General features: G+C 49.6%; 1 protein-coding gene across 1 annotated transcript; it reads left to right on the forward strand.

Annotated features, from left to right (window-relative positions):
- The first annotated feature begins 22,984 nt into the window (after positions 1 to 22,984).
- Itga3 (integrin subunit alpha 3) lies at positions 22,985 to 55,919 on the forward strand. The gene is made up of 26 exons (XM_042673795.1): positions 22,985 to 23,593; positions 30,604 to 30,731; positions 31,005 to 31,084; positions 33,972 to 34,221; positions 36,840 to 36,926; positions 38,029 to 38,236; positions 38,637 to 38,833; positions 40,444 to 40,532; positions 40,665 to 40,801; positions 40,918 to 41,004; positions 42,291 to 42,358; positions 42,431 to 42,567; positions 43,154 to 43,303; positions 43,397 to 43,494; positions 43,763 to 43,910; positions 44,129 to 44,197; positions 45,005 to 45,084; positions 45,168 to 45,245; positions 46,232 to 46,334; positions 47,367 to 47,549; positions 47,728 to 47,850; positions 49,055 to 49,168; positions 50,021 to 50,119; positions 53,347 to 53,472; positions 53,823 to 53,963; positions 54,604 to 55,919. Exons 1-25 carry the CDS (start codon positions 23,391 to 23,393, stop codon positions 53,931 to 53,933), a joined length of 3,153 nt encoding a protein of 1,050 aa, XP_042529729.1. The 5' UTR covers positions 22,985 to 23,390; the 3' UTR covers positions 53,934 to 53,963; positions 54,604 to 55,919.
- The last annotated feature ends 5,029 nt before the right edge of the window (positions 55,920 to 60,948 follow it).

Genomic DNA, 60,948 nt, shown 5'->3' on the forward strand with positions numbered 1-60,948 from the left:
AGGCTGGCATTCTACCTGGGTGCCGGAAGTACTAGGCTTCGCTCAACCCTGGCTTAAGGAAGCTTCGGGCTGATCAGACATGGTGGGGGGCAGGTTGTGTATGTGTCACAGGAGTGTGGATGCTCCTCTCCCCTAGAGGTAGGACCATCCCTAAATGTCACCTCCTCCAGATACCCTTACTAGAGATGCTGTCCCCTGCCCCCTGAGTAGGTGACCCCTGAGAATCCAGTGGCATCTGAGGAGGGGTAGAAGGCTCTCGGTCCCCCGGGGGAGGACTTTATGTACCGCAGGTACATTGACATTTTTTTTTTCTTTTCAGCTCAGGTTGGAACCCTAGGCTCCCTGTATACTAGGCAGGCCTTACCACTGAGTCACACTCCCACCTCTCTTTTTATGTCAATCAGAGAGGGGTCAGCGCCGTCTGGAAGATGTCCTATGGGAAGGAATCTGGGAAAGACAAGAATATTCCAGAAGCTGGGGACAGGAGGAGTGCTTAGGGCTGTGGAAAGAGGCTAAGATCTATAGGAGCCAACACTTTGCATCCTGATTCTAAGGTGGGCTTGCTCAGTCTCAGGAACCTCCCCACCCCCAGGTATGCAAAGTCCAAAGCTGGGAGGCTCTCCATCTTCCAGCTCCCACCCTTCCCTGTGTGCGGTCCTAGCCAGAGACACCCAGGCCTGGGGAAACAGAGCTGATGACAGAGCACAGTTCCCATCCTTTACTGGACTGTGGGGCCTCAGGCAGACAGTGGCTGTTCAGGAGGCAAAAGGGATTGTTTGTTTTCCCTACTGTCGTCAGAGGCTGTGTGTATGTGTGTGTGTGTGTGTGTGCGCGCGCGCGTACGTGAGTGTGCACACCAGTATTGGAACTTGAACTCAGGGCCTGGGTACTGTCCCTTAGCTCTTTCACTCAAGGCTGGCACGCTACCACTGAGTCACAGCTCCACTTCCAGCTTTTTGGTGGTTCATTGGAGACAAGAGTCTCACAGACTTTTCTGTCTGGGCTGGCTTTGAACCTCAACTCTCAGATCTCAGCCTCTGGAGTAACTCCTCAGGAGCTTTATGGGAGACAGCGGAGATGCTTGGTTGAAACCCAGATTTAGCTGCTTAAACCATACCAAGAAGAGATGTCTTTTGTTCCTGTCACCAGCCCATACTCCCAGGGTGGTTGGAGCAGGACCTGGAAGCAGAGGAAAGGTGGCAGGGAAGAAGGTTCCAGAAGGGAGTCTTGGGTTTGGGAGGAGCCAGGTGCAAGTTGGGCTTGTCCAGAATGGGGAGGAAAGCAAAGACTGTCCCCTTCGCAATGTCCATGAGAGGATCCTTCACTTTCTGGGGGCTGCCTCACCTCTGGTACTTCTGGTTGTTTCTCAGGGCTGCCACGTGTGATGTGACCCGGTACCCTGGGAGGGGTTGCTGTGAGGGCTGCCCTGTCCCAGACAGCACCCCCACCCCTGCCAATGTCAAACTCCTTGATTATTTTTTCCTGTTGCGCTGCCTCCAGGGTCTGCTTCCCGCCCAGGATGTGAGGCCGGCAGTGGCTTGTCTCACCCTGCCTGGCCCCAGGGGCGTTCTCTCTTGGGATATGGATGTGAGCTAGGGAGCTAGAGATCCTTCTCCCACCCCCATCCTAGAAGCCAGGGGGCTCCCAGCTCCCCCACTTCTCCTGAGAGACCAGGCCCAGAGCCTGAAGATGCAGCCAGCCTCCTGCCAGCCGGGGTGGGCTGGGGGAGGGCTCAGCAGCCAGCCACAGCTACTGTACTCCAGCATCCCCATCCCCCAAGCAGAGAGCCAGGCTCCCGTCTTCCCCTCCCTGTGTCCATCCAGGGCCTGCTTGTGTGACACAAGAGTAATGCTCACGGAGCAACGCCTGACCCCAGGGCCTTGGCCAAAGGCCCAGCGCTAGGAACGCTGTTCGTAAATATTTGGGGAGTGAATAATGCCCGCCTCTCCCCACACAGCAATGCTTTCCTGCAGCCCTCCTTGCAGGATGTGCCCATCCCCCAGCCTTCAAGCAGAGCCTGCATGGAGGATCTGTGGGTCTAGAGTGCTGAGCTTGCCACCTGTCCAGTTCAGCGATCCCTGGATCTACTGTGCCCCTCCTGAGAGCCACTGGCCCCTGTCACCCTACCTGGAAGTGCGCACCCTGGGTGGATGTCCCGCAGGTACTTGGAGTCTCCTGCTTGACTCACTTAGGAGAATTGGGAGAGCAACACACCTCTCGATATTCTCAAATCTTTTCCTTCCCCTCCTTGGGCCTCAGATCAAGGTAACAAGGATGTCTTTTGATACCGGAAGAGACGTGGTAACTACCAGCTACCTGCCAACAGGTGGCTGAAGCTGCCAGGTTATGCTCACTCCTGGGGTCTCAAGAGAGGCTGGGGCGGGGGGTAGGTGTTGTTGTTTGGTTGGGCTGAGGTAGAGCAGAGAAGTGGTAGGCTTTTCTAGCATTGTTCCCTTAGGTATAATTCCATTTCTAACAGAATTTTATGAGACTCCTCTTGTGTAATAAGTGGATAAACTTAGGCTAGGTATGATGGTTCTACCTCTAACCCCAGAACTCAGGAGGCTGAGGCAAGACGATTAATTGTAGGTTTGAGGCCATCTTGGGCTAATTAGTGAAACCCTGTTTCAAATGTATATTATTAGAGCTGGGCATTGGTGGTTCACACCTGTAATCCTAGCTGCTCAGAAGGCTGAGATCTGAGGATTGCAGTTCAAAGCCAGCCCAGGCAAAAAAGTCTGTGAGACTCTTTTTCTTTCCATTTTTTTAAATTAACTTTTTATTGTGAAAATACGGTACAGAGGGGTTACAATTACATGAGCAAGTCTGTGAGACTCTTATCTCCAATTAACCACCAGAAAACCAGAAGTGGGGCTGAGGCTCAAAGTGGTAGAGCCCTTGCCTTGAGCAAAAGAGCTCAAGGACAGCACCCAGGCCCTGAGTTCAAGCCCCATGATTAACCAAAATAACAAAAAGAAATCAAATCTATATTAGGCAAACTCTTGAACTCTTCTAAACTCAATTTCCTCATCTGTACAATAGAAGGAATAGCCAGGCACAGGGGTGTGCCTCTAACCTCAGCAACTCAGAAGGCTGAGACAGGAGAATCACTTGAACCTTAGATGTTTAAAATCAGCCTGGCAACGTAGCAAAGTCTCTTCTCAAAAGATAAATTAATAAAATGAATATAAATATTTATTAATATTATGCCCTAGCATAATAATAAAACCCACTTGAGATTGATTTTTAAAAACTTTTCAGATGATGTATGAACATAAAGCACTTAGGTAGAGTATGTAGTAAGTGCTCAATAAATGCCACGATGACCAAGATGTTTAAGACCTAAAGGCCAACTTCCCTTCCCCAAGTGTCCTTATCCCTGAGCTCTCCCTTCCTCGTCCCCCCATAAAAACGTGCGTTGGAATTGAACAGGACCTCCGTGCTCCAGCCTGCCTGAGTCTGGGCTGGCCAACCTACTCCCACCCTCTTGTTCCTTCATCCTCAGAGCTCTCCTGAGCCTCCAGATCCGGTGACTCCTTCCCATACCCACCCAACTATCTTGCCAGGCAAGTGACCTCCTACTTCCAGGAAGAGGGACATAAACACAGCTGGCATGGCCCAGGTCCTTGCATCCTTTCTGGAAGCCGTGGGTAGTCAGGACTTTATTTTATTTTACTTTATTTATTTATTTTTTGTCAGTCGTGGGGCCTGGGCACTGTCCCTCAGCTCTTCAGCTCAAGGCTAGTGTTCTACCACTTGGGCCACAGCACCCCTTCTGGCTTTTTCTGCTGGTGGGTGAAGAATCTGTGGTGCTGAGGAATCGAACCCAGGGCCTTATGCATACAAGGCAAGCACTCTACCACTGAGCCACCTTGCCAGCCCTAGTCAGGGCTTTAGTCTTGGTCAGACTTTATGGGACTTAGGTTGGGGGTGGGGGACAGGCTAGTGCAGAGAGAATCTCCCCTTCCTGAAGCTGAGTCCTTCTGGAACCTTAGGGGCAAGAGGTGGCCAGGCTCAGGACTGATCGGCCTCTATCGCTAATGGTTATAAAGTGGGACCTCACTGGGGTTTCATTTGCATTTCCTTGATGACGAATGATGCTACGGTAACTTTCCTGTGCCCACTGGCCCTTTGTGTATCTCCTTTGAAGAATTATCCATTCAGCCTGGCACTGGTGACTCACGCCTGTGATCCTAGCTACTCAGGAGGCTGAGATCTGAGGATCTCAGTTCAAAGCCAGCCTGGGCAGGAAAGTCTGTGAGACTCCTATCTCCAACTAACCACCAGAAAACTGGAAGTGGTACTGTGGCTCACGTGGTAGAGCACTAGCATTGAATTGAAGAGCTGAGGGGCAGCACCCAGGCCCAGAGTTCAAGCCCCACAACCAACCAAAAAGAAAAAAAAAAAGAAAGAAAAAGAAATATCCACTCCAACTCTTTCTTTTTTCTTCTTTTCTACTGGTACTTGCAGGGTTTAAAGCTCTTCATTGGCTTTTTCACTCAAGGCTGGCATTCTGCCACTTGAGCCATACCTCCACTTCCAGCTTTTTGCTGGTTAATTAGAGATAAGAGGCTTAGGGACTTTTCTGCTTGGTCTTAGTTCAAACTGTGATTCTTAGATGTCAGCCTCCCGAATAGCTAAGATTACAGGTGTGAGCTGCTGGCACCTGGCTCTTTTTATGCTCTTGAATGTTTCCTCTGAAGCACAAAAGTTTTATTCTTATTTATTTATTTATTTTTGTCGGTCGTGGAGCTTGAACTCTGGGCCTGAGCACTGTCCCTCAGCTCTTCAGCTCAAGACTAGTGCTCTACCACTTGAGCCACAGTGCCACTTCTGGTTTTCTGGTGGTTTATTGGAGATAAGTGTCTCACAGACTTTCCTGCCTGGGCTGGCTTTGAACCGTGGTCCTCAGATCTCAGCCTCCTGAGTAGCTAGGATTACAAGCATGAGCCACAGGCGCCCAGCAAGTTTTGAATTTTAACAATTTTCTTTTGGGGGAGGGTAGTGTAAATATCTTGTTATATATTCCCAGACTGACTTCAAACTCAAAATCCTCTTGTATCTTTTTTTCATTTTCTTTCTTTTTTTCTTTTTTTTTTTTTGCTAGTCCTGGGGCTTGAACTGAGGGCCTGAGAACTGTCCCTGAGCTTCTTTCGCTCAAGGCTAACACACTCTACCACTTGAACCACAGCACCACTTCCGGCTTTTTCTGTTTATGTGGTACTAAGGAATTGAACCTAGGACTTCATGCATGCTAGACAAGCACTCTACCACCAAGCCACGTTCCCAGTCTCCAATCCTTTTATTTCAAGTGCAGAGACTACAGGTGTGAACGACCACACTTGCAAAATGTTTCAGATAATTTTTTTTGATGGTGAAAGTGAGGGATCAGTGCTGAGGACTGGACCTGCAATGTTGCATATGCACTTCATAATAACTTCGCAATAACTGAGCTAACCCTAGCTTAAATTTGGGTGAAGTTTATCTTTTTTTTCTTCTCTTCTGTTGCTTTTGGTGTTATATCTAACATTCCATTGCCAAAGCCAAGATCACAAAGATTTATTCCCAGGTTTACTTCTAAGATTTTGAAACTCTTATAAAAGGTCTTGTTCTTACGTTTGTGTCTGGTTTGTTTTGAGTGAGTTTTTGCGTATGGTCTGATCGGAGTTCAGCATCATTCCTTCATTCTGTCCTTCACTCCCCCTCCCCCAACCCCGTTGTATGTTTGTAAAACTCTTATGAGTCTAGTGCCCCAGGAAGCCCTGGGCCATGTGACCTGAGGGTCACTGTGCTTTAAACTTTGCTCTCCTATCAGCTTTGCTTTCTGCCATGACTCTGCTCAGCACCTTAGTTGCACCGAAATATATTCACTATGCTCTGCTATGGTTTTTTGCTTGTTTGTTTGTTTGGGGTTTTTATGGTTTGTGGGGAACTCAGGGGTTCCCTGCGATCCCTGAGCTCTTTTGCTCAAGGCTAGGACTCTACTACCTTGAGCCACAGCTCTACATCCGGTTTTTGAGGGGTTCATTGGAGATAAGAGTCTCAGAGGGACTTTTCAGCGTCTTGAGTAGCTAGGATTACAGGCATGAGCCGCCAGCACCTGGCTTCTGCCATGTATTTTGCTGAAATAATATGTTAGCCGGTGAGTAAAAGAATGAATAGAGCTGCGATGCCCCATCTGAAGGGACTCAGACAGTGGAGTGCAGTCTAGATTGCAACTTGATTTGATCGATAGGAGTCTCTGTGACTCATCCAGCTGTCAATTTTGACATCATGACATCATGGGGCAACATCTCTAGGGAATACATATTCATCACAGCTGGGCCCAGCCTGAGGCAAGCAGGACAAGATCCAGAGACCCTCTCCCATGTCTGTCCTCTAAGAGAGGAGAGGGGAGGAGATCAGGCCTGGGAAAGCATGACTTGAGTTTCAAGACCCTCCTGGCCCTGTCCACTGTGTGGGGACATCTCCCAGGCTCTGGTCCAGCTTTCTCTGTTCCCTAAGAGAGAGCACAGGGAATGAAAGGCAGCCAGCAGCCAGGGGCACAGGGCGGGCCCAGAGGAAGGGCCGGGGTCCAGGTCATTTCCTGGTACCCTTGTTTGCCGCGTGCCCCTGACTTCTGGTGGCTGTTTCCGCCCCACCCACAGCCTCCCTGGCTGAATGGGCAGCTGGCCTGGAACGGGAATAACTTCTACCATCCTCACCCCTCCTGCTGTCTCTCAGGGGGATCCTCCTCTGAGAGCCCAGCAAAGCCTGGGAGAGAATCCTGCTTCCCATACTGCTGTGTGGGCGCAGACAGGTCAGTAACTGGGCAGGACCTTTGTTTTCTCTTCCTCGCAGGCTTGTCATAAAGCGCAAAAGATATGAGAAACACAGAAGGCCTGGCACAATGAGATTCTCTCCCCCAAATTGTGATCCTCTTGCTCTCTCGATTTTCTTCCTTCAGAAGTCTCAGGTCCTCTGGACTTCTTGTCTCCATGTTATGTCTCAACCTGACACCTGGAATGAGCTTTCTGGGTACCTCCTGTGATGGGGGCCCCTTTTCCAGGTGCCAATGTCCCCACTAGGTCTTTGGTGCCTATTTCCTCTTGGGAGATTTTCAGTGGACCAGAGATGATTCTATTTGAGACATATAATGAATCCCTCCTCTAGGCAGAGCCCTTCAGTAGGAGTTCCTGACAGGGTGGAGAGAGACTGACTTGAGTTTGCTCTCTTGGAGGTGGGGGTTCTTGGAGACAGGAGCCCCACTGCTACTTCCTACCCTACCTTTGCCACTATCATCCCAATAAAAATACTTAATTAATACTTAAAATAATTAATATTATTATTATTGTTATTGTTATTATTTTGTGTGCTTGTACTGGGGCCTGAACTCTATGTCTGAGTGCTGTCTCTTAGCCTTTTTTTGTTCAAGGCTGATGTTCTACCACTTGAGCCACAGCTGTACTTCCAGCTTTTTTTGCCGGTGAATTGGAGATAAAGAGTCTCATGCACATTCCTACCCAGGCTGGCTTTGAACTTTGATCCTCAGATCTCAGCCTCCTGAGTAGCTAGGATTACAGGTGTGAGCCACTGGTGCCTGCTGGCCATTGTCTTTAAGGGAAGCAAAGGAAGGCACAGTGTACTGGGCCTGGTGCCAGGGGCTTCCCATGCCTGACGTCAGTTAATCCTCTGCAGTCCAGAGAGTTGAGCATGGCTGTCACCTCTTTGTAAATGAAGAAACTGAGGCTCAGAGTGAGTTAATGTCTTGACGTACCTGGGGGAGGGTGGTGAGGGGCTTGGGCCTAGGTCCTTTGTACCCTGGTGGGAAGGGGATGTGTGTCTTGCTGTGAGGTCTTCTTGGGGCATCTATAGGTACAGAGAGAAGAGCAAATTGCCATGAAATGAGGAACTGGGAGCCTTGGGGCTACAGCGGGGCCACCAAGAGAACCAGAATAAGGGGGTTGGGAGGAAGAAAAGGCAGTACTGAGGGGCTAGAGTCCAAAGTGCCAATGGTGAGAGGCCTATGGGAATTGAGCTAGGACAGCTATCCTGGCTGAGCTTTTTGTGACCCATCTGGGGTCATGGGAGCCATGCCAGGATGGGCTGGCCACCTCAGCGGGGAAAGGGCTGCCACTGGTTCATGCCTATAACCCTAGAGGCTGAGATCAGGATCATAGTTCAAAGCCAGGAGGCTTTGTACACAAGAGGTTGAGATCAGAGCCGGACGCTGGTGGCTCATGCCTGTAATCCTAGCTACTCAGGAGGCTGAGATCTGAGGATCACGGTTCAAAGCCAGCCCAGGCAGGAAAGACTGTAAGACTCCTATCTCCAATAAAACCACCAGAAAACCGGAAGTGGCGTTGTAGCTCAAGTGGTAGAGCGCTCGCCTTGAGCTGAAGAGCTGAGGGGCAGCGCCTAGGCCCAGAGTTCAAGCCCCATGACCAACCAAAAAAAAGAGGTTGAGATCTGAGGATCATAGCTCAAAGCCAGGCCAGGCAGAGAAGTCTGAGACTCTCATCTCTAATTAACTACCAAAAAGTCAGAAGTAGAGCTATGGTTCATGTGCTAGCCTTGGAAAATGTTAACGAAGCCTGAGTAGGGGTGGTGGGGAACAAAGGGAAAGGGTTCTGGTGGGGTTGGGGTAGAATGCCTTGGGTGCTTTGTCTCCTTGTTTTCATCCCTGTCCTGGGCCTTGAACTGATTGCCAGCCAGTCCTCTAGCCCTAGGGGTTCCCACAGACTCTCTGCGGCCCTCACTCACTCTGCGTCAACAACAGCCACGTCACCAGTTCCTGTCCTCTCCTTCAAGCCTCTCTCTCTCATCCAAAGCCTTGCACTATCAAGATGGTATCCCGTGAGTATCACTGCTGCATTTGTTCACCCTTTGTCCCTCCATTTCTGGGCCTCCCCTTACCCTCCCAAAGACACACAAGTGAACACACAGAACAAGAAGCGGCAAAAACAAAAACAGCAAAAGTGAAAAACAAAACAAACAAAAAAACCCTCTTGATTTCATTTTCTGGAATTCATTTTGATAAATATTATTTTGTATGATCGAGACGTACTTAGGTATTGTGCCTTTCTGTTCCTCTCCTAAGAGCATCCTCCTTTGGTGCCCTTTGCTTTATAATGGTACACACCCTCACCTCTTCTCATCTCTATTCCTTGCACCAGTCCTTAGATGACCTACTTGGCTCCCAACCAGAGGGAAGCTTTGGAAACTATCAAGACTGTCAGCTCCTTTCCTCGGGTTCCAGGCCAGCACACTGAAGTCCATCTTCCTGAACATGGCCCTTAGGGGGCAGCTGTGCTCAGGATTTCTGCCTCCCTCCCACCCCTGCCTTGATCTTCCTGTCTCCTCCTCCCCCTTCTCATCAATGGAGATGGACTTTGACCCAGGGCAATTCCGCCATTGGAGGAAGTGGTCTTGATATCCTCCAAGCCTCACAAGACTCCTCCACTCAGGGGAGTTGCTGAGGTCCAGGACACAGTGTGGAAAGAGCCAACACCTTGGGCAAGATTGTTCTGCTGGAAGATAGAATTTTCCTCGCCATTGTCTTCATGGTGCTCAGTTCACCAGAAAGGGTGGGGTCAGCATCAGAGACCCTTTGGAGCCCCTCCTCACTCCCCTACTGGCCCAGCTAAATCTTTGTCCCAGATTTTCCTGTGCTCTGGCTCCCCCCTCCCCCCTTAGTTCCTGACTCATCTGTACCTCAATGCCTTCATTTCTGGCAATGCGGTCACATCCTGCCCCCTCCAGTAGGAAGGCCACCCTGCCTGGTAGGGTTCTCGCTACAATTTTTTTTTCTTCTGTATTTTTGGCAGTCCTTGAGGTTCTGGAGAAAAAGTCCAAAGCCTCACACTTACTAGGCAAACATTCCACCATGTGATCTATGCCATAGCCCTTTGTTTCTGTGTTGCCTGTATTTGAACTCAGCGCCTCAACCTTACTTGCCTGGTACGCTTATCACCTAAGTCATACCTCCAGCCTTTTTTATTTTTCTGATTATTTTAGAGATGGAGTCTCTCAGACTTTTTTTTTTCTTTTTTCTTTTGGCCTGGGTGACTTTCAAACTGTAATCTTCCAGATCTTAGCCTCCTGAATAGCTATGATTACACTAGGTAGCACCTGTGCCAGCTTTGTTTTGTTTTTGAAAGAGGATCTCAAAAACCCTGGGTTGGCCTCCAACGTATCTCTACCTCCACAGTAGCTGGGATTACAGGTGTGAACCACTACACCCAGCCTGACGCTCTGCATTTAGGAACCATCAGGATACCAAACCTTCAACCATCTAAGGGCCAGGTTAACCGCAGCTTGAGCTCCATAATGGTTAGAGCCCACCAGGCTCAAGCTGAGAGCAGGGCGTGTGCCTTCCCACTCCGTCTGTCCTAACTCCTCAGCTTAACTTGAACACATAGCTTTCCAAAGCAGCAGACGTTGGTTCCACTACTGTTAGGCTGGGAGCACTTGCTTTCCCCCCATGGGTCATAGGCTGGGGTGAGGAGTGAGGGTTGTGAGGAAGCTTCCACCTGTGGAAGCTTGGGGCCTCTGCCCACTGGAGCAAGCAGGGAGGAGGAAGTGAGTCAGTGGGCCCAGCGATTCATGCCTCAGAATTGTGACTTTCCTTTTCAACTCACTGAGCCAAGACATTTGTCCCTACAGGATCCAGGGGTGGGGGAGGGAAAAGAGCCTAAGGACATTAAAGGAACAAGGGCTGGCCTCTTGCTCACCCCCCCCCACAACCCCCCCCCCTACCAGTTGTGGGGGTTGAATTCAGGGCCTGGGCACTGTCCCTGAGCTCTTCTGCACAAGGCTAGCACTCTACCGCTTGAGCCAGTTTCACTTCTGACTTTTTGATGGTTATTTGGAGATAAGAGTACTCAGAGAGGGGCTGAGAATGTGGCTTAGTGGAAGAGTGCTTGCCTTGCATGCATGAAGCCCTGGGTTCAATTCCTCAGTCCCACATAAACAGAAAAAGCTGGAAGTGACACTGTGCCTCAAGTGGTAGAGTGCTAGCCTTGAGCAAAAGAAGCTCAGGAACAGTGCCCAGGCTCTGAGCTCAAGCCCCAGGACTGGCAAAAAAAAAAAAAAAAGTCTTACAGACTTTCCTGTCTGGGCTGGCTTTGAACTGTGATCTTCCTTCAGAACTCAGCCTCCTGAGTAGCTAGGATTACCAGCGTGAGCCACTTGTACCCGGCCCATTGTTTTAACAGCCATAATGACGGTATGTATGATTGAATTCAGCTGGACACACACAGGTTGTCTGGGAAATACAGGTGTCATCACTCAGAGAGAATGACTGCTAATGCCTAGGGAGTCTGCAGCCCACTTCTAGTTACAGTTCTGCTGCTTCGACTTGCCTGTGTGTTTGGTATCTTTGTGTCCAGTTTATGGATAAGATGAAAGTGAAGGAGCATGTGCCACGTCACTGTCTTGCCAACCAATAATCACACTATAGCCCAGACTTACAGTCCGTGTGAAGCCTGGAAGATGCCAGTACCTGTGGCTATGTATGCAAGATGTGCCCACTTTTGTCTGTGCACACGTGCACATGTGGGTGGGAGTGAGAGAAGGCTGTATTGAGAAAGTAGAAACTCATGAGAGACGTTGAAGAACGAGTGGACATTTTCAAAATGGTTAGGTAAGCAATGGGCCCGAGGGCCAGCATGATCAAGCATAGGTAGAGATGGGTAGCATGGACTGGCATGGTGTTTATGGTGTGTCCTCTGGGAATGGGGAATGGCTCTGAGACAGAGGCTGGGACATGAGGAGAGGGCCATAGGACAAGGGGAAAATGCAGTATCTGAGGAAGTTGGAGCCACGAGCTGGAGGTGGCTGGCATGGGCCCAACATCAAGGCTCAAAGCTAGGGGAGCTCCTATTGAGTGCCATTAACATGTAGGAGAATGGTATTAGTACCACATGAGGGCTATGGGGAGAGGGGCGGGGCACAGACCCTGGTGGACTGGCAGTAGACTGGATGGAAAGTCCTGCCAGGGATGGTAGTAGAAGGAGTTACTCAGAGACTGGGAGAGGTGGAGGGGGACTTACATAAAACACAGAGATCAGGGTACCACGGGTCATACCTGTTATCCTACTTAGGAAGTTGAAATTGTTGGGCTCAGACCTTGAAGCCAGTCTGGGAAGACAAAAAATTCTCCAATCCCCTTCTCCATGACAAACTAGATGTTATCCTAGCCACCAGGAAGCCTAATAGTGGAGGATCATGCCAGGATCACTCCTCGGCAGGAAATGAGATCTTATCTCAAAAATAACCAGCAAAAATCAGGGCTGGAGGTATGGCTCAGGGGCGAGATTGCTTGCTTAGCAAACTTGAGGTCCTGAGTTCAAAATCCTAGAATCAATCAATCATAGGGTAAGATGAATAGATCATTGCTGCCGTCCAGAGAGCCATACAAAACACCAAAGATGTTATAGTCTTTGCTCACAAGAGGAGCATTCCATGAGATAAAGGGGGAGGTTGGCGAAATAGAAGGGGCCAGGTAAGTCTGACTTCTAAGCTGTGGCTTTTGGAAGAATAAGGAAAAGAGGACTGGGGACAAAGGAACAGTCCCCCACTGGTCCCCAGGATGCCTGGTAGAAGGAGGGCTGAAGGTTGGGGGCAGGAAGCGTAGAAGTTCTGTTGGGGAACTGTAGGCAAGGGGCTCCTACATGAGGAAGAAGAAGAAGTAAGAGGATGTAGTGGGGTGGGGTAAGACAGAAAAGTAGTAAGGGCCTCATGCCTCTAATGCTAGCTACTCAGGAGACTGAGATCTGAAGGTCAAGGTTTGAAGCCAGCAGGAGCAGGAAAATCTTGAGATTCTAATCTTCAACTAATCACCAAAGAGCTGGAAGCAGAGCTGTGACTCAAGTGGCAGAGTGCTAGACTTGAGTAAGAAAGCTGAGGGACAGTGCCCAGACCCTGAGTTCAAGCCCTAGTACTGGCACACACACACAAAAGAAGGTGATTGGGGCTGGCTCAAAGAGATCCCTGTGTCCAAACAGAAGGGGAGGGCTGGGAATTTTGGCTTAGTGGTAGATTACTTGCCTAGCATGCATGAAGCCCTGGGTTCAAGTCCTCAGTACCATATACACAGAAGAAGCCTGAAGTGCTACTGTGGCTCAAGTGGTAGAGTACTAGCCTTGAGCAAAGAGAAGTTCAGGGACAGTGCCCAGGCCCTGAATTCAAGCTCCAGGAGTGGCAAAACAAACAAACAAAAAAGAAAAACAAACAGAAGGGGAAGCCAATGGGGGGTTTAGAAGAAAGCTGTAGGAAGCCCTCTATGGGCAGGTACAGGGAGAGAGGCACAGGCAGGGAAGCAGCAGAAAGCAAGGCAGTAACTGGGGAGGGATGGCCCAGAACACTGAGAAGGAGCAATCAGTGGTGCACAGATTGTCTAAGTGGGGTGAAGTTGAAGAGGGGAGCTCTAGGCTTCCAACCAAGAGAGCCCCTCGAGTAAAGAAGCTGAACAATGCCCGCAGATCAGTCTGAAGTGCCCTGAGTCTCAGTGACTGAAGTTTTCCCAACAGGGACTGTATTCCAAAGATGTATCCACAAGGTTGCAAGCTGGAAGAGCACAGATTGAGACTTGTTGCTAAGAGTCAGTGGTAGCTGGATGTGGTGGCACACACTTATAATGCCAGCACTTGGGAGGCTGGTATAGGAGGATTTTTGAGCCATACAACACAGGCAGCTCCTGTTTCTAAATAAATATTTTTAAAAGTGAATAGGGTAATTTTACTTATCAGGAAGATACAGCAGAGACAGGATTTCCCACTTTGGTGTTTTGGTGTTGATTTCTATTTTGTGAGCAGTCAGTCAGTTTTTCACAGTTTTCCATCGCTGTGACAATGAAACAATTTAAAGGAGGAAAGATTTATTTCAGTTCATAGTTCCAGTCCATGGTCACTAGGTTCCATTGTTCCTGGGGTGTGGTAAGATGAAACATCATGGCAGACAGGCAGGAGAGAGACATGAAGGGGCTGGGCATGATATAGGCTCCAATGCCAGACCCAAGGCCTACTTTCTCCAGTGAGGCTGCACTTCCTAAAGAGTCCAGCATCTTCCAAAATAGCATCACCAGCTGAGAACCAAGATACAGTAATGAGTCTGGAAGGAACAGTTCATATTGAACTGTTACAGTATGGCATATCTATCTCAAAATTCATTAGTATCAAATTGCAAAGAAAGTGGTGGCTCACACCTATAATCCTAGCTACTCAGGAAGCTGAGATCTGAGGATCATGGTTCAAAGCCAGCCCAGACAGGAAAGTCTGTGAGACTCTTATCTCCAATTAAGTACCAGAATACTGGAAGTGGTGCTGTGGCTCAACTGCTAGCCTTGAGCAAAAGAGCCCACGAAGGAAGGAAGACAGGAAGAAAGGAAGGAAGGTAGGAAGGTAGGAAGGAAGGTAAGAAGGAAGAAAGGAAGGAAGGAAGGAAGGAAGGAAATCAGGCAAGAAACAAAACTTAGCAATTAGCCAAGTGCCAGTGGCTTATACCTGTAATCCTAGTGCAACAAGTTGAAAAGTCCCCAGAATACAGACCACCGACTCAAAAACCCAATCTTGATTATAAGGAAATTTATTAGTGAAAAGAAATGTGTCAGGGCTGGGAAGGTGGCTCAGTGGCAGAGTGCTTGCTTTGCATGCATGAGGCTCTGAGTTCAATTCCTCAGCACCACATAAGCAAAAAAGGCTAGAAGTGGCGCTGTGGCTCAAGTGGTAGAGCGCTAGCCTTGAGCTGAAGAGCTGATGGACAGTGCCTAGGCCCAGAGTTTAGGCCCTACAACCGACAAAAAAAAAAAAAAAAAGAAATTTGTCAATAGCCAATTATAACCAACGGGGACTACTACTAGCCCAGAAGCAGCCCCAAATAGCAACAAGCAGGGGATTTTATACCCCAAAATGGGAGGGGGGGAGGTCATGTAAATGAATCTTTCTAATTCTCCTATGTTTTGCAAGTCAAGCAAAATACAAAAGCAGAATACAGAAGCTAAATATCCGGTTGTCGGGGGAAAAAAAGTAGGCGCCAGGCCCACCTCGCAGAATAGAATCCGCTGCCCACAGACTACCTCTTGTCCTAAGTTCTTCTTTTTAGGGACTTTTATAAGTTTGTCTATCAGTTTCTTGCCATGGCTTCCCAGCATTATCATGACCCCTGCCCTGGCTTTTTAGCACCATCATGGCTCCTATTATGCTACTGAATGCCTCATTATGTTTACCTTATTTCACTAGCTATCAGGAGACTGAGATCTAAGGATGGAGGTTCGAAGCCAGCCTGGGCAAGAAAGTCTGTGACTTTTTTTTTTTTTGGAGGTCCAGTCATGGGGCCTGAACTCTGGGCCTGGGCGCTGTCCCTCAGCTCTTCAGCTCAAGGCTAGCGCTCTACCACTTGATCCACAGCGCCACTTTGGGCTTTTTTCTTTTTGCTTATGTGATGCTGAGGAATCCAACCCAGGGCCTCAGGCTTGCAAGGCAAGCGCTCTACCACTGAGCCACCTTCCCAGCCCATGTGAGACTCTTATCTCTACTAAAGTAGCAAAACATAGCAGGAAGTGGTGCTGTGTCTAAGTGGTAGAGCACTAGCCTTGAGCAAAAGAAAGTCAGGGACAGGGCCCAAGCTCTGAGTTCAAGCCTTAGCCAGCCCCCCCACCCCTACCTCAGCAATTGGTAATTCTTTATGACCTTGGCCTCTAATGAATTGCCAAACCAAAGCACAAGTCACTGTCATCTATTCACCCAGTTACTCCCTAGGGACTTACTGGCCCTGCCCACTGGACAAGGCTGCTGGCAAATGGACATACATACTTCTCAAACTCAGTACCTGAGGCACCCACTTTGGAGGAAAGGACAGAAGTGTGGAATCAGCCCTGAGGGTTGGTGCCAGCCTCATCAGGGGAAATGCTCACACTTCATGCACCTTGGGCTTCTCAGTATTTCCAACTATACACTGGAAAACATTTCTGCCTCCTGAAGTTATTAGAAGGTAACATACATACAGTGCTGGTCCATGGGAGGTGCTCAGTAAATATTGACTCTCCGTAATGACAAAATATTCAGAGACATACCACATAGCAAACAGGTGTGAATGCATAAGAGACAGCGTGCATAGACATGTGTATCATTAATATTCATGAAGGAGCTCTCTACCCGCTGTTGCCTCACACCTATAATCCTAGTTTCTCAGGAGGCTGAGATCTGAGGATCATGATTCAAAGCCAGCCCAGGCAGCAAAGTCCATGAAACTCTTTTTTTTTTTTGTTGGTCATGGGGCTTGAACTCCTTGGTTGGGCGCTGTCCCTCAGCTCTTCAGCTCAAGGCTAGCGCTCTGCCACTTGAGCTATAGCACCCCTTCGTTTTCTGGTTGTTTATTGGAGATAAGAGTTTCACAGACTTTCCTGCATGGGCTGGCTTTGAACCACAATCCTCAGATCTCAGCCTCCTGAGTAGCTAGGATTGTAGGTGTGAGTCACCAGCGCCCTGCTCCATGAAACTCTTATCTGCAATTAACCACCAGAAAGCTGGAAGTGACATTGTGGCTCAAAGTGGTACAATGCTAGACTTGAGCTGAAGAGCTTAGGGACAGCACCCAGGCCCAGAGTTCAAGCCACAGACCACTAACAATAACAGCAACAAGGAGGAGGAAGAGGAGCCGGAGGAGGGTAGAGGGAGGAGGTGGGGGAGGGAGATGGAGAGGGGAAGGGGAAGGGGAAGGGGAAGGGAGAGGAGGAGGAGGCTCCTCCCAAGAAAGTTAAGACCCTAAACCTGCTCCCCCCCCCAAAGGAACCACTTTGACTTGAATAAAGAATGCTGCAGAGCCCCCTTGAATCAGGAGCTGAGAACTGACCAGGTAAGTGTAAGTAAGACCTTGGCAGTAGGAAGGGACCCTGGAAAGGGCATGGAAGAATGATGGAGACAGAGGGGTCAGCTGGTAGGAAGTTTCTGATGTTTAGGGCTTATTCACCAAGTCCAAAGGGCTGCTGCCCATTAATGGCCAGAAGCCCTCTGTGCTTCCCTTCCTGCACCCCTCACTATGGTTGTTCCTGCAGTCTAAGTCAAATCAGCTGAAGGGCTTTCTGACTCATGCACACTCCCTCACCCCTGCTCTGCTCAGCCCACCTCACCCCTGGCCCCAGTTATGGCAGTGCCCCTTGCCTGGCCTCTCTCCCTGTTTGTCCTGACAATGTCAAGTTCATGCTGCAACCTGAATGTTCTTTTATTTCTTTTCTTTTCTCTTCTCCCCACCACCCCACCCTTGTGTGTGTGTGTGTGTGTGTGTGTGTGTGTGTGAGTATTACAGCTTGAACTCAAGGCTTCACACTCTTGCTTTGTTTTTTTTCTTTTTCCATTTAAGGTTGGTGCTCTACCACTTGAGCCACACCTCCACTTGTTTTGTTTTTGGTAGTTAAAAGTACATGGTGACTTTTCTGCCCAGGCTGGCTTCAAAAGGAGATCCTGAGTAGTTAAGATTACAGGTATGAGTCAACAGCGCCAGGCCAGAATGTTCTTTCTGACAGCTCTCTTGTCTACTCTAAAGCACAAGATGATGTGAATTTAACCTTTTAAATTTGAGTGTCCAAAATGTGAGGCCCAGAAGAAACTCCAGCTTCTTGGAAGAGGCCTTACTCATTCCCGATACCCCTGAGTGGGGAGGGGATTCTGTCCTGGTGACTGGTAGGTCTCTAAGCCTAGGGATGCTGAAACTGGGAAGTGTCTGGGGCTAGGCTGCATTTGGGTCAGTGGAGAAGAAAATCTGATAAACCCATTCATGCTTAGCTGCTCCTCCCTCCCTTCTTCCTTCCTTCTCTCCCAGTAATTTACATTTTCAATAAAAGTCAGAGCTAAAAACCTGAGTCTTAGGATTTGACCCACTTAGTTCAACAGATATGGGAAGCTTGAACCACACCAGATGGTGATCGAAGCATAAGGACGGTTTTCTGCAGCTTTTTCATTTGATTGGCACCTAAAGAGGGCTTCTCTCCGAACTTCTCATTTCACCGATGGGGAACCGAGGAGCCAGAGATAACTTATCTAAGGTAAGAAGCCAACAGAGCCGGGCGCTGGTGGCTCACGCCTGTAATCCTAGCTACTCAGGAGGCTGAGATCTGAGGATCCGGTTCAAAGCCAGCCCGGGCAGGAGAGACCGTGAGACTCCTATCTCCAATAAACCACCAGAAAACCGGAAGTGGCGCTGTAGCTCAAGTGGTAGAGCGCTCGGCCTTGAGCTGAAGAGCTGAGGGACAGCGCCCAGGCCCAGAGTTCAAGCCCCACGACCGACAAAAAAAAAGAAGCCAACAGAGCCTGCACTGAGTGTAAGAGGCCCACTCTGGCCATTGCGCACCCTGGAGTGCTCTTGTAATACCTCCATCAGCTCCCTGGGACTACATTTCCCTCACTGGGGCAAACAAGCACTCCATGAACTGAAGCCATCTTTATGGAATACATTGTCACTGATCCAGCTGGGAAAAACTTCACCCCAAACAGGGCCCTGTCTTTCTTCTCTCTAAGGCTCCCCAGCCCAGTCTTGTCTATTCCCCTTGTCTCTGACCTCCTCCTCCTTCTCCTCCTCCTCCTCTTGGAATCCTCCCTGGGAATACATAGTTTTGATCACCTGCAGAGGCCGAGGGGCCCCCATAACAAGTTTTGTTTGGGTATTAAGATGATGACATGCATACTCCACCAGGGAAAAGAAAAGGCTTAACATTTATTTATACCATTGTAGTCTCTGACAACAGCTCCCAAATGACTCTAGAGAGCCAGGAAGGAGGTTGGCCTGAGTTTAACTTTTTGTGGTTGTGGCTGAGCGATCATGGGAGAAAGGGGCTCATGAATCTCCCCCCAACCCTAGATGCCAAGGAACACACCACCAGGTTTTCTTATCAGCTTGGGGAATTAGGAGAAGAGGGACGGCCAAAGTTGAGCCTCTCCTTTCACTGTTACTGACTACTAACATGCCTTTGTTTCTTAGCCTGGGTTTCTAGGTGGGTCCATTGTCTGCAGCAAAGTGATGACAGTGATAAAGTCCTCAGGATGAGATGAGGCTGTGCATGATCATATGGCTTTTAGCAATGGATTTCAGCCTGGAGCAGGAACTTGGGATTTCTGTTTCTCCAGCTCTTTGGCTCAAACCCTGCAGTCTCCACATCTTCCACCCTCAGGCCCTCTCCCCCACATTCTTTAGCTGGGCCCTCCCACTTAACAGTGGCTCAGCTCTGGCTCCTACATTCCCTGTGGACACTCCCCTGGCCTGGAAAAGCCATCCCTCATCCCTTTCCTCTCCCCAGTCTCCCAATCGGACATGCTGGTAATTCCTGTTTGGGATGGCCAAAGAGATAAGGCCTGGCATGGCCCCCATGTGTCATCACAGCACTCAAAGCTATTTTGGTAGGAACCTGTCTCCTCACCAAGTGTCCATTCTGAATCCCTGCCCTCCTGGATCTGGCTGTCTTCTCTTCTCCAGGAACAACATGGAGGACCCTGGAGCTACCAAGAGGGCAAAGGATTGTTCAACTTTTGCCCAGCTTCCTGTTCCTTGACCCCAGATGTCTTCTGATCACAGACATTGGTGGCTCTGGACCCCAAGGCAGACCTTGAGAGGCTGAATAACTTTGGGAGCCACAGCTCAGAAACAAGTGCTGTTCTAAGGGCAGCCAGGGACAAGTAAGGCAGCCAGGGACAAGTGTCCTCTCCCCAAACGCTACAGAGAGAACTGTTATCACAGCTGCTTTTGTTTAGGTGTGTCTGCCTGTCTGAACAACATCTGCCTAGAGTTTGTCTCTTAAAGACACAGCTGTGGTCAGTGGTCCAGTCCTATTTCAGCCTCCCTCCTATAAATCATACTGCACAGCCTTGGACATCCAGGCAACCTCCTGAGGCTTACTTAGATCCTTCATCAGGCAAATGAAGATGATAATCTTGACCTCACTGGAAGCCTGAAGGATGAAATCAGTCTGCACATGCCACAATTTGTAAATTGTCAAGTCAGGCTGGATTGCCTTCCTAGGCTCTGATTCTATCTAATCTTATGCTCCTAATGTTACTGGATTATGGTCTATGCTATTTGCTGCTCAAAAGCCAATATTCAGAGGCCAATCTGAGCTCCATAGGGGAAAAAAAAGTCAATATTCAGGAGACCAAAACGGTAGGAAGGAATCAAGAATGTTTCAATTTGGAGGTTGGTGGGGAAGAGGGGGCATAAAGGACTGTGTGTGTGCGTTCCAGTACATTGAGGTTATATTCAGAGTTCTTGTGTTCTCTCTTAGCTTTTGCACTCAAGGCTGGTGCTCTACCACTTGAGCCACACATCCCTCCACTTCCAGCTTATTGGTGGTTAATTGGAAATAAGAGTCTCACAGACTTTTCTATAGGAGATAGCTTTGAATGGAGAGCCTCAGATCTCAGCGCTAGGATTATATGAGCTGCCTTCCCCCTTCGGGGTCTCTGGGCTATAGAGGACTTTTATAGGGAGGACTTTTATAAGGAGGGAAAAGAGGTACGAGAGGACAGGAAGAATATATGCTGAGTAGGGTCTTATTTGGGGCATATGACTCCTGTTTTTTCCTCTGATCGAAACATCACAATTCACCTTGAACTCCTGGGACTAAGTCTGAATTTTCTTAAAACAGATCTATCAAGTTCCTACAAGTTAAACCATACAGCAATTTACATGCTTCAGGCTAGTTGATATGCCCTACTTACAGAGTAAGGAGGGTACCAGACACTCTAGGTTCTGAAGAAATATTTAGCACTTAGTTCCTTTAGGTGAGATTTCTTTTTAGAATTATGCCTGCCTGGCACAGGTGGCTCATGGCTACCTTAAGTGGTAGAGTGCTCACTGAGCTGAAGAGCACAGGGACAGCATCCAAGCCCAGAGTTTGAGCCCCATGACCAACCAAAAAAAAAAAAGCCCCACAAATGGGAAGAGGAAGCAAAGCCAGTACTAAGGGCAATTCCCAAAGGAACAGCCCCATCCTAATAATTCTTTGTTGTTGTTGTTGTTGGTTGTGAGGCTTGAACTCTGAACCTGGGTTCTGTCCCTGCGCTCCTCAGCTTAAGGTGAGTGCTCTACTGCTTGAGCCACAGCACCACTTCCAGTTTTCTAGTGGTTTATTGGAGATAAGCATCTCATGGACTTCCCTGCCCAGACTGGCTTTGAACTGCGATCCTCAGATTTCAGCCTCCTGAGAAGCTAGGGATTTTAGGTGTGAGCCACTGGTACCCGGCCCCAATAATTCTTTATTTCATTCCTTAAAGAGAATGCCAAATTGTACAAACTTCAGGTCTCACCAAGCATCAGGATTTGCCTGAAGTGTTGTTCAAAAGATAATTATTAGGGCTGGGAAGGTGGCTCAGTGGTAGAGCGCTTGCCTTGCATGCCTGAGGCCCTGGGTTTGATTCCTTAGCACCACATAAGAAAAAAGAAAAAAGCCGAAGTGGCACTGTGGCTCAAGTGGTAGAGCGCTAGCCTTGAGCTGAAGAGCTGAGGGACAGCACCCAGGCCCAGAGTTCAGGCCCCATGACTGGACTCCCCCCCAAAAAAAAAAAAAAGATAATTATTAGCAAGCTGGGTGCTGATGGCTCATACCTATAATCCTAGCTACTCAGGAGGCTGAGATCTGAGGATCAAGGTTCCAAAGCAGCCTGGACAGGAAAGTCCCTGTGATTCTCATCTCCAATTAAGCACTAAAAAATCTGGAAAGTGGAGGTGTGGCTCCAGTCATTAACCTTGAGCAGAAAAGCTCAGACACTACACTCAGCTGATGCCCCAGGATTGGCACAAAAAGAAAAAAAATATTAGCCTCTATGATTAAGGACTCCAGGATTAGATAACACAGGATTAAAATCCTCACTTTGTGGCTTTAGCCAAGTGGCTTAACTTCCCTGAGCCTCAATTTCCCCATCCTAAAAGAGATGACTACTCAACGATTGATGTTAGGATTTAATATTTGTAAAGCACTTAGTATGTGTTTAATAAATGATGGTTTTCTTCTTAAGAGAACCTGTAGATAATATGTCCAGGGGCAAAGAGGTTCGTGTGCTGCAATAAGGGAAATCTGAGTTAGACTCCAATTATGCAGTGCCCGTTTGAAGTTTTCTTTCAGTTTGAGTCGTCTGCGCGCCCACACTTCTCCACCTTGCTCTGTGCATTTATGCACCTTTCAAGGACTGGCGTCTGGGCCCAGTCTCCAAAACTCAGCAGGGCCTGGGAGGGAGAGAAGACCCCCTGGGATTCTGCTGCGGACAGGCAGAAGTGGATGAGAAAAGGGCGCAGTCCGAGCCCAGCTCAGCGCCACAAGTCGCATCCCTTAGGGGAAATGTCCTTTGCTAATTACAGTTAGTGACGTGTGGTTATTACACACCTCTAACTATCGGTCTGGGTTTGTTGAGGAGTCAGTCCCAGCTCGGATCTGGATGGGTGTGGGTGGTGAGCAGGAGAATTAAATCTTCACAAAGACTGGGAAGGGGCTGAGTGAGAGGAAAAACCGCCCAGAGATTTCCAGCCACCTCTGAGGGACTCCCCAGCGCTGCGCGCGCGCGCGCGCGCGCGGACAACGCTTCTCCTAAGCTCCCACACCGGGTGTGTCCAGCCGGGATGGATGGTGACCGCACCAGGAACCGGCTTTCCGGCAGTAGTAGCAGCCGCAGGAAAAAAAAGAAAAAAAACAAAAACCAAAAAAACAAAACTCGGCTGAACAGATCCCACCCCCAACGTCACCCATGCTATCCATCTTGCTGGGGAGGACAAGCTCCCCGAGAGAAGCAGGAGGAGGCGGGGAGAAGAAATTCAAGCCTGTAGGGTATCTCGACAGGTGTCTGGGGGTGAGGGCGGAGCCGGGGTAGGAAGGATGAGGAGGGAGGGGCGATGCTGCCCCTTTAAGAGGCGGCGGCCCAGCCCGGGACCTTTTCTCTTTCCCCGGAAGGAAAGCGGAGTTCGGGCTGGGCGCGCAAGGTGGGGAGGTGCGGGGTTGGGCGTGGGGAGGCGGGGCGCGCGCCCGGGCGGCGGGGGTGGGGTGGGGAGGGGAACCTCTCCTTCCCCTCCTCCTTGCGGTCTACCGGTCTGCCTGCTCAGATCCGCCGCTTAGTCGGGATCCCTGGCGGGTAGCGCGGCCGAGGGGGCGCGGCCAGGACCAGCAGGGGGGAACACGAGGCGGGGTACGGTGATCCGGCTGCGGGACAGGCGAGAAAATCCACTCCCGGACCTTGGCTAGGGGATCGGAGGCCGCAGACCCAGAGTAGAGGTGGACCCGACCTGGACTAGGGGGTGGGGAGAGAGGAGAAACTGATCAGCCCTGCAGGAGCTTGGGTGTCCTCAGGAGCAGCCCGGAGCAGGTGAACCGGTCATCACCCCTCGGAGCTCGGCGCCCTCCCCGGCGTGGCCCGGGCGCGGGCGAGCTCCGGCTCTCAGCCATGGGCCCCGGCCCCCGCCGCGCGCCCCGCGCCCCGCGCCCCATGCTCTGCGCGCTGGCTTTGATGGTGGCTGCCGGCGGCCGGGTAGCCTGCGCCTTCAACCTGGACACCCGATTCCTGGTGGTGAAGGCCGGGAATCCGAAGAGCCTCTTCGGTTACTCGGTCGCCCTCCATCGGCAGACGGAGCGGCAGCAGCGCTACCTGTAAGTCAGGCTGGCTGGGGAGGGGTGAAGTGGGAGAGAGGGTGTGTGCCGGGGCGCCGGAGTCCTGGGCCCCGCTGGCTTCCAGGCCTGCTGCGGCTGGCCCTGGTGAGGGCCAGGACTAACCGGAGGGCGGGTACCCAGGCAGCCCCCTCCGATTGACTGCCGGGGCTGGCATCGGCAAGTACTGACCCGACCAGGACCTGTCAGACGCCTGCGGCTGGGCTCTTTGAGATCTCTCCTGCCAGCGGAAGTGGGGTGGGGTAGGGAGGGGAGGTCTCAGTTGCCTGAGCACCCGGTGAACCCAGGATCTAGCATTAGGCTCTTCTCTTCACCGGGGGCCGCTAGCTGGAACGAACTGCCAGATAAACAACATCTCTCAGACCCTCTACCGGGGCAGACGCTGCGAGCGTATGCATTTAAGTCCATTACACCTCATATTTAGTCTGTGGCCACTTCAGCCACACCCTCTGCAGAATGAGACTGGACGGCTTCTTAAGTGCTTGGCGTGGTGGAGTGGGTGATTGCGGGAGTCTGGGCATTTTGGAGTTCTCCAAAGGTGCTCTCTCTCTCTCTCTCTCTCTTCCTCTCTCTGTCTCTCTCTGTCTCTGTCTGTCTGTCTGTCTCTTTCTCCCCCTCCCTCTATCCCTTAGAGGAAAGGACAGTAGGGGACAGAGGAAGTGCAGCCCTCAGGCTTGGTCTCCATCGCCCACCCCCAAGCAGCGCTCTCTCTCCCACCAGACATCTTTGCTGCATTCCACAGATTCATGTTGACTCTGAGTGTGTTTGTTTTGGTTTGAAGAGGGAAATAGTGTTGTTGGTTTTGTTATTGTTGTTGTTGTTTTTTCTCTTGCTTCTGCTTTCCTTCATAAGAACTGCTAGGAGAAGGTGCAGGAAGAGCTAGGCAGAGGGGAGGAGGGGAAAGATGGCACCCAACTGCCTGCCCCTTCCCATACCCCAGATGACCATGTCCACCAGAGGTTTCTCTGTATGTGTTCAGTATGCTGAGGTTGGCAGCTGGGGGGGGGGGGGATGGAAGAGGTGAGCTCTCCCAGGAGAAGCACCTTCTTCCTCTTTCATTGGGTGCCATGCCAGTCATCTGCCCCTCCCTGGCCTCTGACTTCACTGAACTTGAAGACCATGGTCAGGTTAAGGGTGTGTTGTAAACTTTTCCTGCTCTAACTGGGGCCTGCAGAAACCTGAGGAAGTCTGGAATGTTTAAAGTCCAAACTACTTCAGCCTTGGGCCCTGCTTTGCTAGCCCAGCCCCTGTCCAGTTTACCTGCCTGGACTTAGTCTCCACTCCATCTGACTTTTCTGCAGAAGGGAGGGTCACCACACCCTTCTCACCTTGGCCCAACAGCTGTGGGCTGGCTTTGGCCAACCTTTATTTTTTCAGAGGACCTGATACACAATCATAGAGCAGTATCTTTTCTATCCTAGCTCAGTACACAGTTTTCAAATCTTTCAATGGGGAATCTTCTGGACATAAAGTAACTCACTAAAAAGGAGATCAGACTAGAAAGAGTTTTTTAAAAAAAATCTGCAATCCCTCCCCCACTCTGCTAGCTTCTTTCCAGGTCTCCACCCTCTCCCCCACCTCACCTTCCCCCCGCCCCCCCGCAAGGGGTAGAACCTGGACTTATACATTCATTCCTATCTTTGGGGGCCTATGAGAAGCAACTTGGCATTATGGAGGGGGAAGAGGCTTAGCCATTCCCATTGCCAGTGTCCGATCTTGGAAATGTCCTTGATACCTGAGCTTAGGTATCCTTCCATGTCCAGGCAAGGGAAACAACAGTCCTTTTTGTTGTTGTTTCTGTTCTTTTTCTTTGAGACAGGATCTTGTTATGAGCCTAGCCTGGCCTCAAACACCTCCTGCCTCTGCCTCTGGAGTGCTAGGATCGCAGGTGTGCACCCCCTCACCTGGGTACAACAGGTCTTGACTGGATGTTGGTAGGGCTTTAATGAGATAGTGTATGGAAAGTGCTCTGTGTGTGCCTACTTCTCCAAGGAGCATTGGAAGGCTCTCAGGCTGAGGCCAGGATGTGATGTACCTCCTCCCAAGGACCCTACTCAAGATGGCCAAACAAAAAGGAGAGAGGTGCTAAAACGAGGGACCTTCTGAGAGCAGGTGGTTCTAGACAGAATTTCTGTGGTATCCCCTCATTGGCTATCTTCAGTCTTGCCCAGGAGTGCTTCTATATCTTGCTTATCTTCTCATTTCACTGAGTCTGGCCCCCTGGCCTTTTGGGAGAGCCATCTGCACCAGCTGGGCTTTGCTGCAACCGGCTGAGTAGCCAGATGTGAGCAGCTGTCTGTGTACACAGCTCTAGGAAACTAGTAAGTCAAGCTGCAGCCTGGTATTCTGTGATCTTCCAAGTCCATGAGTAGGTACCTGATCTGGAGTTTGCAGGATATTTTCAGGATATGCAGGGACCCCTAAAAGTAACCATAAAAGTGTTTATTTGTGTGTTCGGTGGCGGGCAGAGGGAGGGAGAACATAGCTTTGGTGTTTTCAAAGAAGACTCTGCCTTAGAAATGGTTAAAAATGCAAGGTGGATACTCTCTGCTGTGCTATTACTTTCATGTCTGGATTGGGGTTCCCCACTCACAACCCAGGCCTCAAACTCTCAGTCTCTGGAAGTGTGTGAGAAGCAGGGAGGACTGCATGCTTTGGGGCAGAAGGGCCTCCTGGAGAGAGGCAGACTATTGCCACGGGAGAGGTTACTGACCACACCCTCTGCACCTGCTCAGTCCTTTCTTCCTGGTCTGACCTTGTAGACTAGGAGGGCTTCCTTCTCCCTTTCATCCTTGCCTGCAATTGAGGATGTCTGGGAAGCCTGGCACAGAAGTAGCTGTGGCTCATGGAAATGAGGTCATGCCTGAGGTAGGAGAGCCCTTCGGAAAGGTGCTCCCTGGTCAGGGTGGGTGCGTGGCAGCCTTCATGGCTTGTGCCAGCAGCTGGGGCTATAGGTGGAAGGCCTACATTGCAATGAATCCTTTTCTTCTGGCTGTTGCCACGACCAGTCTAGGCCAAGGGGCTAAAATGATAGGAGGTAGAGAAGGCTTACTTTGCAGAAAAAGCAGTAGCAAAAGGGGCTTGGTCAGAGCTCAAGGAAGACGTGGATATCCATTGCAATATGGGGCACTGACGTTCGATGACACAATGCCCTTGGAGGTCAAATATGGAAAGAATACTAAACAGCTAATATTAAAGGGAGAAGAAATGAGGAAAACAACCTTATTCTTCATATCAGAGCTTCTACCAAAACCTTTTCCCCCTGTCCTTCTCTTGTTGCTCTGGTTCTAAGGCTGAGTCCCCAGGGGAAGAGGGGGCTGGGTGGGCAGCCCAAGAAGGAGTAGGGAGGATGATGAGGGCTACAGTTTTGGCCGCCATGGGAGCTGCCTCTGGGAAGGTGGCTAATTCAGGCAGCAGGGCTGGCACAGAGCTGGTATCCAGGCATCCAAGAACTGAACTCCCACCCCCACCCCCGGGTTGGAGCAGATCTCCTCCTCTTCCTGGCCTGGCATGGGAGGGGAGCAGGAGTAAGGCCTTGTGAGGGGAATCCTCACGGGAACCACTCCATACCTCGCTGAGATGAAAGTGGGAAACAGAATTCTTCTTTGAGCATCACCCCACCCCACCATCCCCTGGGGCTTTTTGCTTTTTGGGGGTCAGCCAGCCTGGTGCCCTGAACTCTCTCCAGGGCCCCATTCCCCAGCCTTTTCCTATCATTTTGCTGCTGCTTTCTACTCTGCTATTCCATTAGCGTTGAACTGTCCAGGAGGAGCCCTGGGGCAGGGCAAGGAAGAGCTTTTCCCAGAGACCAGGAGAGCCTTTCTGGCTGGCCAAATGCAAGGGAGAGGAGCTGGCAGTTTTAGAGCCCGTCATTGGTCATTTTGCTCATCCCCTCCACCTCCAGGTGGGCTCTGTGCCTAGCTACAGGAGAGGAGAGGTCCCTTCTCCTGCCTTCCTTGGCCCGAGAGCCCCATCTAGGCATCCCTTGTCTCATTTCCCATTTCTCCAATTCATTGGTGGTCAGCTTTTGGAAAAAGAACTAAAGACCCAGCAGCAGGTTAGCTAGGGGAGATACTCATTTGCATATTGGTTACATTAATTTACATAATAGTAGGGTCCCCTCCCACCACTTGGATTCCCTAATCTTTGGTTTGTGAATAACACACACCTGGCTGTGACTGCTAGAAGCTGGGCCTGACCCTCTGCTCACCCTCCTTCCCCGAATCCGCGCAAGCTTCTGACTGTAGACTCATTGGATCCTGGGCTAGGAGCCAGAGGGCCTTACAGGGCCTCTAAGTGGGCCAAGTAGGAGCTAAAAATACTCTAGGGGGTATGTGTGTATGTGGGGGTGCTCCCTGTGGAATCTCTGAAGAGGGAAGGCCTGGATGTGGAGTTGGGATTAGGGCACTAGCCCTGCCCCATCTCCATCCATGGGCACAAGGCTCTGGGCAAGGGCGGGAGTATTATAGGTGCTTTGAGGATTTGTTTCAGTTTTGATTGCCATTAGTGCTTGGCTCTGCTCAGTACCTCAGGAAGCTGGGAGGAGAGGGTCTTGCAGTTGCTCCTAGCTGAGGCCCAGAGCTGGAAGGCATGGAGACCACCCCCCCACTCTTCAGGTACCTCTTATCTGACAGTGTGGGCAGGATACTGGAGGGCAACTCCAAGGTCTCCTTCACCCCCTGAAATCTACATCTCTTCAAGGTGGGACCTTTTACCCCAACCTCCACCTCCAGCTAATTCAGCATTCCCACCCTAATATGAATAGCCACCGGTATTCCCCTCCCCTTCCCTCCATGGTGATTGCCAGATCTCCTCAGGCTATGGAAGTCCTACTTATATTCCTTCCCCTGCTCCCTAACCACGGCCGTAATCTATCCTCTTCCATCTGCTCTCTGTCTAACCTGTTGGGGCAGAAATTTCTGGGTCCTTGGAGGGAGTCTTGCTCAGGCCAGGGCCAGCACTAGCCACAAGAAACCTGAGCAGCAGCGTTCCTCTGGGCCCTGACTGTAGTTAGAAAGCCCTTTTACTGAATGAATCCATTTATTCCAATAACAGCCTGGATGGCTGGCAGGGCAGCCTCTGTTCCCATTTTACAGAAGGGACATTCAAGGCTCAGAAAAGGAAAGGAAATTGCGTTGGAGGCAGAAGCAACCCTAGAAATAGTCTACTGCGCCCTGTAGGAGATGCTACTTTGTCAGGGCCCTGGCTTCCTTCTCTCCTCTGTCAGGCATGCTAGGTGGCAGTTGTCCACTGGTGGTCAGCCTTGGAGGACCCTCCAGCCTGGCAGGAGGTGACTAACAGGGCCTGGCTACCTTCTGTGGTGCTCACAGTATTTTTCTCCTCCTAGGAACATTTATTTCCCCAGGGGAGGTCTAAATGGTGAGGTGTCTACCGGTCCCACCCCTTCCCAGAACCCCCAGGCAGTGCATTCCTGACTCCCAGTGGGCGGAGGTACCCCAGGTCCCAGCATGCCCAGGCCCTGCCCTACCCCACTCCCTGCCACCCTTACTCACAGGTCCCAGGCAGGGCTGCAGGCGTGGCATTGTGGCGTTGCTCTGTTTCCATACTGGCAGGAAGCCCAAGGCCAGGTTCTGAGCCGGGAGTCTCAGAGCCATGGCGTTGCTAGGGCTGAATGAAAGGACATCCCGGAGGTACCTGCCCATCCAGGAGGCTGAGCCCTCAGGACTGAGGAAGGGGTTCTGGCAGGAAGGTGATTTGGAAAAGAAGGTAGCATGGGAGAACTGGGGTTCTTGAACTGGGGTGCACCCTATTAGCTCTATTTGGCCTGGGGTGGAGTTGAGAAATTATCCTCTTTCACAGATATTCCAGGGGTTTCTGATGGGATGGTTCAGGGACTGTCCCTGGAGGTATTCCAGACTGATGCTCTTACCTCCACCCTTCCTGCTCCAGTTTTTCTGGTATCATCAGTACTTTATAGGTGGCCAGGCCCTAAACACCGTTGTAGGAACTTAGTGTCATTGTCCCCAAACATGGATTCTAGTCCCTGCTCATCCTCACTCACTGGGAACTTTTACTTTTACGTTTTTTGGTAGTGGGGCTTGAACTCTGGGCCTGGGCATTGTCTCTCAGCTCTTCAGCTCATTTGAGCCACTTTTGGTTTTCTGGTGGTTTATTGGAGATAAAAGTCTTATGGACTTTCCTGCCTGGGCTGGCTTTGAACTGTGATCCTCAGATCTCAGCCTCCTGAGTAGCTAGGATTAGAGGCGTGAGCCACTGGTGCCTGGCTCTGGGAACTTTACTTTTGAGCCATATGTTGTCCAAAGCATCAGGTGTCCAGTCTTATCCCATACCTGTGAGCCTTATCAAGGTGGGAGTGAGGGTGTGGGGGGGGTGTGGACATCACCCAGCTCACTTAGGGGCCCCAGCCTCCTAGATCTAAGTCAGTAAGAGGAAGGACTCCACTCTAGACAACCTATTCCTGTGATCAGAATTTGAACCCAGTACCAGGATTCCTTCCATCTTGCCCTCTTCCAGTCTGCCTTCATCTAGAGGCCAAAAGCATTTGAAAATCCAGACACAATCCTTAGCCTCAGATCCACTGTGGCTCCTTCAAAGCCTCCTGCAACCTCCATGTTCTTGGGCGTCAGCTGTATGAAGACCTGCTCCCTGAATCATGCTGCTTCTTGATCCCTGCACATGCTGTACCTTTGCCTAAAGTTCTCCATCCTGTTTGTTATCATCCTCAGATACAGGCCTAGGCACCTCTTCTGCAGGCCTCTCCTGAATCAGGACTGGTTAGCTCCATGCTTTTGTCTCTTCTCATGAGACTAGTACTGGGCCTGTCCATTTCTTGGCCTGCCTTCCCCTCTACTGGCCTCTCCTGGAGGGCAGATGCTAGGGGTCCATCCATTTATGTTTCAACCCCAGCGCCTGGACACAGAAATAAAGCTCAGTAAATGTGGGTTGAATAGCAAGTTAATCCATGTGACCTGTGGAGAGTCTGGCCCATCTACCTTCCTTTCTTTCCCCAGACTTCTGGCTGGTGCCCCCCAGGACCTTGCTGTGCCCGATGGCTATACTAACCGGACTGGTGCTGTGTACCTGTGCCCCCTCACTGCCCTCAAGGATGACTGTGAACGGATGGACATCACAGAGAAAAGTGAGGGGAAGGGGCTGGGGAGCAGTGTGGGTTAGAGGCCTGGCCAAATGGGGCACTGAGAGAATGACCTGGAAGAGATGTAAGGCTCTAATTACAGCGGTGAAGAGGGAATCCTGGAGGAGAGTAGAGGCATGTGGGGTTGGCAGAGATTAGAAGAGGGCTCCCTACACTGGGACAGAGGGTCCTAGAGGGCCCACTCCTGCCCTCTAGAGGCTTGGGGCACTGGAATATGTGCTGAGATGCCCTGACTCATGAATCCCTCCATGCTCACAGGTGATCCTGACCATCACATTATTGAGGACATGTGGCTAGGGGTGACAGTGGCCAGCCAAGGTCCTGCAGGTCGAGTCCTGGTATGTGAACGCTCACCAGCAACACCCCACCCCCCAGCTCTCTTGATCTTCCAGGGGTAGCATGGAGTGAGGGGCGTGGGGGGGGGGGATGGTTCAACAGAGACCAGCAAGGATCCTATGTGTAATGTGTATGTGTCTGTGCTGTGGTCTTTCTGCTCTGCGGCTGTGTCTCCACAGGCCTGTATGGACCCCCACCTCCTCCCTGCATGCCTGGGAGGGGTGGTGTCTGTACTCTGTCAAGGCTGGGCATGGCCTGGGTCCTGTGTGAATCAACTCGCTTCCTCCCGGTTCCCTCATGGGATACCCAACCACTCGTGGGAAAGAGCAGAGGGAACTTGGAGGAGGAAAGGGCAGAAAAGGCCCCGGGCGGCTGGGTGCTGGCTGGCACGCCTTCCTGGGAGGCTGGCTGCCGGAAGAGGCACAGCCCTGCCGACCCTGGCTTGCCTGGCTTTGGTTTGGGGGCTACTCCCTCCTGTTATTTGTCACCTCCTGAAGACAGTCTTTTTTGGGGGGGAGGGCAGTCATGTGGCTTGAACTCAGGGTCTGGACACTATATTTAAACTCTTTTGCTCAAGGCTAGTGCTCTGTTACTTTGAGCCACAGCTCCACTTCTGGTTTTCTAGTGATTCATTGGAGATAAGAGTCTCACACACTTTCCTGCCCGGCTGGGTTCAAACTGCAAACCTCAGATCTCAGCCTTCTGAATAGCTAGGACTACAGGTGTGAGCTACCCGTGCCCAGACTTTATTTAATTAATTAATTAATTAATTTAGGTGGACTGAAACTTCAATTTAGGACATCTTTTTTTGCTTGGACAGTGCTCTACCACTTAAGCCTTATCTCCAGCTTGATCTTTTTGCTAGTTAGTTGGAGATGGAGTCTTGAATTTTCTTCACAAAGTTAGCTTCAAACCTCAATCCTCTAGGTCTCAGCCTCTTGAGTAGCTAGGATTACAGGAGTGAGCCACTGGTGCCCAGCCTAAATACTGTTCTAAGCCCCAGATTGGCATAATAAGTTCACTGAAATACCTTTGTGTGCCCTGTTGTATATCTAGACCCTGGGTCCTTAGCAGTTAGCTACCTAAACGCCCAATTCCTTTATGTAACACACGTTTAGTGAGCACCTGCTATGTACCAAGCACAGTACTAGCACTAGAAACAATTGTGCCTTAGGTAGACTCACATATGGAAGGAGACAGGAAAAGTACATAGGCAAAAGCCTGTTTCTAGACTTTGCCTACTTCAATCTACTTTACCCTCCTCCTTTCCTTGTGGTCCTGGACATTGAACCCAGGGCCTTGTATATGCTAGACAAGTGCTTTACCACTGAGCCACAGCCAAGTCCTAAAGCAATGATTTGTCTGGTAAATATATATCGAGTACCTGCAATGTGCTCAATCCCATGTGTAGTTTCTTGCATTTATGAGGACAAGAGGTCAGACTTGAAACCAGCTAGTCTTGTTTAGAGTGTTCTCTATCTCTGGCTAGATGTGGGATCTTGGCTGGATTCTTGAGAGCTAGCTACTAAAGTTCTCCATGCCTTTGTTTCCTCATCTAAAATGGACAAAGTAGCCAGTCTCAGTGGCTTACACATATAATCATAGCTACCTGTGACTAGATTGGAAGGATCACAGGTCAAAGCCAACCTGAGGAAAAAGTTACCAAGACCCTATCTCAACAAACAAGCCAGATGTGATGATTCACATCTGTAATCTTGGCTGTAGGAGACTTGTAGGTAAGAGGATCACAGTCCAAAGCTGGCTCTGGAAGAAAGCAAAAACAAAAGGCAAAAAAAAGCTATGAGTATGGCTCAAGTGGTAGAGTGTCTAACAAGCACAAGGTGCTGAATTCAAACCTCGCTACTACAAAAAGTTAAATAAACAACAACAACAAAATTGTCCCTAACCATAGGGTTGTGATCAGGCTTAAAAGAATTAATATGGAACCCAGTGCTGGTGGCTCATGCTTGGAATCCTAGCTATTCAGGAGGCTGAGATATGAGGATTTCGGTCTAAAGTCAACCCAGGCAGGACAGTCCATGAGACTCTTATCTCCTATAAACTTCTCAGAGAAAATCATAAGTAGAGCTGTGGCTCAAGTAATAGAGCAAAAGAAGCTCAGGGACAACATTCAGACTCTGAGTTCAAGCCCCAGGATGGGCACCACCAAAAAAAAAAAAAAAAAAAAAAAAAAAAAAAAAATATATATATATATATATATATATATATATATCTCGAAAGTACTTAGAATTGTACCTTGCATATAGTAATTGCTCAATATTAGCTGCTGGTGTTATTGATGCTGGTATTATTATTATTTAGTAATCCTTTATTAAGAGTCATTGCAAAGCCAGGTGCTGGTGGCTCAAGCCTGTAATTCTAGCTAGTAAGGAGGCGGAGATCTGAGGAATGCAGTTCAAAGCCAGCTCAGGAAGTCTGTGAGACTTATCTCCAATAAACCACTAGAAAACCGGAAGTGGTGCTGTGGCTTTAAGTGATAGAGCCTAGCCTTGAGCTGAAGAGCTGAGAGACAGTGCCCAGGCCCAGAGTTCAAGCCCCACGACCAACAAAAAAGTCATTGCAGGATAGAGAAGCAGTTTCCAAATTTATGTAAATAGCTCCCGAAGAGCCAGGATCGTAAGCCCTGGTTTGCTCATCCCTTCCCCTTTCTTTTCACTGGGATCTCAAAGCCATTTGCAAATCCATACTTTCTGGCTTCCCTCACACTGGCCCTGACCTTTGGGATGAATGCTCAAATACTCTAAGGGAATGCAGGCTGATGTTACTGCCTCAGGAAAAATCAAAGAGGCCTGGAGTCCCCTTTCAACTCCTGTCCTGCCCAGCCAGTGGTGCTCAGAGCTAAGGCTGTGGGTTTGGGGGGTTCCCTAGGTCTGTGCCCACCGCTATACCAAGGTGCTGTGGTCGGGGCTGGAAGACCAGCGGCGCATGGTGGGCAAGTGCTACGTGCGGGGTAACGACCTGGAGCTGGACTCTAGTGATGAGTGGCAGACGTACCACAATGAAATGTGCAACAGCAACACAGACTACCTGGAGACCGGCATGTGCCAGCTGGGCACCAGCGGCGGCTTCACGCAGAACACTGTCTACTTTGGTGCCCCAGGAGCCTACAATTGGAAAGGTGGGGACTGTGGAGGACGGGAGGAGGGTAGAGGACCCAGCCCCCCCCCCCCTCCACCCTGCAGTTAGCCACAGATAATCCACTCAGGTGATCTATTCTTAGGAGGCAGAAGAGACAGGTCACACTGCCCTCAACAGCAGCAACGTCCGTGACCTCAGTCTGCTGTGTTAAAGCACTCTAAGTACCAGAGGTTTTGTACATAATGTCTTAATCCTAATATATTTTAGGAGTCATCTCTTATACCCATTTTACGCAATGAAAGTAAATTGCTGAAGGCCAACAATGTTAGGAAGTTTAGATTGGAAAGTAGATTAGTCTGATTTTAGTGTAACCTCCAGGTTCAGTAAAACTTGTTCCTAGTACACTATTAAATAATATAGCAGGATTTGGTAAAAGGAGAAAAACTGTCCCTTCTCTCCCACCCAGCTCTCTGATCCCATATGTCAGTGTTGTCATATCTTCCAGATTTTAGAACAGATAGATATCTTAACAAGAACAGTAACAAAAATCACAAATAGAATCATACTTTTTTTTTTAATTTTCACTTTTTAAAAGCTGTGGACATTTTTTTTCATGTTGGTTAAGAAAAAGCTGTAGAGTATTTCCTTGGAGGAAGGCTTTTTTTTTTTTTTGCTAGTTCTGGGTCTCAAACTCAGGGCCTGAACACCGTCCCTGAGCTTCTTTTGCTCAAAGCTAGCACTCTACCACTTGAGCCACAGAACCACTTCTAGCATGTTGTTTATGTGGTGCTGGGGAATCGAATCCAGGGCTTCATGCATGCTGGGCAAGCATGCTACCACTAGCCCCTCACTTCTAGCTTTTCTGAGTAGTTTATTGGAGATAAGAGTTTCACAGACTTTTCTGCCCTGGCTGGCTTCAAACTGCATGATCCTCAGATCTCAGCCTCCTGATGAGCTAGCATTATAGATGAGCCACGGGTGCCTGACAGTTTTTTTTTTGCTGGTACTGGGGCTTGAACTCAGGGCTTGGGTTCTGTCCTAATTTAGCTTTTTTACACTCAAGGCTGGCATTCATTCAAGTTACTACTTGAGACACACCTCCACATCCAGCTTTTTTGGTGGTTAATGGGAGATAGGCTCAAGGACTTTTCTGTCCAGGTTGTATTTAAACCTTGATCCTTATATCTCCACCTTCTGAATAATTAAGATTATGGTGTGAGTTACCGACAGCCAGCTCTTTTATATGTATATATGTATTTATTTTGGTGCTACTTTTTGTGTGTGTGTGTGTCAGTCATGGGGCCTGAACTCTGGGCCTGGGCACTGTCCCTCAGCTCTTCAGCTCTAGGCTATCACTCTACCATTTGAACCACAGAACCACTTCTGGCTTTTCTGCTTATGTGGTTGCTGAGGAATTGAACCCAAGGCCTCATGCATGCAAGGCAAGCACTCACCTTTCCAGCCCCTAGTACTGGGGTTTTAACTCAAGGGCTTTGTGCTTGCTAAACTAGTATTCTACTTGAGCTATACCTCCAGCTCTGCTTTTTTTTTTTCTTTGCTGGTTATTTTTCAGATTGAGTCTTGAGAACTTTTCTGCCTAGGCTGGCCTCAAACTATAATCCTTCTATTCTCAGCCTCCTGAGTAGTCCTAAGTAATTAGAATTGCAGGCTTGAACCACCAGTGCCCTGCAAGACCCCTGAGATTTTTTTGGGGTTTTGGTTTGTTTGTGCATGTGCATGTTGCATGCATGTGTGTGCATACTTGTGCATGTGTGTATGCACACATTGATACTGAGGCTTAAACCCAGCTCTTCACACTCTTGCTCCACTTGCTTATCACTGGTGTTATCCCACTTATGCCATTCTTCTGGCCCTTACTTTTGGCTAATTAATTGGAAATAAGAATCTTTTCTGTCCTGGCTAGCTTTGAACCATGATCCTCTGAGCTCAACCTGTGTGGATAGGATTACAGGAGGGACGTGCTGGTGCCTAGCAGGATCCATACTTTCAACTATTACGTGACCCATCACCCTGGAATCTGATGACTCACGCTCCCTCCATCTCCTGGCCCCTCTCCATCACATAGGTTGTAGCAATGGCGATCTGTCTCCCTTCCTGAGCCCTTATTGTCATAGAACCAACAGATGGAGAGCCTTCAGTGTCCTCTTGACCAATAGGAAGTCTGATATAGTAACAACTCTGGACTAATGGAAGGCTGAGGCCTTGTCCTGTCCCCCACCCTCCACTCCATGGCTTTGTTCTCCACTTCCCTGGACCTTCGACAGCTTGGTAGGGATCCTGGTTTCCTTCAGCAGCAGCTTTGGGTACAGGGGTTAGGCAGCCTGACTTTGGGGACAGGACCTAGGAGAAAATGGTATGAAGTGTGGCTAAGCATGGACTAAAACCCAGAAAACCAGAAGGCAGGACGCCAGCCATGTTCTAGAACTATTCTCAGAGGACTACGAGCAAGTTCGTGTTCCTCCAAGTTGTACTTTTCTCCTCTTTCTACCTCACAGAATTGTTAAGGAGGAAGTGATTGACAAATGGCACGGTGTTCACAAATAAAAGGGGCTAATTATTATTAGGTGGGGAATGGGCATGATGCAGGAAAAAAAATGGTGACTGACACTTTCCCTGCCCCTCTCCCAATATGTGCAGGAAGTAGCTACATGATTCAGAGGAAGGACTGGGATTTATTTGAGTATAGCTACAAGGACCCAGAGGACCAAGGAAATCTCTATATCGGTGAGTCCCATTCTGGTGGCCTATTGGTGATGGGCAGGGGGGAAGCTGGATGGGTCCCTAAAATGCTGACGTTCCTGCCTTCATGCACAGAGTGAGGCTTTAGTTGCAGGTATGACTAGTAGCCTTTAGGTCAACTAACACACACGCATGTACTCTGCCTGTACACCTGGTTCTGTTCAAGCTCTAGCCACAGAGTTACTGCCCTCAAGCAGTTAATAATCCAAGGGACAGGCAGGACTGCAGATGGGATGGGGTGTAGCCACTGGACTTTTTTTTTTTTTTCTTCTAGTATTGGAGCTTGAACTGAGAGCCTTGTATTTGCTGAGCATACACTTTACCGCTGAACCACATCTCCCCTTTTTGATTATGTGTATGTGTGTGCTCATACTAGGGGTTGAACTAAGGGCCTTACGCTTTCATTTCCCTCTACCACATGAGTCATACACCTCCACGTCCAGATTTTTGCTGGTTATTTGGAGATAAAAGTCTTTCCAATTTGCCTGCCCAGGCTTGCCTTAAACCTTGATCCTCATCTCAGTCTCCTGAGTAGCTAGGATTATAGGCGTTGAGCCACTAACATCTGGCTTTATTGATTGTTTTTGAGGAAGAGTCTCACCTCATGCCTGGGCCATTCTTGGCTGTGATCCTCTTACTCGTGTGTACCCATATTGGGGAAGATGACAGACAAGCACCACCATGCCCAGCCATTGGTTGTGATGGAGTCTTGTGTACTTTTGCTCAGCCTGACTTCAAACCACTCTGTTTGTACCATCCAACTAGCTAGGACTACTGGCTTGAGCCCTGCACCCAGTTTTTTGAGACTAGGGTTCCCTTAGGTAGCTTCAGCTGGCCTGGAACTGGTTGTACAGCTTCAGGTTGTCCTCAACCTCTACATCCTCCTACCGAGCCTCGCAAGTGGTGGGATTATAGGTGTGTACTGTCACACGTGGCTAGGGGTAGAGGGGAGCTGCACTCTTTTTGCTCAACTTGGAATAGAAGAATAGATCATATAGGGTGGTAACTAGAGGATTGGCCCAGTGTAAAAAGGGAGAGAGATTACTGGGGACTTGATAGAATGTCTTCCTTCTTCACCTTATCCCAGGTTACACAATGCAGGTAGGCAGCAACGTCCTGCACCCCATGGACATCACTATTGTGACAGGCGCCCCACGGCACCGACATATGGGCGCCGTCTTCTTGCTGAGCCGGGAGACAGGTGGAGACCTGCGGAGGAGGCAGGTGCTGGAGGGCACACAGGTGGGCGCTTATTTTGGTAGCGCCATTGCCCTGGCAGACCTGAACAACGATGGGTGAGAATCTAGAGACCTGGAACATTCTCTGGGGCCAGGGAGTGGGGAGAGAAGGGGCAGCCTTGTCCAAGCCAGATGAGAAAATGGAAGCTTGGCAAGTGTGCATTTGCTCTTTGCAGGGTTTTGCAATCAGACCTTCCCGGAACCTGGGCATTTGCATGTTATTTGCATGACACCTGCACTTGCTTGTCTGCCCCTGTCATTTGCTTGGCTTCAGTGGATATAGGCTGTGTGAGTGTGCTTCTTGATTTCTCCGTGACATGCATTTTCTATTCGGTGGGTCTTGACGACCTTTCCATGCCTTTTGTGTAGCTGTGTACTCTGGCCAATCATTTCTTGTTAAGGAACAGTTGTGTTGTCTATTGGAGGTCAGCCTCCCTCCTCCTCCTCTCCTCTGCAGGTGGCAGGACCTCTTGGTGGGTGCTCCCTACTACTTTGAGCGGAAGGAAGAGGTAGGAGGTGCCGTCTATGTCTTCATGAACCAGGCAGGAACCTCCTTCCCCACCCATCCATCCCTCCTTCTTCATGGCCCGAGTCGCTCTACCTTCGGCTTCTCTGTGGCCAGCATTGGTGACATCAACCAGGATGGATTCCAGGGTATGAGCTAGCCCCTCTCCCTCAGCACCCTCACCGAGTGCCACCTGCATACCAGAGTTCAAGCCCCAGTCTGGCACACACACACCAAAATCTCTTTGCATAATGGTGAGAACAGGAATGAGCTAGGGGCATCCATAGCAAGTTTTAGAGAAGGGGTATGATATCTGATATCTGGAAAGATGATTCTGGAAGAGGTATGGGATGGAAGGGGGAGATTTTAGGGCTAGTGGAGGAGTAAATACCAAGAATGTATTCTTTTAGTGTGAGGTGTAAATAAGGGCTAGAACAAGGTGGGAGCCCTAGAGTAGGCACCATCTCTAGTGCTTTTGCAGACAGGGGAACTAGTCAGTCCTGGGGTGGATGGGGGGTTAATAAGGACAGATTTGGGTGTGAACCTGGTTGCCATAGGAACAACTAGATTATCCCAATGTCACTTCTCCGAAAAATTCCCAGGATATAGCTGGGAACCTAAGGGAAGGCAGAGGAGCCAGAGAGTCCAGCCAACAAAGCCCAGCACTTCCTATAGAAGGGTGATTGATGGCTACATAGTTTTCTTTGGCCTCCTGTACTAACAAGCTTGGCCTTCTGGTTACTCAGGCCTTAGCAGGCCAAACGTCGCAAATGACAGAGTCTTGTAAATTTTAAGAAGATTATAAAATGTCTCCTAGTCCTTGGTATTTAGGCAGGAGCTCAAGCATTCTGTCCTCATTAGTTGTGTAACTGGGTTTTGTGTCTGCTTTCTCACCTGTGAAGTGGGGATAGTAATAACTAACCTACAGCAACGCTTGTGAGGATTAGATACATCCTGTCCCCACTGGCTGTCACCAATTAGGAACACATCTTATTTATTTATTTATTTTGGCCCATGGCTTGAACTCAGGGCCTGGTTGCTATCCTTGAGCTCTTTTGCTCAAGGCTAGCACTCCACCACTTTGAGCCACAGCACCACTTCTGGTTTTCTGGTGGTTCATTGGAGAGAAGCCAGACGCTGGTGGCTCACACCTGTAATCCTAGCTACTCAGGAGGCTGAGATCTGAGGATTGCAGTTCAAAGCCAGCCTGGGCAGGAAAGTCTGTCAGACTCTTCTCTCCAGTTAACCATCAGAAAACTGGAAGTGGTGCTGTGGCTCAAGTGGTAGAGCGTTTGCTTTGAGCTAAAGAGCTGAGGGACAGTGCCCAGGCCCAGAGTTCAAGCCCCACGAGTCTCACTGACTTTCCTGCCCAGGGTGACTTTGAACCTCGATCCTCAACCTCCTGAATATCTAGGATTATAGGCATGAGCCACCCGTGCCTGGCTTTAGGAATACCTCTTTTACAACACTCTTCTGGTAGATGCCATTTAGAAGAACCAGATGTCTGGAAAGGAAGTTAGGGTGGGAGAGAGAAAGGGGTGTAACCTTGCCTGTTTTAGTGTGAGATTTTGGGTAAGTTACTTCCCTTCTCCTGAACTCTACCTTCCTACCTGGAAGCTCTGCAGCTTTCCTCCCTCTCTGAGCACTTTCAGCTGGGTCAAGTCAGTGACACACTGGAACCTATGGGCTGTAGGACACGGTCAGGGAGATGTGGGGTCCAGAATACCTCGGTAACCTTGTCCTTGCCTCTCTTTTCCAGATATTGCTGTGGGAGCCCCATTTGAGGGCTTGGGCAAAGTTTATATCTACCATAGCAGCTCCGGGGGGCTCCTCAGACAGCCCCAGCAGGTATGGATGGGCAGATGTGACTACTGTCCCCTCCACTAGTGGACTGTCCCCCTCCCTTTCATCTACTCCTTTCCTGTTCCTCCCTCAGCCCCATCAGCTAGACCTGTCCTCACCATCTCTCTCATCTCCCAGGTAATCCATGGAGAAAAACTGGGACTGTCTGGCTTGTCCACCTTCGGCTACTCTCTGAGTGGACACATGGATGTGGATGAGAACTTTTACCCAGACCTACTAGTCGGCAGTCTGTCAGACCACATTGTGCTGCTGCGGTGAGCCTGAGTCCATTCTCCCCTCCAACTCCTACTTCTTTGACATCCTGGAAGTCCAAGCTTCAGCTCTGGTCAGGGGAGGCATTGATACCTGCTTGCTTTTATTGTCTCTGCAGGGCTCGGCCTGTCATCAACATTGTCCACAAGACCTTGGTGGCCAGGCCAGCTGTGCTGGACCCCACACTTTGCACAGCCACCTCCTGGTGAGACTATCAGCCCTTGCTCTGAGACTATCAGCCCCCTACTTCTCATGTATGGGTAGGCTTTGAGATGCCCAGGTCCCAAACCCTTCACCCATCTTTAAAGATTGGCTCTCAGAGCCAGCATTACTCCCTCCTTACCCAACCTTATTATTATTATTTTGTCCAGTCCTAGGGCTTGAACTCAGGGCCTGGGTGCTGTCCTTGAGCCCTTTTGTGCTCCAGGCTAGCATTCTATCACTTGAGCCACAGTGCCACTTCTGGCTTTTTCTGAGTATTTGATTGAAGATAAGAGTCTCATGGACCTTCCTGCCTCTGCTGGCTTTGAACTCTGACCCTCAGATCTTAGCCTTCTGAGTAACTGGGATTGTAGGTGTGAGCCACTGGCATTTCCCCCCACCCAACCTTATTTAAAAGCAAAATTCCTGCCAGGTGCTGGTGGCTCACACCTGAAATCCTGTCTGTTCAGGAGGATGAGACCTGAAGACTGCAGTTGAAAAGTATGAGACTCTTATCTACAATTAACCACCAAAAAGCCAGAAGTGGAATTATGGTGCAAGAGCTCTTTACCAGATATAGGGATGGGATCTGGGAGCAATAGACCCTAGTGGTTAGGAATAGGAGCCCTTCACCACCTAGTTCAAACCCCAGCTGTGTATTCCCAGTGGGAAGGGTGGGCTCTGAGGACTGAAGTCCCGAAGGAAGGAGGAGGCGGATGGATGGATGTGGGAAAGAAGGGATACTCATCTTGGGCAAATTATTTAACCTCAAGATTCCTCACCTGTAAAAAACGTAATAATTTGGTATAATTAAATGAGACAACATATAAACAGTTCTTTGCACACTGCTTTGATAAGCCTTAAGTGCTCAAAAAAAATCTAGCTGCTTAGAATGTGATGATCTGCAGAACCCTAGGGCCTATGTGAATGACATAGGAAGGAGGCAGACAGGGAGGCTGGAGAATGGAATGGCTGTGGAGGTTGGGATTGAAGAGCCTGAGGCTTAGATTCAAGGGCTGGCCATCAACTGAATGATGATGTCATTCCTGCCTTCTGGAACTCAGTTTTCCCAGTGGTGACCTTTGCCATCACCTCTCTATGTCTATAGTGGGAAGGATGGAGCCAGGGACACCAAAGATAGATTTGTGGATGCCCTAATTTTGCCCCTACCTTTCCCTGGAGAGGGACCTTGAGTTTCCTTTGCCTAGAACAGAGGTGAGAGGTGAGGCCTGGCTCTGTGTCTCACTGTAACCAGGCTCTCCTGTATACTCCCTCCCACCCCTACCCCAGTGTGCAGGTTGAACTGTGCTTTGCCTACAACCAGAGTGCTGGGAACCCCAACTACAGGAGAAACATCAGTGAGTGCTGGGCTCAGGGCAAGGGGGAGCGTGCTCCCCTGACCATTTGCTGACCTCCTTGTCTACCTGCAGCCCTGGCCTACACCCTGGAAGCTGACCGTGATCGCCGCCCACCACGGCTCCGGTTTGCTCAAAGCCAGTCCGCCATCTTTCATGGCTTCTTCTCCATGCCAGAGATGCGCTGCCAGACTTTGGATTTGCTTCTGATGGTGAGGGAGGGACACAGGGCAGGATGGGAGCTCCAGGAAAGGGGATCGGTGTCCTCTAGGTCAAAGTTGAAGGAATAGGAGGGTCCCCCTACATTGGAAGTTGGGAAAGTCAGCCTGGAATTCCAAAGGGCTGATGGATATGGAATACGCGTGGTTGTGTAGGAGCTGGAGGTAGGGAAGAGGTGAAGATAAAGCCCAGGGGCCTTGCCACTGGGAGAAATTGGAGGAGTGTGGAAGCTGGAGGCTCAGTTCACCATGGGGATGGGGAAAGGAGTCCCCCCTGATTGTGAGCAAGCTCAGCCCCTCCATTGGAATTTGGTGGAAGAGGAAGGCTGGATGTGGAGACCCTATAGATGAAGGGAACAACTCCCTGGAGGGACCTCCTCTATTGGTGAGGAGTCAAAATGGTAGAATGTTTTGATTTAATAGCAGGACAAATGGGGGGTACAGCTTCACTGGGGTTTCAGGGTGGAGACAGGCCCAGGTTCCCCCTGGGGCTCAGTCTGAGGCTTAGGATAGCATGAAAATCCTTCCTGGGGGATGGCAAGACTGGGTTCACTCCCCCTGGCCACTTTTCCCTTTTCAGGACAACTTCCGTGACAAACTCCGGCCCATTGTTATTTCTCTGAACTACTCTCTACCTCTGCGGATGCCAGAGCGCCCACGCCTGGGGCTGCGGTCCCTGGATGCTTACCCAGTCCTCAACCAAGCCCAGGCTCTGGAGAACCACACTGAGGTGGGTGGGGCGGGGGCCATGCTGGGAGGGCTCTGGGACTTGGGGATGTTGTTGCAGTGGAAGCCCCTCATGTCTCTGACTGACTGCCTCCAGGTTCAGTTCCAGAAGGAGTGTGGGCCAGACAACAAGTGCGACAGCAATCTGCAGATGCGGGCTGCCTTTGTGTCAGAGCAGCTGCAGCGGCTGAGCAGGTGGGCTCAGAGGTGCTGACTGGTCCGGGGTGAGGCAGGAATCCATTGACTAGCATGGTTGTAGACAAGGCCACATTGGCCCAGTCTGAATGGGAAGACTGTAATGGGCTGGGGAGGAAAGCATCCTCCAGCGGAAACTGTAGAGCCAGTCAGGCCACATGCAGAAGGGGACTCTTCTCACCCCAAAGGGTGTAGCCAGCTGGATCTGAATTGTGCCTTGGAGGTGGGGCTTTTGACTTAGTCCTGGGCTCCCCCCAACCCTCTTCAGGCTCCAGTACAGCAGGGATGTCCGGAAACTGCTCTTGAGCATCAATGTGACCAATACCCCCAGCCCAGAGCGGGCTGGGGAGGATGCCCACGAGGCGCTGCTCACCCTGGAAGTGCCTCCTGCCCTGCTCCTGTCCTCAGTGCGCCCCGTGAGTGCCTGCTGGCCAGGCTCAGCCCCATTCAGGGCTTCCCACATATTTGCATTGCAATATGCATGATGCTATGAGCTTGCCTCCTCTGGGCTGGGCCTCTTTCTGTGTCCTGCTTTGTCCTTGATGCTTGGGGGCTGGTCCCTCAGGGCTTCTGACCCTGCTCCAGAACAGCAGGTTATAAGCCCAAACCTGACCTTAGTTTCGTTTCTCCTCAGTCTGGAACTTGCCAAGCGAATGAGACCATCCTGTGTGAGCTGGGAAACCCCTTCAAAAGGAACCAGAGGGTGAGCTCTTGGCTATATACTCCCACTTTGGTGGGGGGGGGGGGGTCCTAAGCTGTTCCTCTGTTAATCCTCTCCTATCTGCCTCCACTTCCTTGAAAGTAAAGAACTAGAATGAAGCCGGGTGCCAGTGGCTCATGCCTGTACTCCTAGCTACTCAGGAGGCAGAGATCTGAGGCTCGAGGTTCAAAGCCAGCTCAGGCAGGAATGTCCATGAGACTCTTGTCTCCAATTAACCACCTTGTGGTTAATTGGCACTATGGCTCAAGTGGTCTAGAGTGCTCGCCTTGAGCTAAAGAGCTCAGGGAAAGTGACCAGGCCCAGTGTTCAAGCCTCATGACCAACTGAAAGAGAGAGAGAGACAGAGAGAGAGAGAGAGAACTAGAGTAGAGGAGAGGAAGTTCAAGGATGGGTGGATGGGAAGAAGCTTAGGGATAGGAAAATGGAGCTGTTGAGGAACTATGTGTAACGCCAGGGCAGGTGGAGGTGAAGAAACTAAGTTTTCCTGAGCCTAACACAGCTTCTTTATGTGATGTAATTCTTACAACCTTTCTAAGGAGGTTACGGTTGTTTTACACAAGAAATATGGGTTTAGAAAGTTGCAGTAGTAAAAGTAGCAGGAATGTCATCTGGAGGTGAGAAGGGTGGAAAAAGAGGCGAGGATGAGTTGGAGAGGTAGAACTGGTCACCTAGAATGGGAGGAAGAGGAGGCCAGCTAGCCATCTCCCTGGTATGATGTTTGGCTCTTCTCTTCCCTGAGCTATCATCTTACCAGGCCACCAATGCCCTTCTCTCTGACTCTTGGGATAGATGGAACTGCTCATTGCCTTTGAGGTCATCGGGGTGACCTTGAACACCAGGGACCTTCAGGTGCAGCTGCAGCTGTCCACGTGAGTGACCTGGTGAAGCCAGTATGGTTGTGGTTGAGATCATATTCTAGGTCTCCTTTCTACCCCTTGTATTCCCTCCTCAGGTCAAGTCACCAAGACAACCTTCGGCCCATGAATCTGACCTTGCTGGTGGACTACACACTCCAGGCATCACTCAGCATGTGGGTAACTTCTCTGCTCTCCACCCAACCCACCCTAGCCTGCCTGAGCCAGGGCCTCGCTGTCCCCAAGGTAGCTCCTAAGTTCCTCTGACACTCCTCTTGGCCTGATGGTTACAGGTCACCTTTCCCTTAATAATAACAGTCAGAAAGGGAGGAGTCAGCAACCTGGAGCTGTTGGTCCAAGATATTTCTTAAAAACTCAGTGAGCCAGGCACCAGTGGCTCATGCCTGTAATGCTACTATCATGCTACTTGGGAGGCTGAGATCTGAGGATTAGGGTTCAAAGCCAGCCCTGGTAGGAAAGTTCTGAGACTTTTTTTTTTTTGGGGTCCGGTCATGGGGCCTGAACTCAGGGCCTGGGCACTGTCCCTCAGCTCATCAGCTCAAGGCTAGTGTTCTACCACTTGAGCCACAGCATCACTTCCAGCTTTTTTTCTTTTTGCATGTGTGGTGCTGAGGAATCAAACCCAGGGCCTCATGCATGCAAGGCAAGCGCTCTACCACTGAGCCACTTTCCCAGCCCAGTTCTGAGACTCTTATCTTCAATTAATTAACAAAATATGTCAGAAATGGAACTGTGGCTCAAGTGGTAGAGTGCTTGAGCAAAAAAGCTCGGGGACAGTGCACTGGCCCAGCATTCAAGTCCCAGGACTGACACAAACAAACTTGTGCATCCAGGTGCTGGTGTGAGTTCAAGCCCCAGGATCTGTGCCCCAAACAAAACAAAAACAACTCATTGTACAAAGAATTTTACACATATCTCACTGACTTCTCACAGCTGCCCTATGTCATACCAGTTATTACTAACTCCACTTTTTAGACAAGGAAACTGAGGATAATTTGCTTGAGGCCACTTTGCTGGTAAATGGAAGAGCTGGGTTTATACCCAGGTCCACCTGACTTCAAAGTTGCTGTTGTTAACCAGCTTTGATACCTTTCCCTCTACCAAAGCCCTGCCTTCCATGACTTATCTTTCTTACCCCTAGGGTGAATCACCGGCTACAGAGCTTTTTTGGTGGGTCTGTAATGGGTGAGTCTGGCATGAAGACCGTAGAAGATGTGGGAAGCCCCCTCAAATATGAGTTCCAGGTAAGCATATCTCAGGGGTCCTGGCTGGTACTTGCGGAAAAGATGATGGGAGTGGGGGTGGGGGTTGTTCTGGTTCTGAGGTCCAGGTGTTAGAAATGATTCGGGATGTTGGGATGTCACATAGGAATCAGGAAGGACACCAAGTCAAAAGGAACTTAGTAAGGCAAAGTTTACTTCTGCAGAAGAGTGCATCATCAGCCAAAAATCTGACAAGCACACAAAGCAGGCAGGCCCTGCCCCTCTGCTCACATTAGCTGAACTGGGTTCACAATCTGCAAAAATATCTGACTTAATTAACAGGATGTAATTAAAGTTTAAGAAGCTATTTATTTATTTATTGTCAGCCATGGGGCTTGAACTCTGCCTGGGTGTTATCCTTGAGCTCTTTTGCTCAAGGCTAGTGCTCTATCACTTTGAGCCACAGTACCACTTCTGGTTTTCTGGTGGTTAATTGGAGCTAAGAGTCTCACTGCCTTTTCTGCCTTGGCTGGCTTTGAGCTGCGATCCTCAGATGTCAGCCTCCTGAATAGCTAGGATTACAGGCATGAGCCACTGGCACAGGGCTTAAGGAGCTTTTAACAGGATGTCATAGTTAAAGTGCAGCAGGAAAAGGATGTAACTAAAAGGTAATTAACAAGGGCCAAGCCACTTGGTGGAAGCAGAGACTATTCATCAAAACAAATTATCCTAAAATTAATAGAGAGGAAGCAGATTACTTTGATAGAAAAGACACTTTCTGGGGCTAGGAAGGTGGCTCAGTGGTAGAGTGCTTGCCTCGCATGCATGAGGCCCTGGGTTTGATTCCTCAGCAACACATAAGCAGAAAAAGTTGGAAGTGGCACTGTGGCTCAAGTGGTAGAGCGCTAGCCTTGAGCTGAAGAGCTCAGAGACAGAGCCCAAGCCCAGAGTTCAGGACCTAAGACCGGCAGAAAAGAAAAGACACTTTCTCACACAGGGTAGGAGGGTTGGGAGCTGGTGAGTTGGAGGTGGTTCTCTAAGAGATAGTAATCATGACACCTTTTGTATCCACAGGTAAGCCCAGTAGGGGAGGGCCTGGCGGCCCTGGGCACCCTGGTTCTAGCTCTGGAGTGGCCCTATGAAGTCGCCAATGGCAAGTGGCTACTGTACCCAACGGAGATCACCATCCATGGCAATGGATCCTGGCCCTGCCTTCCACCTGGAGACCTTGTCAACCCTCTGAACCTCACTCTGTCTGTAAGTTCACCGGCAGGGATATCTCTCATTTGCATATCATTTGCATCATATCTCATTTGCCTGCTTCTGAGCAGAAAGCTGGTGTCTTCTTCAAAGTCCCCTTTGGGGGCCCTTGCTTTTCCTGTCCCTTTTTCTTGCTCCCACTTCTACCTTCCCAACAAATCCCTTCCTTGTTCAGGATCCCAAGGACAGACCACCATCTCCACAACGCAGGCGTCGACAGCTGGACCCAGAGGGTGGACAGGGCCCACCACCTATTACTCTGGCTGCTGCCAAAAAAGCCAAATCTGAGACTGTGCTGGTGAGTGGACAGGGAAGGGATAGGTACAGCCCATCGAAGGCATGGGCACCATGGGCATGGGAGGTATTGCCCACTTACTATGAAACTCTGGTTTGAAAGGTGATGTGGACCCAGCCCTCAGGAGTGTCTAGACAGAGGGACAGACTCATATCTTGGGCTGGGGATACCCTCCTCTGACAGGGAAGCATCCAATACAGTAGACCAAAGGAGGAGACATTTGGCTCTATTCCAATGAGTCCCAGTCTATTGGAGGCTGTTCAAAGCTTTGGACACTAGACATAAGGGAGTGGGGAGGGTTCAGGAGGAAATGTGGGGGCATGGTACCCGCTGTAACAGGGAAAGGAACAGGCCTGAGAAGTCAGTATAGGCATAGCTGGGTGAAGTCTGAGTTGATGTCCCAATAGCAGGAGCCAGACACCACCAAAGGCTCAGTGGTTGAGAGGGTGAGGAGGAGGTTCTGTAGTTGGACTTTATTTACATGACCAGGAATTAGATGTTTGTTTTTTTATAACTGTCCTGGGACTTGAACTCAGGAACTGGGTGCTGTCTGTGAGCTTTAGTGTTCAAGACTAGTACTCGACCACTTTGAGCCACAGCTCCACTTTCAGCTTTTTGGTGGTTACTTGGAAATCAGAGATACAGCCTTTCCTGCTTAGGCTGGCTATGAATCATAATCCTCTGATCTCAGGTTCCTGAGTAGGTAGGATTGTAGGCCTGAGCCACCAGTGCCTGGCTAGGAATTAGGTCTTATGTCATCAAGTTCTTGGCATCAGATGAGCTTGGTGTTAAAAAAAGAAATTTAGCCGGGTGCTGGTGGCTCACACCTGTAATCCTAGCTACTCAGGAGGCTGAGATCTGAGGATCAAGGTTCAAAGCCAGCCTGGGCAGGAAAGTCCCTGAGACTCTTATCTCCAATTAACCACCAGAAAACCAGAAGTGGTGCTGTGGCTCAAGTGGTAGACCACTCCCCTTGAGCTGAAGAGCTCTGGGGCAGCGCCCAGGCCCAAAGTTCAAGCCCCATGACCGACAAAAAAAATCTATCGTAAATGTATATGTGTGACATGAGGAATATGGGTTTGTGAAGAAATGAAGTTAGCTTGCCTCAGTTGCACAGGGATGGGACAAAGACTAGGTGAGTGAGAGGTAAGGAAGGAAGCATGAGGAGCCAGATCATCTCATGCCTTGTGTTCCCTGCCCACTTCAGACCTGTGCCACTGGCCGCGCCCGCTGTGTGTGGCTGGAGTGCCTCATTCCTGATTCCCCCACCATCACCAATGTGACTGTGAAGGCCCGGGTGTGGAACAGTACCTTCATCGAGGTCAGCACTGGGTCTGGAAGTCTCCACTGTACCACCCACCTGGGTGAAGAGAGCAAAAGGGAGAGAGTGAAGCCAGGATGCGTGCATGCGTGTGTGTGTGTGTGTGTGTGTGTGTGTGTGTGATAGCATCATGTTCTGCACAGTTGTATGTCCATTAGTATAGGCTCTGTCAGTGTTACAGTTGCATGTCTGCATATGGTTATGTAATGTTTTCAAGATGACCTCTTCCCTTGTTCTGTTACGCTGCCCTGTACACATTACTTTTTCCATCTCCATATATCCACCCCTATTCCTTCTTCCCCCTAGAAGTCCAGCTTCTGCTTTGTCTCTGTGTGTAAACTCCTCTTCAGCTTTTGAGGTCTCCATCAACTTTCCAACTTTACTACTGAACTGAATTCTTTCCCCCTGGATACTCTAGAACTTTCTGAGGAGCTGCACCTACCACCTGTCATACTTGACTCTTGAGTTTGGGGTTCCTCACATGTTAGCCTTTTCTTGTCGCATACACCAAACCTTTGCTGTGACTTAGATCATCAATTTTTTCAGCTTTCTGGGATATGTGGTTTCTATTGTACCTACTTTCTTCCAAAAGATAAATGAATGAGCAAGGCCATATACCAAAACCTGGGCTAGATTTGGCTAGCATCTAGCATCTAGCACAGGACCTGATGCACAAATGAATGAGTGAAAAGCATTTTTGTGTGGAGGAAGCGCCTGGCTGACAGATTTTTAGGAGCTGTTGCCTAAAGATGATGCCTAGTAGGAGAGGGTGACGGGAGAGGGAATAGGATCAAGAGGATGATTTGGAGGGGCTTTAGTTGCTCCTTTTGACCCTCCCTTCCCTGCTTCCAGGATTATAGAGATTTTGATCGAGTCAGGGTAGATGGCTGGGCTACTCTGTTCCTGCGAACCCATGTCCCCACTATCAACATGGAGAACAAGACCACGTGGGTGAGTAAGCATGTGAATGAGGGCAGTGGGCCTCAGCCAGGTCACAGACACACTTGAGCTATGAATCTCACTCAATCTTGCCAACAAGTTAGAAGCATTCTAATGTCAAGCAACACCCTAGAATGACTAAATAAGACCTCTGGATTGTGGGCACAGTGCTAGGATGTTCAAAAGGACTCTTTGGTGACTCCGCCAGCTAGCCAGGGTAGAGAACAACTGCCTTGGATTATATGTCTATTTTATAGCAAAGGAAACTGAAGCCCTAAGGAAATGAGTGACCTGTAGCATAGCTGACAAGCTCTGCCTAAGTCCAGGCTGGCACCTTGACTTCCTGACCACCTCACCCACTGTCAACATCCACTGTGAACACGTGAGCTTCTGGTCACAGCAGTGGGGTAATGAGGCCAAGGAGAGACCACTGATTATTGATGTAGGTGCTGTGACTGCCATGAGGCAGAAACGAAAAGGGCTCAGTGAGAATTCAGGATGTCCTGCAATTCAAAGAACAAGATCAAAATACCAAAGCCTATAGGTGGCCTCGTGCTGCCAATCAAAAATAAAGTTAAAGGTGGCTGAACTGGTGGGTACTGGTAATCCTGGGAACTTGGATACTGAGGCAGGAGGATTTCCTGCAAATGAAGTCTAAGCTAGGCAACCTAGGGAGACCTTTCAGAAAAAGAAAATATGTACATATGTATATGTGTGTGTATATATATATATATGTATATATGTATTTATATATACATATATATGCACATACATATATAAATACACATATATACACATACACATATGTACATACATATATACATATACATATTTGAAAAATATCTATAGCTCTTTCCCCAGTATAGGTGTAAAAGTTAGTATACAACAGACAAATAATGGGTACTATCAAATTACTAGATCTTCCCAAATTATATATATATATATATATACACACACACACACATCCATATATAAATACACATATATACATATATATAAATACATATATATACATATATACATACATATAAATACATATATATACACACATACACATATGTACATATATATACATATACATATTTGAAAAATATCTATAGCTCTCTCCCCAGTATAGGTGTAAAAGTTACTATACGACAGACAAATAATGGGTATTATCAAGTACTATCAAATTACTAGATCTTCCCAAATTAGTCCAGTCCCTGTAGGAGTCAGGAAGCTTGAAAAAAAAAAGCTTCCAAACTTGATTCAAAGTTACATCTGGGAGAATAAATATGACAAAATAATGTGTTGTGAGAAGAATGTAAGTGAAATATGTAGGACATACATATAGAGATAAGTGGAAGTTTGGTTAAATACAATGTATATTTCCTAAAATAATGCAGTGTAGAAGAGGTGGGGGGAAGACCAGACAGAAAGATCAGTGGATCAGAATAAGAATTTAGGTGGGTTTTTTGTTGTTGTTGTTTTCTTTTCAATACTTGGAATTAAATCTAGGACCACTATTGCTTGAGCTATATACTTAGCCACTCCCCCTTTTTAAAGTATTTTATTCTTATTTACTTATTTTGTGCCAGTCCTGGAGCCTGGGCACTGTCCCTTTTTGTTGTTGTTGTTACTCAAAGCTAGTGATTCTACCACTTGAGCCACAACTCCACTTCAACCTTTTTTTTAGTGGTTAACTAGAATTGAGTCTCATAAACTTTCCTTCCCATGGCTAGCTTTGAACCTTAATCCTCAGATCTCAGCCTCCTAAATAGCTAAGGTTATAAGTATCACCCACCAGAGTCCAACCTTGTGTTTATTTTTAATTTATTTTAATTAATTTATTTTGATCAGTAGTGAGGCTTGAACTCATGGCCTGGGTGCTGTCCCTGAGCTCTTCAGCTCAAGGCCAGCACTCTACCACTTGAGCCACAGAACCACTTCCAGTTTTCTGGTGGTTAATTGGAGATAAGAGTTTCACAGACTTTTCCTGCCCCAGCTGGCTTTGAACCTTGATCCTCAGATCTCAACCTCCTGAGTAGCTAGGATTACAGGTGTGAGTCGTGGGCACCGGCTTGTATTTTACTTTATTTATTTATTTATTTATTTATTTTTGTTGGTCATGGGACTTGAACTTTGGGCCTAGGGCACTGTCCCTCAGCTCTTCAGCTCAAGGTGAGTGCTCTACCACTTGAGCTTCAGCACTACTTCCGGTTTTCTGGTGGTTAGTTGGAGATAAGAGTCTTATAGACTCATGCCCAGGAGGGCTTTGAAGCATGATCCTCAGATCTCAGCCTCCTGAGTTGCTGGGATTACAGGCATGAGCCACTAGTGCCTGAGGATGTATTTTATTTTTGAGATAAGGTCTCACAATACTTTTTTTTTGGGTCCGGTCGTGGGGCCTGAACTCTGGGCCTGGGCGCTGTCCCTCAGCTCCTCAGCTCAAGGCCAGCGCTCTACCACTTGAGCCACAGCACCACTTTCAGCTTTTTTCTTTTTGCTTATGTGGTGCTGAGGAATCGAACCCAGGGCCTCAGGTATGCAAGGCAAGCGCTCTACCACTGAGCCACCTTCCCAGCCCCGGTCTCACAATACTTTTGATGGATGTCTTTGCTTGCCAATCTCCTGCCTCTGCCTCCTGAGTAGCTGAGATTAAAGGCATGAGCCACCAAACCTGGATAGAACACACTTTTATTCAGTAGAGAATTTTTTCTTTTTCTTTTTTCTGAGACATGGTTCATGATGTAATCCAGGCTGTCTTTGAACTCTGGATCTTCCTGCCTCTGCCTCTTGAATGCTAGGATTACTCACATGGGCCACCATACCCAGCTTAGAAATATAACTAGGCAGTATTGAAAGAATCCATTTGGGAAATAAAGACACTTACCTCAGACCATAAGCAAAAATATATTGTAGTTAGATACAATTTTTCAATGTAGGAATTTGCATGAGCCAAAATAAGAGAATAACTTTAGTAACCTTGAACTTAAGACACAGCAGAGAAATTCACACAACCGGGATGGAGCCCAGATAAGTGGCTTATAAACCCAGACTGCCTATCAGATCTAATGCCGCTCCTTGAGAGCCAGGTCTGTTTAGAAGCAGCACAAATGGACCTGCAGGTGTGAAGCAAGCAAGAGCTTCTTCCATTTCCTGGCTGCCTCCTACTGGCAATAGGTCAAAAACTTCCTGGTCCCCAGTCCAGCTCAGGTAGAGGATAGGATACAGGTCTGAGTCTTTTCCTCCCTCTCCAGTTCTCTGTGGACATCGACTCTGACCTAGTGGAGGAACTGCCAGCTGAGATCGAACTGTGGCTTGTTCTTGTGTCTGTGGGCGCTGGGCTGCTGCTGCTGGGCCTGATCATCCTTTTGCTGTGGAAGGTAGGACCCCAGGCCACTTGGGACCCCCACCCACCCCCTCCCGACCTCCTGCCAGCACGTGCTCACCAATCCTCCCCTCCATCCCATGGCTCCCTAGCCCATTCCACATGTCCATTTCAGCCCCTTCCTCCTCCCTAGCTTCCAGTCTCCCCCCTTCCTGGGTTATAATGAAGGGAGCTATGAGCTGGAAAGGGACACTCAAGAGCACATGTGTCTGGTCATCCCACCATGCTGGACCCCAAACCCAGCTACCCGGGCTCCCCAGCCCGAAGCCCCAAGCCCCTGAGTGCTGCTGGCTAGGAACTGCTCCCCAAACACCCCTGATGCCCTCCCCACCTCCTCCCCTCCAGTGCGGTTTCTTCAAGCGAGCCCGCACTCGTGCCCTGTATGAAGCCAAGAGGCAGAAGGCGGAGATGAAGAGCCAGCCTTCAGAGACGGAGAGGCTGACCGACGACTACTGAGGGGGACAGCCCCCACCCCGGCCCACCTGGGTAACGCAGCCTGCAGGCCCCCCCCTGAGCATCCCAGCTGGCCGGGGCCTCTGACTCTGTGCTATCTGCCCCTCTCCTCTCACCTGTCCACAGTGCCACCTCAGGGGACAGCCCACTCTGGGTGACACACACACACACCTCTCCTGTCTGGCTCTTAGGGCACTCTTAGAAGAGTGTCATAGCCCTCTCTGTGACCCATCTACTTCCTGGGGACCGGAGAAGAGTCATAGTCAAGGCTACGGGTGACCCCCCCCCCCCCACCCCATACCTCTGTAGGAATGTCTCAAATGAGTCTAAGCTCCATTCCTTTATCCAGAGAAAGAAGGGACCAGGAGGACCTCACTTTTCCCCCTGACTGCTCTGTGCCTCAACCAACCAATCAACCTGTTTTCTCTTGTCAGGGAAACTATGTACCCATCCTGGCCTCTCCTTTTGCTTCTTCCTCTCCTCTCTGCCTCCCTCAGCTCCTCCTTTCTCTGGATGGGGATGCTGAAGTTCTTTCTCCCCATCTCACATCAAGATAGGTGTTTTTGAGTCAGGGTCCTGGACTCTGAGGACCATGGCAGGGAAGAAGCCAGGCACTCCTTCGTCTGCTTGAGTGCTGTATGCTCACACCCTTTCTCTTCTGCCCCCACTCCAGTGTGACTTCTTTAAGCGGACCCGCTATTACCGGATCATGCCCAAGTACCATGCGGTGCGCATCCGGGAGGAGGAGCGCTACCCACCTCCAGAGAGCACCCTGCCCATCAAGAAGCACTGGGTGACCAGCTGGCAGACTCGGGACCGATACTACTGATGTTCTCCCCCATCTTTCCCTACTCCTTCCCCACCACACCCCCCCTCCATGCCCTTTCTTCCTATTTATCATAACTTATGCCTCCAATGGCCCACCGGGGCCACTGCCTTTGGCTGGCACCAGCAGGCTCAGGCACACGCGCCCCTCCCCTCTTCAGGCACAGGCCTGTGCTGTCTGGCTGCAGGTATCTCCCTCAGGGCCTCACAATGCTGAGCACGCCGCAGCCCTGCACCCTGGACACACGTGGGACCCACTGCTCATGGCCTGTGTTTGCATACCATGTCCCAGCCTCTGCCTGTGCCAAAACTAAGCCAAAGGACCTCTGCCAGAGCTGGAAGGAAAATGTCCCGGATGTGGTGACAACTCCCCTTCCACACTGGATCCAACTTGAGCCATAGTCACTGGACTTTTGCTGTCCAGAGGAAAACTACTGACCGGTAGCTGCTGACCTGGCCCAGCTGCAACTCCCAGGCACCCACCACAGAGTTGGGTCCCGTAGAGGACTGTCGGGGGCGGGGGGGGGGGGGGGGGGAGGGGGAGGGAAGCATGCTCACAGGCGCTGAGTTCAGACCCAAGAGCCACTAACTAGAAAGCATTTTCTTTCATGGGTTTCTGAAGCTTCTCTCCTTGGCTCCGACTGGACTGGCAGGGAACGCAGTCCAAAGGAACAAAGAAAAACCGTGGGCAGCCTGGACACACTGTGCTAGGACACCTCAGGAGACCAGAGAGGCTAGTTCTGGCTAGGCAGATGTTGGCCGGATGCAGAAAGCATTAATTCAGACCACCACCACCCCAGCCTCAGCAGGGCCTGGAGAGATCCCACTGGGAACAAAACTTGAATGTAGAACCAGGAGGGAGTCCCTCCCCTGTCCCAGCCAGCCTAACCTACTCTTTCCACTGACTAGGGTCGGAGCCTAGAGTCTCCTTGGCTGTTCTTGACTCTCAGAGCAACCTGGCTCTTGCCCTTTCTGTACCCCAGGACCCATCTAGCAGTTGAGATTGGTTCCCAAGACACCTCCTGACCCCTGCTCACTGGCAGGCCCACTCCCTAACAACTCCACCTCTCCATGGTACTGTAGCAGGGGGGCTGTCCCCCCCCCCTTGTGCCTTCTTTGTATATGGGCTTCTCACAGCTACCAATAAATAGCTCCCAATTTGTACCACTGTATTGGCCTCTACTCATCCCCAGCCTTTCAGTTGGAATAGATGATGCCAGCCCCCTTGGTAGACAAAGCTAGGTGCTAGGGTCTAGGCTTGAGGGTGAAGATGTGTGGAAATGCCAGCTCCTGTCTAAAGCTAGTCATAGACACAGAAATGAGATCAAGAAGCTCAGATGAGGGGAGAGACCTGGGAGGAATCCAGTGCTGGCCTGGTGGGATTGGGGTAGGGGAAGAAGGAGGTGGGTACAGGGGTAGTGCAGGGAAGAGAAGAGACAAACTATTTTGTACAGGTGCTGGTGGCTCACACCTGTAATCTTAGCTACTCAGGAGGCTGAGATCTGAGGATCGTGGTTCAAAGCCAGCCTGGGCTTTTGAAAGTCTGTGAGATTCTTCACTAAAAAAAAAAAAGCTGGGCTGGGAAGGTGGCTCAGTGGTAGAGTGTTTGCCTTGCATGCCTGAGGCCCTGGGTTCAATTCCTCAGCACCACATAAGCAAAAAGAAAAAAGCCAGAAGTGGCGCTGTGGCTCAAGTGGTAGAGTGCTAGCCTTGAGCTGAAGAGCTGAGGGACAGCGCCCAGACCCAGAGTTCAGGCCCCATGACCAGACCCTCCCCCCCCCCCCAAAAAAAAAAAAGCTGCTAAGAAAGTCGAAAGTAGAGCTGTGGCTCAAGTAGTAGATTGCTAGCCTTGAGCAAAAGATCCGGGACGGTGCCCAGACACAGTTTAAGCTCCAGAGAAAAAGCTACTTGCTGTAGGGACAGATAGTCCTGGCTAGAGGTCAGGTGTAAGGGTGGAGAGAGCCCTCAGGGCTGAGTTTCAGGTAAGAAGAGCCTGCTTGTCTGCCTCCATTTCCCTACCACCAACCCTGGGTACCACCAGGAGATGAGAAGGTAACTGAGACTGCGGCCTAAGCATTCTTTATGTCTGTCCCCCAGCCTCTGATCAGGAGTTGCTGGAGCACTAGTTTTGTACGTTGATATTTATTTACTTTGTGTGTGTGTGTGCGCGTGCGTGCGTGTGTGTGTGTGAGCGCGCACACACACATGCATGTAAATGCTCGTTTAAGGGCTTGAATACAGTCTGGGCACCGTCCCTTAGTTTTATTCACTCAAGGCTGGCACTCTACCACCTGAGCCATCACTCTATTTCTAGCTTTTTGCTGGTTAATTGGAGATAAAGGTCTCTTGAACTTTCCTGCCCAAACTGACTTCAAACTTCAATTCTCAGATAACAGCTTCCTGAGTAGCTAGGATTACAGGCCTGAGCCACTGGTATCTAGCTTATTTACTGGGGTTTGATTTGGAGCCTTAAGTTTGCTAGGCAGGTGCTCTACCACTTGAACCATGCTCCCAGCCCCAGAGCACTTGGAAGCTCCTCAGGAATGTTCAGGTGATAAGCTTAGGTAACCATGCATTAAGATGAAGACACCCCCCCCCCCCGGGCAGCTTGCATTTTAGGGGTTCCTCGAAAAGCCCCCTACTGTCATGTTGAGGTTGTCCACATAGCCCTGGGAAGTGCAGTAAGATTGGCTCCCTTTGGTTACTTGGGCTTAAACTGTGGTGCACTAAAGTCTTCCTAAGTCTGTGACTTTGGCAAGATTTCACTGATGGTTGGAAATTACTGCGCAGAAGCCTAAAAGCAGATACCAGATTCAACTGTTCTGAGCTACCACTGACCAAAGCTGTTCTGGGAGTTCCTCCCCAAATCTATCTTGGTGTCTTCCAGTCTTGGCATTGTGGCAATTTTCTGCCCTCTACTCCATCAGCACCCAACATGACATTATCCTGGGCCCAACATCCATCCTCTCTATACCTCACCCCTCTTTTCTGTGCCAGAACCTGCCACCTCCTAAGATGATTGTCAGCAGAATGTTGGATTCCCCCAGGAAAAACTCAGTCCTACACAGAGCAGCTAAACTCTCAGAACCCAGTGACCAGAAATTTTCTTTTCCAGAATCTGGGATTTGCTTGTTTGGGAGTAACACCACATATAGGTTATGAAAGCCCCAGTCAGTCGTGTTTAAGACAAAGCCACTTCTAGAGAGTTTAAGTCAAAGCAGATTTTTTTTCTTTTTATTGTCAGTTGTAGGGATTCTCAGGCATTCTCCCTGAGCTCTTTCACTCAAAGCTAGTGCTCTACTACTTTGAGCCACAGCTCCACTTCTGGTTTCCTGGTGGTTAATTGGAGATAAGAGTAACATAGGGCTGGGAAGGTGGCTCAGCGGTAGAGTGCTTGCCTTGCATGAGGCCCTGGGTTAGATTCCTCAGCACCACATAAGCAGAAAAAGCAAAAAAAATTAGCACTGTGGGTCAAGCGGTAGAGCGCTAGCCTTGAACTGGAGAGCTGAGGGACAGCACCCAGGCCCAGAGTTCAGGACCACGACCAACCAAAACAAAAAAAAATCACAGATTTTCCTGCCTGGGCTGGCTTTGAACCACAATCCTCAGATCTCAGCCTCAGGAGTAGCTAAAACTACAGGCATGACCCACGAGCACCTGGCTTCAAAGAAGAATTTATTGCCTCCCTGATCAGCCCACAGGCTACAATGAATTGCTGCTTACACATGCACATGTGCACACACACATTCCCTGAGATATTTGCAGGATGAGCCCAACCATTCTATGAAAGACACCTACTTGTCTGAAATGCAGCAAGGCCCACCACAAAAGGACTGTCGATAAGCCATACTTCTTGTGCTCATGGCCATAGCACCTCCAAGCCCCATTCCAGAAAGGGTCTTTCAGTCTTGCATCACTAAAAGAACACCCAAGGTGATTCTTTCCTTGCCTAGCAGGCAGTGGGATTGCACTTCCTGGGCCCCAAAGGTTGGAAAAGGCTGTGTGATCATTCCTGCTCAATGAGATTGAGCAGGGGAAAGTGGCTCACTGTGGGCTGAAGCATTCCATTGCTGGTGTGAACTCCCTCTGCCACCACCCCCCTCCAGTCCTTTACCTCTGCTGCAGTGGAAGCTGGTGTTGACATAGCTGTCCTTCATCCTGAATCTCCTCAAGTCCACCACCAGGAGACACATACAGTGGAACATTTAGAAATTGGAGTTTTTGTGTTAGTACTGGGGCTTGAACTCAGGATGTTGTTACTTACCATTTTTTGCTCAAGGCTGGCACTCTATCACTGGAACCACAGCTCCACTTTCAGCTTTTTGCTGGTTAACTGGAGAAAAGAGTCTTATAAACTTTCCTGCCTGGGTTGGCTTCAAACTGATTCTCAGATCTTAGCCTCCTGAGGAGTTAAGATTATAGACATGAACCACTGGTGCCTGGCTCTGGTTGCTTTAATTTTTTAATTTTGGTCTGTGGTGGGACTTGAACTCTAGGTCTGAGCCCTGTCCCTCAGCTCTTCAGCTCAAGACTAGGACTCTACCACTTGAGCCATAGCGCCACTTCTGGCTTTTTCTGTTTATGTGGTGCCGAGGAATTGAACCCAGGGCCTCATATATGCAAGGCAAGCACTCGATCACGGAGCCACCTTCCCAGCCCAGGTTGCTTTAATTTTGATAACAGTAATAGCTGCCATTTATTGGTAGGCAGAGAGCTTACAGAAAATCCCTTATACACTGCTTACAATTTGAAAACACCCCAGCATCATGGCTCTCCTCCTAATCACTAGCTTAGCAAATGTCAGGTGGTCCTCACTCACATCTCTGGAACATAACTCCCCGCTGGTCTCACTTCTTTTTTTTTTCACCCTGTCCTTTCTACTACATGCTTGGCACTGTGCCCAGTGCAATGAACAGGACACACATAATCTGCACTTTCCCAGTGCTAAAGTCCAGTAGGGAAGACAGATAAGTCAGCAGTTACTACACAGTGTACTAAGCATCCACACTTTGCTAAGATCAGGAGACCAGCTGAGTAGGGCCAGGGGAAGGTTTCCTGAAGGGATGACTAAGAAGTTGAGACCTGAAGAATAGGTAGAGGAACTTGAGAAAGAAAGAAAGATCCAGGCAGAAAAGATAGCATTGGCAATAGCTTGGAGACGAGAACCTGGGTCAAGGCAGCAGGTACATGGGGCTGGAAGTTGACCAAGGAATGTAAAAAGATGAATCTGGAAAGTAGAGCCAGAACAGATCTTGACAACTGGAAAGACTCCAGTAAGAAATGGAAAGCAGGCAATGGTAGCTTGCACCTGTAATCCTAGTAAGAAATGGAAAGCAGGCAATGGTAGCTTGCACCTGTAATCCTAGCTGCTAGATCTGAGAGTTAAGAGTCCAGAGGCAGCTGGGGCAGACAAAGTCTGTGAGACTCTTATCTCCTATTAACTAGCAAAAAGCCAGAAGTGGAGGTGTGGCTCAAGTGGTAGAGTACCAGCCTTGAGTGCAAAAGTCAAACAAAGGTGAGAGGCCCTGAATTCAAGCATCAGTACTGGAACACACACACACACACACACACACTTGAAGATAATGCAAACAGTGCCTGGCATACAGATCATTATTCTACTTATTTGTGAAGCCTTTTTGTGTGTGAGCTATAATTGCATTGTTATAACTCAATACTTACACAGTTATCTCCCAAATTGAGACGTCAAATGATTCGTGGAAAAGGCCAAATCTTGATATGGGTTTCCTGATCTCATCACAAAGCCTCACACAATTTAGGTACCTGGTTAGTATGTGCCAAGAACTGAAATCTTCAAAGATGGCTCAGAGTCAAGCCCTAGGCCCAGGATGGGACCAGACCACACCCTGCCACCAGAGGGCACACGACGTTTCCGGAAAGGGAGGTCTGCTGGGTTCCCAGCTCCGGACGTCTCTCGGCCTGCCCAGGAATCGGTGCGGCCAAGGTCTCGTGCAGGTTGCCCCAGGCTTTATTTTCAGTCAAATAAGCTACTTGATAATAAACGGATAGTGTTTCTAAAATTAGCATCGACTAACTTCCACTGCTACTACTTTGATTCTGAGCGTTTGTTGGGTTTCCACTGCTTGGGGCTTCCATCCAGCACCTTGACAAGACAAACGCTCAGTCAACTGAAGGATACCCCTAAGATCAACCCTGGGTGGTTTTACACCTGGAA

The sequence above is a fragment of the Dipodomys spectabilis genome, unplaced genomic scaffold (assembly GCF_019054845.1).
Source record: "Dipodomys spectabilis isolate Male_0828 unplaced genomic scaffold, ASM1905484v1 ptg000018l, whole genome shotgun sequence".
NCBI classification, from domain to species: Eukaryota; Metazoa; Chordata; class Mammalia; order Rodentia; family Heteromyidae; genus Dipodomys; species Dipodomys spectabilis.

What these genes read in the sequence shown, in the direction of transcription:
- Itga3 (XM_042673795.1), top strand. Translation starts at nt 23,391, where the DNA reads ATGGGCCCCGGCCCCCGCCGCGCGCCCCGCGCCCCGCGCCCCATGCTC. An exon ending in CAACTACAGGAGAAACATCA is followed by an intron (nt 42,359 to 42,430) that starts GTGAGTGCTGGG and finishes GTCTACCTGCAG; the next exon opens with CCCTGGCCTACACCCTGGAA. An exon ending in CCAAATCTGAGACTGTGCTG is followed by an intron (nt 47,851 to 49,054) that starts GTGAGTGGACAG and finishes TGCCCACTTCAG; the next exon opens with ACCTGTGCCACTGGCCGCGC.